Source organism: Colius striatus, chromosome 1, assembly GCF_028858725.1.
Source record: "Colius striatus isolate bColStr4 chromosome 1, bColStr4.1.hap1, whole genome shotgun sequence".
Lineage (NCBI taxonomy): Eukaryota > Metazoa > Chordata > Aves > Coliiformes > Coliidae > Colius > Colius striatus.
Window position 1 is genome coordinate 78053791 of NC_084759.1, and position 72089 is coordinate 78125879.

A 72089-nucleotide genomic window follows, 5' to 3' on the forward strand; every position below is an offset into this window, starting at 1 on the left:
TGCTAACTGAAGGAGTGCTTTGTCAGAGTGACTGACTCCATGTGTCTCTGTTATTAAAGCAGCACTGTGGGAAAACAATTAAGAAAATAAATGATACAGGGAAGCAAACTGTCATCATGGATTTTTCTATCTGAAATAGTTACAGCAATAAAGAAGATCTATCTGACTTTAACTGCACTAAAATTCATCTTTTAATAGAAGAGTCTGTCAGAGTTTCTTAATTCTGCTGTAGCCTAGACTTAGAGCAACTCAGTGATCATCTTGGATGTTCAAAGCCAGATATCTCTTTACTGTACATCTTTAGTTTATAAAAATAGCACATGAAGCTGATTTTAATTCTTAGTAATTAATTAGGTCATTAACTGGATAAAAAGATCTCATCACTGAGAATATCCATCTCTCTCTGTTCATTTCTATTATTCTCTAGAAACCTTAGGAAAATCTGAGCTCTGCTATATTTTTGAGGCTCCCATGCCTTTCTCTAAAAGCCATATTCTGGAATTGCAGCTTTCATTGTCCTTATTTTGTTCAGACTCTCTGGAATCTTTAGATTCAAAACCTTACTGTTACAGGTAACTCATTCAAAATACAAAGCCATCACATAATGCTGCAGAGTGGAAAAGTACCCAACTGTTGGTATCAAGGATGAATGGCGTGGAAACCTAGAGGAACTTTCACAAAAAGATGAACAAGCTGATACAAAAGAAACTGTTTAAGAAGTTTGGCCATGACATGGTCAAAGAGGATACTTTTAGATGTCCTATATCGAAGCATAAATTATGCTTTTAAAAGAGAAAAAAAAACCCTGAAACCATCACCTAATACACGAAGGGAATGCATAAACAGTAAAGGAGATTGAGTGGACCGAGTGGAAAGGACACACATCGAAGGAGATGGGGAGAGATAGCAGGTCAAACACAGCTGCTTTTCAAAAAGCAGGGTTAGAATGATGCAATTGCAACAACTCTCATTTAGTGCATAACACAAGAGAAAAGATGACACAAATTAAATGTTCCCCTTTGGAAAGGGCAAAAGAAATAGCAATTTTGGGCAAACGTCAAAGGGTGTAATTGCTCTGTTTATACTAAATGAAAAATGGTCTGCAAAGAAGCCAATTTACATAAGGTGGAGGCATTTAGTATGATTTATAGCTCTGCTTCATAGACGGTGCAGTGAAAAAACCCTGTTGTTAAAAATTCTGCTTTTTATCAGAGGAATAACAGCTGTTGGAAAAGAAACTTCAGGGAATATCATGAGCTTAGAGACTGGGGAGAAGCTGCAGGTGGCCATGTGTTCTTGCACAATTAGATTGGGAGCTGCAGTGACACTTTTTACCTGCTAACCCAGTGGGGATCAGGAGGAAAGCACCTCGCAGTCAGAGTCTTAGCACATAACACACTGAAGATAACGTATTTTCCCGTGGTGCTCTAGTGTCTAGTGCAGGGATCTGGGTGTACTCTTAGCAGCCACCTGCCCTCCTGCTTCTCCCTGAGTTGCCTGCCTGCCTGTACTGTAGCTCATGCCCTCAAAAACAGTGGTTATGGGATGGAGGGGACAAGGGTGAGAGGAGAGAATATGCTATCATGCCTCTGGGTAAGTGCTGGAGACTTTCCTACAGCTTAGAAAGCAGAAGCATCTTTTTCTTAATTAGTCTTTTTGGCATTCCTCTTCTGTTACAAGGACTGGGAGGCAGAGCCCAGCTGCACTGCCAGCCTCAGGGCTTATGATACTCTCCTTATCGTATCTCAGTATACTCTCAGAATGAGAGACATCTTAAGAGTTGCCTCTTCCAGAGTACCTGGTAGCTCTAACACAGGCTGAGAATTTTCACAGCTTGCCCTCTGTTTTATAGCAGGAGGCAAATTCTCATGCAACATGTACTACCTCTCTGGGCTAGATCCTTTACCCAACTGCAGTGCTTGGTGAGTGAAGAGAGTCTGGCTCATCATCCTTCTGCAGCCTGCAGCTTGCCTGCTAAAGTGTCTCCAGTCTCATTCACCTTCTCTAGTTATGTCTGGGAGTTAATCTGGATTTTAAAAGCTTTTCCTCATTTCTTGCTGCTCCTCTCATCAGTTGAACCTGCTTCTTGATGTTGCCAGCTGCGTGAGTGCTCACAGGAGTGGAAAAATGAACATGTAAAATGCATGGTCCAGCAGAGGGGCAGGCAGGACTTTCCTTTTGACAGCTGCCTGCTACTTTTTGCAGCATAAAGTAGTTGCAGAACAACAGCCTCATTCACCACAGAGACTCCAGCAGGAAAGAGAGATACATAATACAGCTTTCTGGTCTCAACCAAATTACATTCATATGGAGGTAAAGTATGAATAACTAAGAGTCTCTGCTCCTCTCCAGTGTAACAGGGCTGCCTGAACTTTGTGGAGGGAAAACTTGACACAGATCTGAAAGAGCTTTGAGAAAGAGTTCACAGAATCACAGAATCTTAAGGATTGGAAGGGACCTCAAAAGATCATCTAGTTCAACACACCTGACAGAGCAGAACCACCTAGAGTAGATCACACAGGAACTCATCCAGGTAGGTTTTGAATGTATGCAGAGAAGGAGACTCCACAATCCATTTGGGCAGCCTATTCCAGTGTTCTGTCCATGCAGTCAAATCTCCAGCTCTCATTGAGCCACACTGATCACTCAGTGCTTGTTGCTGGGTGTCTTTTTAGGCTGTTAAACCTAAAATTGTAACCCAGCTTTGCCACTGGGAACAAAAGCACTTTTATTCCTAGGCTACCTCGGGCCTATGCTTTGCTCTTGTGAAATTACTGCTGTTCCTGGGAAGCTACTCCCCTAACGCCTACATTGTTGTTGCCCTCTGTCCTTTGCCCATTCTGCAGCTCTAGAAACAAGGCAGTATCAGCTCTTTCCATCTGGCACTTGGCTTCTCCCATGGGCTCTGCATGGCTGGCAAGATGGCCTCTTCTCTGAGCAGACCTGGTCTGTGATGCCATTGGCCTTCTGGTTGAGGTGGATTTGATCACATGTGTGTTTTGTTTTGGATCAAAAATGGTCATCATATTTTGATTTTCTCATGGATACTACTTTGTATAGGCTTTTAAAGTGGAGACTTTTTACTTTCTTCTACATGTTGAGCACTCTCAGGTCTCACTGATCTAAATGAGAAAACACCCAACATGACAAGGGAACTATCCAGACTATCCTCTGGTGACAGTCACCAAGAAATGAGTGAAAGCTAGAGCTAAGCATTCTTCTTGTCAAACTTAACATACCGCTTACTTGCCTAAAAATGCAGGGAGATTAGGTTTACTCAATTGAGTGCAAAATAATTTCTGCCAAACAACTACTTATGGAAGAAAACTATTTATATATTTTTTGAGAGGAGTAAAAAAGAATGACAACACTTCTGTGAAAATTGCCACAGATACTGTTTTAGTGTGTACTGTTTATCCTTTAAAATTAATCCATAACATTCAGCTAAAGACTCTACCTCTAATAGGGTCAAGAGTTTCTACTAACTCAGAGAGAATTAGTTGATAGCGTGCCTAAAATCAATACCAGAGAACTTAATTTTTGACTAATCTCAGTTCACATGTTCTTAAGGAAAAATGTGCTATAGAGTCTGCTGTGATTTTTGTCCTGCTGGATTAATACAGAGAAAAAAACCTCCTTCCAAAAATACTAAAATTGGTCATTTTGTAGATTGCCCTGAGAAAAATACTGCTCTGCAGAAGTGAGGACAGAGGAATTACATATTTGATACAAAAAAAATAGTTGGATAATTCACAATTTCATCTCCCTTCATAATTGTTTTAGATTTATGAAGTAAAAAAAAAAAAATCTACCTTCACATACTCTAATTCATTATTTTTTTGATTCTATAGTCATTAGACTTGTCATTTGAGCACAATTTAAATAATTTAGGCTCATCAAGGACCACAAAATCATCACTTACAAGGAGCAGCAATGGTAGCCATAGCAGAAAGAGCAAGAGAATAATACATAAACGTGTGTTATTATGTCAGCATGAAAGGTCTTATTGTTCACAGTCCAATTGTCTTCAGTCCTGAACATGTTCCTATCACACCCTTGCTGTGGGATACTCAGACTATTTCAGATAATCTATGACTCGGTTATAAATCTTCATGAACATAAATAATCATCAGTATGGACACAAGTGAATTCAGCATTTCCAAGGAGAAATAAATAGGTATGAAGAAACATACTCCTCATTTCACACGTCAACTCAAATACTGTCTCACATCAGTCATAGAATCATAGAATCATAGAATGGTAGGGGTTGGAAGGGAACTTTAGAGATCATCTAGTCCAACCCCCCTGCAGAAGCAGGGTCACCTAGATCAGGTCACATAGGAAGATGTCCAGGCAGGTCTTGAAGACCTCCAAGGAAGGAGACTCCACAACCCCTCTGGGCAGCATGTGCCAGGGCTCCCTCACCTGAACAGTGAAATAGTTTTTTCTTATATTTAAGTGGAACATATTGTGTTTCAGCTTCATCCCATTACCCCTGTCCTGTTGCTGGCTACTATAGAAAAGAGGGATGTCCCAACCTCCTGACACCCACCCTTTAGATATTTATAAATGTTAATAAGATCATCCCTAAATCTCCTCTTCTCTAGACTAAACAGCCCCAGTTCCCACAGCCTTTCCTCATATGAAAGACGTTCCAGTCCCCTGATCATCTTGGTGGCCCTGTGCTGGACTCTCTCCAGCACTTCCCTGTCCCTGTCCCAGTCAGATCTATACACTTTAAAACCTGTCCAGAGAGACCACGAATGCACTTGCAAATAGAAGCAGAAGTGCTGAATGAGCAGTAATGGAGCCATTGCAACACAGAGAGAGGGGATGTCATTGGGCACAGAACCTGACAAAGACACTCATGATGCAATAGGACAACACGAGAGTCCTGTCAGACTGTGAATTGTGTTAATATTTTTACAGATGGTTGGGTTTGTTTTTTTTTAAGGGGAAGAGACTATCTCCAGAGTGGTTAAGAATTTTATTTATGGCTTCATTCTATTCACTATATAACAGAAATTCACTCCTATTTCTTTCTTTGAATCCCTCAGACAATACTTACAGCTGCTATGAGCAAGCACTTCTGGAAAAGGTAGCACAGCTAAGCTTGATAATTGCCTTGCAGAAAGATGGGTTAGATTTCATCTATCTCTCAGTTCATTCTCATTGTCTGTTTCTCTCTGTAGTGAGGAAGTTAGTTGCCACATATTTCAGAGGGCTTTGCTCCAAAGGTCGTTAAATTGTTGGATGATTACACTGATAAGGAGTTGCTTATCTGGCTGAGGCTGGCATTTTTGTAAATCTTTAGTAAATATCAGTAAATTCAGAATTAAACATTCCTCCGCCTTTGTCTGATAAACAGTGCATTTGTAAGAGAAGTTTCAGGACATAACCTGTTAACAAATGAGTGTTTATCCCTTTACCTATTGATTGGGATGTCTGAGCCTAAAAAGAAACATCAACCCATTTTAAAAAAAAAAAAAAAAAACAACAAATGGAAAAAAACCCATAAAGGAAAATACATCATATCCTGCATCTCTCCCCATCCTGCAGGGACAAAGCCTGTGGCATTAATCTAAAAATCTTAAGTCCTTTCCTCTATTTCTGATAAATAATGAACTTGGGGAGACAAGGAGAGGGTTGTTTTTTTGAATCCTGATAACTATTTAAAAAAGTGGTAGTACTTCATCCCTGACAGGTATCTGCAGAGAATTTGCCAGAGTGCCAGTTCCTCCTCAATAGGGCCATTTGGGCCAACTCCAGTGAAAATGTTAATGACTCTACTGAACCAACTACAGGAAGGATAAGATGAGGGAAATTATCATTGATGGGCTGATTGAAGCAACGACTGCTGCACTTAGGGAAGGTGCAGAGGCAAAGAAATTAGCAGAGACTGCCAGGCTCAAGAACAAGAAGTTGAAAGGCCAGCATGGGAAACATAAGGATAGACAGCCATGGTGTTGTGTGAGTGCTCTGAGAGTGAAATGGGAGCCCTGCCCCACTAACAAGTGCTTACCTTCCCCTTCTTCCTACTTGTTCATTCCTTCATTGTGCACAAAACAATCATCTTCATTTTCCATCATCACACAATGCTTTTTACTCAAGGCCACAGAGGCCAAATCCTAACTGTGCTGAAGTCAGTATGCTTTTCCTGTTTGTTTCTATAGGTCCAGGTTGTGATCGGATATGCTTATTTCCAAAATTTAGTAAGTGTTGCTGATTGTTTCCTGGGGAGAAGGTGGGGAGTCTCATTTTTCAGCTGTGAGGAGGACATGGGTGAGAAAGTCTCTCAGGCAGTGCTGTACCTCCATCACTATTGAGCTCAGTGATGTTTATAGCTATAAATCCAGGCCCTATAGCTAACACTGGGACCTGCATCCATTCTTAGATAGGTAGACCCAGCCCCTCAGGAATCCTGCAGTTTTATGAACCTAATTTACCAAAATTACATGTTTTGGACTAAAGTTTCCAGGTTTGGAAACACTGACAGATGTGTACTGACACTCCAAGAAAATTTCCTGCAACTCCAAGAAAGAGTCTTTGAACTCCAAGAACAAGTTTATACGTGATTTCTCAGAGTAGACAACTTTTGCTTGTAGCTTTTTATTGTGGGTTAGTTTATCCTCATGAAACACTGAATGAGCACTGTTAAGAACCATTCCAAGTGGAAAAAATTTTGGGCAGTGAGGTGAAGTGCTTCCACCTGCTGTGTTAGCCCAGATAAAAAGAGCACTTCAGATTGCCTTTACACACACAGAAGTCATCAGTTCCCTCAAGAGAGATTTCATAATAACATTTTCTAGCCTTTCCGGTTCGTTGGTCTCAAAATAGAGCTATTCAGATAGGAAATATAGAGTGTCTTTCTGTGTACAAGTTGATATGTTTTAGTCTCTAGTCTAGGCAAGGTTTTCATGGCAGTAAAATGGTAATGGTTAGACACTGGAAGAGAGTGTTCACAGTTCAGCTTACTAGCATTAGTGGAAAACTCCCTATTTAATACTGAGAGTTTGAAAAAGAAGCATGAAGTCTGTACTGGGTTTCCAGATGCAGCCAAAGATTTACAGCTGTGATGAGTTGAGTCTGTCTGAAAATTGCTTTATATACTGCTGTGAACATGGTCTCATTCTACCTGCATCACATTTAACGTGTTTGAAATAGTCCATTTACATGACCCTTTACAGAGAGCAATCTGAACTATTACCGCTGTATAATGTCTGATCAGCACTACTGATTTTTGTCATCTAAGGAGTTGAATGAATTTTAGATTTAGAGGGCAAAGCATTTAATTATTTCTACTCTTTCTTCCCTGAGTATTTTTCACTTTATTATGATATCTGTATTTTGGCACATCCAGAAGATCCAACTGGATTAGACTAAAAGTTTAACTTCACAGAAGGTAAGTGAAAGATGGACTTGTTCTCAGTCATTGCTCAAGTTCCTAGAAAGGATTTGCAGTGTGACAGCATAACTGATGTGTTACAGATGTTGATAATTCAAGATCCTCTGATGGTTTCTTCAGCGTGTCAAATACTCCACTAGAACAGTTATCTTTCTGAGGGTAGCTATTCTCCTTTGCTTTTCTTGACAACATCTTTGCAAAATAAATGCCTATGGAAGCTCTTGTCTTTTCTGTCAGGATTTTTAAGCAGAAGTTGAGCATCAAGAATGTCTTCATGTAGTCCACAAAATGTTCATATCATGTAAGATTTTAACTCCTTTGTCTGAAAAGAAGTGAATAATTTCTCTTCAGCTGCCTATCAGCCAGGCATGATTCTGGTATTTGAGTAATGTCAGTCGTTTTAACAAAAGACATGTGCAGCCATTTTGCAACAAATAGTATTTACCATTGACAATGTGTACTCATGAGTGTGCAAGATCATCTTTTGCTTTTCTGTAGTGCTAAATGCTCTTGGTGGAAAGTAGTTTCTGACTGCAAAGTTTTGTAGGTTCTCACCCTCACTGTTCAGTCCAGCCCTGCTCAGGTCAGCTGGTGCATACACATTTTACAGAACTTAATGCATGCCCCAGTTCATGGCCCATCCTCACCCACTTTGTAATGTGTTTTCTCAGTTTGTAGGGTCTGAAATACACAAAAGTCTGGGCTACATCTCACCAGAATGGTACTTTTTGCAGTGAAACACCAAAACCACATAGGATATGCTTTGGCATGTGGTGGTCTAAGAACATTTGCAGAATATATAAGGGTGTCAGTCCCGCTCAAATAGTGTTGGAGGACATAGGCATATTCTGTACCAGCGGGGAGCCCTGTGTTGTGTTAAGTATTAATGTTGTAGTCCTTGCCCTATAGCTGCTGAAAGGTATAGCTCTTGTAAAAGGCATAACATCTACTGAGCATATGGGAGCATATTATGATCAAATCAGTTTAATTCAGCTGGAAGCCATTTCCCTAAGCACAAATTTACTGACAGCTATTAACAGTACTTTTGCATTTTCTAGCACAGCACATCATTTCCAAATTAACAGCACAGACAAACTAGAAGTATGCTAATGAGTAGATTGCATGGTGAGTGAAAATCACTCCAAAGCAAGTGTCCTTTGTGCACATGTTGCAAGTAAAAGCATCAAAACAAGGTGTCACAACTATAGCTCCAAATCAATGATTGCATAAAATAAATTCTTGGTAGAGTATTCTCAAAACATTTGTCAAATGCTTTTGTCTTTTATTTTCTTTGAAGTTTCTCTGAACTTCCAGGGTGATATATTCACTTTGTACTTGAATTCCTGCCTCTCCTAACGTTGCAATCTGACATATAATAGGATGACTTCCATGAAATTCAGAAAAAGCAACAGTTACTGTTATATTGTTGTACTGTATCAAAAGCCACTTATCTGGGATTTCTGTGAATGGGATGTCTGCTGAAGCACAGTGCTGTGCTGAGGAAATGATTCAAAGTTGTTTATTTTCCACCCACTTGTCTGTCTGCCCAGAAAACCCATAATGTTTATTCAGTTAAATAAGATGAGACATCAGCTTGCCAAAACTTAGAAATTAGTGTTGAGAGCTGTCAATACACACAAGAATACAAATAGTGCTTCACCCTGACTTTGATTTAATTTTAGCTGAGGATTTATGCATCTTTGTGGAAGACTCTTTTCCTATGTAATTCACAGTGGGACATTACAGATACTGTAGGGCTGTAAACTCCAGGGATCTCTCAATTCCTATTTCACATAGATAATAACCACTGTAGGAAGCTGTGTCCAAAGAAGAGTTGTATTTTAGTGGAATAATGTAACTGAACTGAAGTCTTGGTAAATCATATCTGTTGGCGCATTCTCTTCAATCTGCTTTCACAGTGAAGTTTAGGAATATGTTTCTAAATAAATTCTCAGTAGACAGAGTGGGAGTTGCACACTGTGCCTTTCTTGTTTACAGAGAGTAGTGAGCTTTCTTCTGGTCCAGGGCTGTCTTTTCCTTGTGCAGGCATAGTTCTGTAGCTCACTTTGTGTCTCTTTGCAGTTGCTATAAATGCAGAGCTGGATTCACTGAACATTGCTATGCACATTTTTGTGATAAATCAAGACAGTAAACCATCGAGTTCTGGGAGGTTATGCCATTAGGAAGCCAGTGTGATATCAGAATTGTCTGTCTCTCTCATTGGAAGCAAAGCTATGCTCTGAATAAGACAAAGCTTGACCAATTCGACACTTTCAGGTTCCCTTCTGATGCAGTATCTATTCTGAGGATAAAAGCTCAGTTATTTCAGCCTTGTAATTCTGTTTCAAAACCTTCAGCTTCCTTCTGTTTTCATTGTAGCTAATCTAATTGTTTGTTGCAAATGACTGATTTCCCCCTTTTATCATTTATAAGTTCATCATACATTAGACACCCAGAGGTATCTCAAAACCATTCAGAGTATCTGTCAACCCATATATTTTCAGAAGCTGTTTATATGAAGCACTCCTCTGCTTGCTCCCAGCCTCACACCAGTGTCTGTTGCCTGACAGCTGTGCTACATTTCCCTCATCCACCTTTCTCTTCCTTCTCAGCATGATGATGGAGGAAACACTGTTGCTAGTGGACAGGAGAGGGAATCATTTAAGCGTCTGCTGTCCTCAAAGTCCTGTCTCAGAGAACTACTGAATTGAGTCTTAGGCCAGAGACAGCATGCACAAAAAGGTAAAATAAGAATTTCGTTCATCAGCCTGATGGCAGCTTATCACTGTACTGTGACTACTGAACATTTTATTAAATTTAGAGCCTGGTTCAGTATGGTTATCTCAGTTTTGAATAATTGTTTACCTGACCATAACCTCCAACTTTTTGCATTATTTGTTTTTAACCTCTCCACTTTATAAATCTTGTAACTTTGTGATCTTCATTTGTTAACAAATCCCACTGAGGGAAGCAGATCTTTAGTTGCAAGTTTCTTTGTCAGTTTTGCTCTCAGATCCATTAATCTACATCACTATGATTTGTTACAGTCATCAAATGATTGCTTCAACTGTTCTTAAACTGATAAAACAGTAGTTTGTCACAAGCTATATTTAGATAGGCTACAAAGCAATCTAAGAGTCTGGCCATTTCTTTTGCATTAGTCAGCTTAGGTTTTGTTCCAAGGTACAATGTCTTGGATATGTTTATTTGAGTCTGAATTTTCTTGCCTTTCGAGAGCAGAAGGATGACTGTGCAGCCTACAGCAGGGGCAAGGCCAACATGGCATACACAGCACACTATGAGGCCTTATGGTTTTTTGTGAGAATGACCTTCTGACTAAATCTACAAAATCAAATTTCCCACCAGGATATTCCAAACTAAGTCTTTAGATTTGAGTTGCTTCAAATTTGTAATCCTCTGTTTTCCTGACCAGATTAGAAATGTCTAATTCAACATCAATTATAAAATAACCTGTTAGATTCCATATCAGTCTGCTTCTGCATAGAGCTGTAATTTATGTTCCTGTTCTCTTTTATGTATCCAGCTATAGTTCAAATGTGGTTTCTTCTTCTCAAGACAGTGGTGTGGGGCATCATAGAGAAAGCTGTAAGGTTTGGCCTGTAACAGAGAGTTACGACAGTTGCCTATCTAAACAGAAGTTCCACACAGTAATGCCGCAAAATGGGAAATGCAGTGACTTGTTTAGCTGAATTTAAACCAATTCATTTGAAATTAGTAGAGAATAATAAAATTAAATGTTTTGAATGTATTGTCCATATCTGGGTTGAAGAAAAGTCTGAGCTATCCCAGTTTACTATAGGAATTCGGGATTTCATTCAGGAGAACTAAATGTGAAACTAAAAGCATAGTTGCCATCACAGAAAGCCACATTTGACTGAAATTGTAGTTCCTTCTCATTGTCTTTCTGTCTAGCTGACTAGAAGATCTAATAGTGGTGATAGGGCATCCTGACTTTTCATTTTTATTTTCTAATATTCTGACTCCTTAAGCTTATGACACATTTAATAGTAGAGGTAAACTTCGCTGACAGGCAGAGTTGAAGAGCTCTTTCAGGGCTGATGGAGATGGTGGTTATATAAAACATCAACTCTCTCCTCTGAGTCCAGGAATGAGTATTGATAGACTGTAACCTTCATCTCAGCCTGGATTCTGATGATATTGAGATATTCTTGACAGTGATGCATTGATTAGCACATTGACAGAGGCCAGGACTCATATTTTGTCTTTAGAGATGAAATATGAGTGTCCATAAGAGAATGTAAGCCTTGGCTATGTCAGTTGTGTTAATTAACAGAAGAATGTCAAAAGCATCTACAGATCGTTATTTAAAATTTAGTCCATGTTTTACCAGTTCTGTTGATCTATGGCCACTGCGTAAGAAGTCAGTTGCAGATTACTGGATTCTGAAAGCATTTTAGGTACTTAACTCCCAGTGATCACAGTGGGACTTATATTCCTAAGTGGTTTGGTGGATCTGGGCCAGTGGTAGTTATATGTTTTTCTGATCAGCCTACAGATGAATTTTGGAATCATGGACAATAATAGCTGTGGTTTTGGTAGCACATAACCAGTTTCTCAGCACAAGACAATGTAAGTATTTCCATTTTAAATTGTTAAAAGCTAAAGTTTGCCAGTCAGTTCTTCAGCATTTCCCAGTCTTCTGCAAATAAGTATGTTCAAGTAGATTCAAACACTGCCATCTGATAACTGCTGGCAAATGTAGATTAAGGCATTCCATGACATGCAGAGTAGTTTCTGATCTTTAATGCAATTAATGCTACAGGAAGCACAGGCACTAAAATGGCTGACTTGTTACCTCCTTATTCCTTCATCATTCCTTCCTTGTTGTTCACCTTTAGGCCTGTGTACACTCATCAGATGTTTTCAGAGAATTAATAACATTGATTCCAAGGTAGCTTTTTTTATTGGAAACAGACTGTTTAGATCCTATCAAATATGAGTATGATTAGTCAGTCATTCCTATGACTATTACATAGCATTTTTTGTCATTTGTTGTCTATCTCTCCAACCCAAAGACCAAATTTTCTGCCAGTCTTAACATCTTCCCTTATTATGGCCTTGAGAGACTCAGGACCATCAACAGACTTTGGTCTCTCACAGGTCACTCCCTTTTCGAGATAATTTCTGAATATTTTTGCCTTCATAGAGTGCAAGACTGCTCCCTAGACTGCTCCTTGTTGTCTTTCTCTTTGGCAGAGTGACTTATTCCTACTTTTGGCTTCCTACTTTGTATCCATTATTAAACTATAAGTTTCTGAAAGCATTCAGAGTCTAAGCACACATGTATCATGGATTACTCTTATTTACAACCTCACTGGCACCTAACTGACACCTCTCACTGCTGCAGGAGGATCCCCTAAATCTGTCTTATATCAGCACAACTGAGCGCAGTCGAGTAGTTTTCTAAGCATCTCATTTTCCCATTTCTCTGTGTCCTCCCAATAGTATAGTTACATCCTCTTGGTAATTTCTCTGTTCTGGTGTGTGTACCATGGTTTTCAAGTGCTCATGTGGAATGCTTTCCAAGCACCTTCACAACTGTCTCTCCATCCTTCTTACATAGCTTTGTTTGTGACTCTATTAAAGAGGAGATGTTTTGTCCTTCATGATACGCCAACTGTTCCTTGCTGGTTTATGTGTCCTGCTGACACATTGACTGCAAAAAAACTACAGTCTTTAATTGCCCCCTTATACAGTTTCCTTAAGCTCTTGATACCTGTAGTCAGATGATATTAGGGTTGAAGAGGGAGAAGTCCCAAAGACAAATACCAGCCTATGCTCTTCAGGGCCTTTTCCTCAGTGAGAAAATCTGCACCCTGAAAGGAATCACCCCAGGGAGCAGGGAAAGCCACCCCCAAATCCTACTGCCTCTGGCAAGAAGATGTACCAGCCTGCCCATAGCAGATGTACTAAGAGGGAGCCTGGCAGCCCCCTCAGACCCTTGGGAGAAGTGTATGGCCCCATCAACCAGCTTGGGCATGGAGTGCCCATCAGTTCAGCCTGAAAAAATCACATAGGACTTTCTCAAGTAAAACTCCTGCCCTCAATATTTCTCTACAAGTTTGCAGTTTATTTTACCCCCTACTCCCTGTGTAGCCACTGTGGCACACTGCAAGGATGAAAGGCAGGGCAGAGGTGTATTCACATAGGGCTTAGTCCAGAGCATCATTGAGGGCTTGGTGGCTCTGCTCCCTCTTACCTGTCACAGCTGCAACCATCCTCCCTCATAACTTAGGAGGAAAATCATTGCCCTTAACTGAGATCTCCTCTGCTTCTCATCTGAGAGAAGATAACAGAAAGCAAATCAGATGTTTGATGAAGAGAAAAGCAATTTTTTCAGAGTTATGTGTATTGAATGCCTCTATATTATAAAGTTTTCTTTCTGAAACATCCCTCAAGTATAATACAAAGATGGTAAATGGTAATATTATATTGGTGTGTTTCTCCAGTACATTTCTTGGCGAGTTTTGACAGCTGGCTTTGCAATTATTTGTTTAGATAAAAACAGGTTCAACAGCCTTGTTGATGATGAGCTTGATAATTTTTTTCCTCTGAAATATGTATTTGATGCTTTGTTGTTTCATTTGTTCCCATCTCCTAGAATACAATTTTTATTATTAATAATAATATTTCAAATTTTATCTGTTTTTCTATTAGATAGGGAATTGTCCTCTCCCATGACAAGTAAGATGAAAAAAATAAAGCACATCTTCAATATGCCTTTCCTTAGAAAAAGGAGAGAATAGCATGAATTCAGCAATAATTTACTGCACCAGTTGCTTGTCAGTAACAATTCTGAAAGAAGAAAATGTTCCAAGTCCAGGAACCCACAATAGGGTACAGAAATGCAGCAGGGAAGGTATCAAAACTCAGAGAGAAGTCATCAGCACTTCTCAGCCAAGACAAAGAGGCAAGTCCTGAGTGCTGCTTCTGCTTGCTAGGGACCAGAGGAAAGTTGGTCTTAAAGCAGCACCTACAGATGCCTGCATAGTGATACAGGCAAGGGCAGATAATCCCAATTCAAGTCTCGACATAGATCTTACGGCATTTAGCATTCCTGTCTGGCCTTGTCAGAGTTAATGTGGGAATAAATACTCAGACTGACTCTGCCCAGTTTCCATTTAACAACTAAAGTCTTTAAAATTGTTACTGAGGTAACCCCTAATGGTCCCACTGGAGTTCATCTCTCTCTGGCAGTAGGTCCTGAGAAAATGTGTTATCAGGATGAGTTTGTAGCCTTGAGGCTATCTGTTTTGTAGCATGTATACTGTCCTGTGCTCTGGTCTCCTCTGCTGTGTCTCCAGGGAAACACTTCCACATCGCTGTTAATGACCAGCAACTGCAGGGAAATGCTGGCTCTGCTGAGAGCCAAGAACAGGAGACTTTTGACCAAAGTGCCATGCTACAAACTGTCCTCCAGGAAGAATCAGGAAACCGAGGACAAGCACGGGGATGTTCACTTTCCTTTCCCTTTATAATGCTGCTGTCCCCGACCTCTTTTCACTTAGCTTCTTGTTCTTTTTTCTCTTACCCTGTAAAACAGACTGCAAGGGAGAAGAGCAACTTCTTTTTCAGCTCCTGTCTAGACTTAATCTGGCTTCTTCCCCTTCCACTGTGCTGAAATGTCTTGCACAAAAGTCTGGGTTTTTTTCTTTTTAGCTTAATCTATCCTAAACCATGTCACTAGCCTGACCTTCTTTGGCCAGGTAGTTACTTAGGATGATACACTTGATTATACACTTAACCCAAAATCTTGGCTTCCACCACTTTCCTTAGCTGTCATTTCTTTTTCTTCTCACTTTTTCCTTTCTGCAGGATCTTTGACAGCTTCTGTTCATCTCCTCTCAGCTATTAGTAGCATATTGGCATACTCTTCCCTTTTTACTCTTCTTTGCACCTTGGAGCTATCCTAATCCACAAATTTATGTCTTCTGCTCATGCAGGTGACTTTCAAATCTCTCTGAATTCATTTTTCCTCCATATATTAGGACAGAAATCTTATTTTCTGATGTTTCCTTGGGAATGATCTGTTGTCAGCAGGAGCTCATGATTGTTAAAAGATATGTTAATGTTTTCTGTGCATCAAGGTGGTAGCACCTTTCTTGATTTCTTAAAAGTCAAGCCCACTGTCTTCCTGTTCCTATTTTTGCATCCTCTTGTCTATCTGTCTTGCACAGTGGGGGACTGTATAAAGTATATGTACTGTAGCTTTTTTTTATAGCTTTTATCCTTTTTTAGCCAATGTTTCTTGCCCAGATACCCACTATCTAGTGTCTTGCCTACTACAGCATTTTTCTCTGCTCTTAAAAATGCAACATTGCTCCTCCAATCTGTGCAGAGGGTTGCCGCCAAGGTCTTTTTCTTTGCAACTGGATCACACCAACATTCTTTGTGCACCTTTTCCAAATACTCCCTCCTTGAGAGAATCTCACATAGACAGCTCTCTTCATCCTCAAATTCCTTTTCATCCCTTTTTTTGCTAGGGACAGGCTGGTTCCTTGCTCCTACTGTCCCACCATGCAAGCTTCCTCTCCCACTTGCTGTGTTTTCAGATGCAGTTATGATTTTTGCTGTGTTACTCTTCAAGCCTGTCAGGAGATTCCTGTAAATAAATATCTGCATGGTCTCTCCTTCAAATACTTCCTTCTCTGTGAGCACGTATCCTAGGTATTCAGATATCCCTTCCAGCTGTGTCAGTTTTTGATGACTATGTGTCATGATGAGATGCTGGGAGCGAGAAGGGATTTATGAAGTTCACTAACAAACTGAAGGAGTTGTCTAATTTAGAGCGAATAAGCTATTTACAAAGGCACAGTGGGAGCACTTCACATTGTGCAGCCTGTATCTTCATTTACAGTACAGGCTGTACATCAGCAAGACTGTGCAATGAAGGAGAAAACTTGACAATGCTTCATTTCCATTTTTACACATGCAAGAATTCAGCACATAGTATCCACTCAGGGGACTTTTACACTGCGAGTTATATTTGATTCCTCCCTCAGCCCCTCTGACCTCCAGTCATGCAGGTATAAGGAAGATCACTGCTCAAAGAAAAAGAGAAAAATTAATGTAATTAACTGTAAATCTCTGATATAAATCAGATCCCTGGACTGGGCTGTGTTAGAAAATTGCCCTTTTGTGAACAGTTATCATTAACTTTGATGACTGAAACAGGTAGTGAACTGAGACACAGAGTGTGATATGAGCAGGTAAGGGTGACAGCAATAAAAATGAAAAATTTTCTTGAACAGACTATAGACAGAATACTTTCCACCATTTTATTCCCTCTGGGAGACGAACAGTTTGCAGAAGGAGAGCATTTGATAAATCAGTGAATGTTCCACTCCACAAGCTCAGCAGGAAGCAATCCTTGGTTCACTGGCTCCTAGTCCCAGTAAACCAGTTATCAGGAAACAGTCAAGCCCTGAGTGCAGGGACTTCTGTGGAAGGAAGTTGATCCATCTCTTCCGAGGAAATATGCAGGAGGACACTACAAAGGAAAGTAATTTTGTAGTAAGATAACAAATATGACACCCTTGGCAAAGACCCATGCTATCTGGTAGATGATCCTTGTCTTCCTTTGCCTTTCCCACCCACCCCATCCCCCACCCCTATCCCCTAGATGCTGGAGGTGCTTGGTATGAATGATGTCGCATAGGCTGCGTGCCCTGGTGCAGCCAGTGTACTCCTGCCCACCAAAGCAATGGCTGTGATAGCCTTGGCCAGCCTCAGGGTCTGCAGGTGAACACAGAGGCTTTCTCTGGCTCCCATCACCAGATCATCTCCTATGGGGCTCAGAAACCCCTGTTGCATTAGATATATGAAATAAGTCCATGTAGGTGTGTAGAATAAATGAGCAGTGTTTTTCAAAAGGTCTCGATAGACTGAGTGTTTAGGCTCTGAAACTCTGCCTGTAGCTGTCACTGTGGCAGCTGCAGCTCTCCAAGAGCCTTTGAAAAACAGCTCCTCGTGTACTTTTCTCAGTGCAGACTTCATTTGTTTGAAACTCTGGCTCCATTTCGGGGTGTTGATCTCATGAGCAATGTAGGAGCCTGAATTTCAATACCTTTCAAATAGGCTTAACTGCTTTTGAAAATTTTACCCATCGAGCTCTTTCACAAATCTCCCCCATTGTGCACAATTAAAGAGCAAGAAGATTGTCTCTTTGCAGCTGTCATTTACAGGTTGGATAAAAGGTTGAGATCTGAGAAATAAAAAAAGCACCTATTAAAAGTATGTATGGAATCTCTCGTTGTCCAACAGAAAACCGTTATAATGCAAGACCAGGCTCAGGAGATCTATATTATTCTATTCACAACTCTGCCAACAGCCTGTTAAGTAACTTTGTGTGAGTCACTTTTGGTTTTCTGTGCATGAATGTTACTCCACTGGTGAAATCAAGGTATTGGCACTTACCTTTCTTTAGAGAGAGGCTTGGGAGCTTGAAATGAACACTACAGTAGAGGTGATTACGCTCATACAAATGCCCGGACGTTTAGCCTGCTTGGGGAAGACGAATGCTAGAATGACATGATGAAACAAGGATGCCATTTTTAATAAACAAAGCCTCTCATAGGCAACATATGACAAGACAAAAACATCTCTGAGAAAGATCCTCAGCATTTCTAAGTTACTTCTGAAGAACCTCTGCAGTCTAGGCAATTGAGAATAAAACCTATGTCTTTCATGTTGGTAGTAGCCATGTGCCCCAAAACAGTCTATTACACATGACACGTATAATGAGTGTTTTTTATAAACTATACTAAGTTTCAAAGTTCATAGGATCTGGGTTTAGGTTTTGGATTTGGTTTGGGCTTTTTTTTTTTCCCCATTTCTGCGTTTGTCTTTTCAATTTGTAATTATCGGTGGACAAAAGCAGTTGTCCTAAAACCTGAATCCTGGGTTTGTGAAAACTAAAAATTAGGAAGCTGTTGCAGTAAACTTGAAGTGCTTCCTGGAATGAAATATCAATCTTGCAAAGATGAAGGTGAAGAAAGTCCTTCCAGAGGTCATGAAAGCCTCTACCATCAACAAGAGAGAGACATGGGACATGATGATCTGCCTATGCTCACCTCCAAAGAATAGTGATCGACACCACAGTCTACTGAAAGTAGTTCCAGCATTACTTTCCTTTCCGTGCTTTACTCACCCCACATAGTAACTATATGAGAAATTTTAGTGTAGAAGAGTTTAAGCAGTAACAAATGGTGACTTAGTGTTTCCCTTAAAGGGTTTTTTTGGCAAAAAAAGCAGACCATTGTGTTGTCCTTCTGGAAGAATAAAGTTCTCATGATGAGTGCTAGAGCTGTTCTGTCTCTGAGTAGTGGGTTTACTAATCCTGGAGTCACTGAGTTATTTGAATGGGAAAGGAACATGGGAGGCCTTTGGCCCCACCTCCTTCCTACTCAGAGCAAGTCACTTCCAGCTGCTGACCGGGTTGCTGGGCATGGGAGTCCATCAAGGCTACAACCAAGCGGCTGCTCCCACTTCTTCCTCTCACTTCCAGCAACGTCTTTTCTGCTTTATCCCAAAGCTAGGAAAGCAAAGAGGGGGAATCATACAACCCTTTGTCATTCATGCAGCCACTCTGACCAGACTCCTAATTACCCAGAGGGAAGTTCTGGGTGAGGTGTCCCATATCACAATGTGACTGGCCTGCTTCAGTAGCTCCACAGTGCCTCTCCGTGCCTTTAGCTGGACTCTACCCAACCTGGCAGTCTCACACAGAGCTGGCTCTGACCCACTGAAGTGTTTTCTCCTGTTTGCCCTGATCAGACTGTGCACAGTAGCTCTGTGTCCTCTGCTTTTAATGATGGCAATCTCAGGTCTATTTTTAAAAGCAGGCTTTTGTCTGAAAGGAATACTGGAAAATTTAGCTTCTCCTCTGTTCTCTCTGGTTCTCAGCATAGCACTCTCTTGGGCGTTTAGCTTGAAAAAAACTACATAAGTAGCCCTACTTAATGTTAAGAGTACACATAACTTCTTTGTTGACTTGGAGTCAACAGCAGCAAAGCAGCTGAAAACACTGACCCGAGTCACAAGAACGAGGCAGAAAAACAGCCACTGAAATCTCCTGCTCTGAATCTCACCCTAGGACACAGCTTCTGAGTGCCTTGAGATTTTCCGGATCATGTCTTGAAAAGCTTCCCTTATCTAGAAACCAGTGGTCATACTTTAATGTCTGATTTGAATCACCTCCCCTGTCACTTCCAAGTAATTCTAGCAATTGGTAAAACATTCTTTTACCTGCAAAAGTGAGCCACTGCAAGGAGAAATGAAAATTACAGCTTCATTTAATTCTGCAGGCTGTTTTTCAAATTAACTGTATTTCTCCACAGTCCAGAAAGTCCTTGTATATAATAACAAGTAGCCTGTTATAAAGCACTAGTAATAGGTACAGTATTTACTTACAATAGTTATAGTAATAGTTATAATAATTATTACAGTAGTAATAGTTATATCTTAAGCTCAAAGAAAGAGAGCAAGTTCCTCTGCTGTGTGTGAACATGCATTATCTACAGCTGCCAATATGGTGGGTACTTCATAAATAGAAAATACCACAGAGAGTGGTAAACTTATTGTTATCTCCAAATTAAAATATTAGCAAAAAATGTACAGAGTTCAGGCTTCCCTTGTTAAATGCAGGCACATAGTGCTAATACTCATTTGCCTATCTTAACAATAACATTGATTTTATCTTAATTGGATTTATTCCGTTTATTCCGTTTATTCCGTTTATTCCATTTTCCTCGAGGGATGAGTTTTAGCTTCCTATCATTATTTTCTTTCATTTGAACAAGTGAATGCCAGAGTGTAAACAAAGTATGTGTGCTCTTGTTTAAGAAATAGCGATTGCTTTTCTGAGCACATTTGTCATGTGAAATGAACGATTTTTTTCCCCTCTTTTTTCCTGGGTTTTTTTTTTTTGGGGGGGGGGGGAGGGGGTTGGTGTGGTGTTTATTTGGGTTTGGGTTTGTTGGGTTTTTTTTGGTCGAGGTAGTGAACCTCATCTCACAAGCTATAAACAAGCAGATTTTTTTTGCTCTTTCCCCTCCCCCATCTAAAGAGTTAAGGTTGATTTTGCTGTGTTTTTCCTCTCCCGGTCCGCCCCGGCAGTGAGGAGACTGTCCGGCAGGTGGCTGGCATTCCCCGGCTCTAACCGCAGTCTCTTCAGCAAGCCGGCTCTCATCCTGGGAAGCAGGGGAAGCATTGACGTCCCGAAGATCCTGCCTATAGGATCCGAGCCGTTAGCGGAGCCGTGCTTTTTTTTTTTCTCCTCACTTTAAATCCAACTGGCGAGTGCAGGTGCTGAAAGCTGGGAGAGGTTGGCGATGCAGCGTGACGGCAGCTACCAAAAGTTCTCGCTTTTTGTAATTCCCTCCTTTCGGACTTGGTTCTGCTCAGCAGACTTGAAGCTAGGAATTTAACAAGCCTTGATTTCGAAAATGTCTCCCACTTACTGGTCTTTGAATTTGATAAGTGACCTTCCAGAGCTGAGGAATACCTAACAGTGAGAAAAGTAAGTGAAGAAAAGGCAAGTTTCAGGATTCAAGCTATGCTGAAAGATGTCCTTCATTCACCTTATGGAAACAGTACAGTTGAGCAAACTGCAGTTGCTTTTTAATTTGTTTATTCTTGAGATGTGTCACAAAGTGATATGACTTTTAAACTTTTCTGACTGTTTCAAGCCAGCAAGCAGCAGCAAAATTAAAGCAAGAAAATTACCTGAAGATTTTCAAAGAAGAAAGCTGTGTTCTGAGAAGAGCAAAGCAGGACAATGGCATCTGGAGAGTGCCTTCTGCTAGATCTGGAAACAGATAACTTCCTTCTCTACAACATCTCTGCCAACCAGAGCTCAAACCTCTCCCTTCATGGTGATGACTGGTTCTACCCAGCATTCCTCTATGCCATCCCCACTATCTATGGGGTCATCATTTTGATAGGCCTTATTGGCAATATTACTTTGATTAAAATCTTTTGTACTGTGAAATCCATGAGAAATGTCCCTAACTTGTTCATCTCCAGTTTGGCTCTGGGAGATCTGCTGCTTTTAGTGACTTGTGTGCCCGTGGATGCCAGCAGGTACCTCGCTGATGAATGGCTATTCGGCAGAACCGGATGCAAACTTATCCCCTTCATACAGCTCACTTCTGTAGGGGTGTCAGTCTTTACACTCACTGCTCTCTCAGCTGACAGGTAAGCTGGCTGCCTTGAAAAGAAATCTAATTAATCACCATTCCATAAAATGCACAATTATGAATGCCTATTTTGTGGTGACAAGTACACTTTTAACCTAATGAGGAAAGAAAAAACAACTTCAGTTAATTTCTGATGATTATGAGCATGCAACCTGAGGAGGGTTCAGACTGAACACAGGCTACTTTTTCTAGGCTAAATTAAGTGTTTCTGCAGTTTAGGTAATAGTCTAGCTTAATTAAAAGAAAATCAAGAGATGATCAAGCTAAAGACCAGAGAGAGACAATACCATTAATGAGGATCTGTTAAAGGATATCATGTTCATATCTGCCAAAAAATATATATAATTGATCCATATTTTATGAAATATGAAGGCACTGGAGCAGCAATTTAAAGTGCAGTTAGAAACAATTCTTTCTAGTGGCTTTCTTCCTTAAGACTAATTAAATGTGAGGCAGTATTTCATGAAATATGTTCCAAACATTCAAATGAAGATGCCTGAAGCCAGGAATCTCAGTTTGCTGTAGCCAGTATATTTCCCTGCATTAAATCATTTGTCCCTTATCCAATCAAAATTGACCTGTGCTGTTGTTTCAGAAACTTTGTCTTCCAATAACATTTGATAAAAATAACATGCTGTAGCTGTGCTATGTTAGAGTATATGAAAACAAGTTTGACTTGTTTTCATCAAACTTTATGCTTCTAATAAGCCAGCTCTATTTTAGTTTTCTGTGAGGCTTTGGAAAACTGTCTCAGACTATTCAGATTTCAATTTAAAAGACATTTTATTTTGAATGTTATGTAGAAAGATGAAGCCTATCTTTCTGAACAGATTTCAAGGATTTATTAAACTGTTGGTTTTTATAGAAACTCCTGTGTACTGAGAAGCCAGGATATTTTATTCCTAATTTATATGCTTCAGAGAAAGATTAAAGATACATTGTCACCATGCTAAAGTTATAAAATCTCACAGAAGTAGTAAGATTTCCAATGAGAAAAACTATCTTAGTTTTGTTTTGCTCAAAAAAAGAAGACCTGGGGATTACATTTCTTGGTCACAAAGAACTGAAACTAGGTTTACTATAGGTATTCCCTTGCATGTCACTCTGTTGTCTCTCCTCCTAGCCTCCTAGCCTACGTCAGACTTTTCCGGTTCTGTTTTCAAGGTAGTTTATACAGATATTTTGGTACACAATATGTGGTCTCAGTGAAAGCAGATGACTCCATGGTGTTTCTGAGATACAGTTAATATGTTTATTAACTCCTCTGTGTTGGTGGATATGTGAAAATTGTAATGTCTGTCCTAAAAGCAGATGACAAGTACACCTATGTGTAGACAAAAACCTTCAAGCAATTTGCTCTAAAAGTGTTGAGGAAACAGGAAGCCTGCACAAATCCCCTAGGATCACCTACACTTTTACTCCTGTGCTTCATGTGGTGGCTGGATTCCCACTACCTGCTCTGAAGAAAATATTAGGAAAATAATAAATATTTCTCCAGGAAATTAATCTTTCCAAAACTGTAATATAAGTTGTTTTGAAAGGTGTCAGAAAAGTAAAAAAAAAACATCATAAAGCAGATTATATTAGAGGGATTTATAGCTGTCTGATCACATGCTACACAAAGTAAACATTGCAAATATTTTTACTGAGCAGCACATGAACAGCAATTTTTGCTTGGAGTGAGTGAACAGAACAGAAAACAGCAGCTATGGCAAGCTTGGGGTTTGGTAACTTTAAATGCTGCACTTCAGTTTTATCTGGATCTTATTAACCATTGTACTGCACTGGTGATCAAACTTTGCCACACTTTCCAAAGCCACTTGGCCATAAGGGAGACAGGGGTGCATGTGGGAGAAGACTTTATGTTCCCATTTCTAAGAGGTTGTTTTTTCCCGTTCTAAGGCATCTATTGTCAACTGCAGAAGGAGATAATAACAAAACTTTTACTTTTATTAAATCTGTGAATGTTAAATGCTGCACATGGAACCACAAATGGCTCTTAACTAGTATGTTTGTTGAAGCTTCTGTTATGGTGTTTTAACAGCAGTGCTGAAATGATTTGTTACAAAATAATACAGTCTATATTTTATTGGCTTGTATCCCATTAGTCTATCTTTATTTTCTAAAAACTATCATTTTAAACACTAGGCCCTATTATTAGTCACATCAGAATCATGAGGAAAGTAAACTTAAAATGTACAGGGAAAACTTCCAAGAAGCATGTTGATTGTGACCAGCACGGTGATTCTTGCCTGAGTCTGTAAAGGAACTTCCAGCTCAGTACCTGAGGAAAGAGGAGTTGAGCCTCACACCCAGGGTGGTTTCACAGACAACCGTTTCTCCATTTCTGAGGTCAGATGTGGCATCACAAGTAGGAGAAATGGCAGCTCAGCCCCGCAGGGAAACATCTGCAGAAAGCAGGGGCATTATGATGAGACCAGGGTAACATGAGGACCCAGAAATTCGACAGGTAATGCTGCTCAAGTATGGCTTATTTCTCTTGGCTTTTGCTGAGGTGAGGTGCCACTCCAGGATGGTCAGCAAGGTGTCCCTTAGCCCACAGAAAGAGATGTCTCTAGAGAAGACAAAGTAAATCACCATGTCAGGATACCTATCTGCCTCCTCAGGTACAGAGGAAGACTTGTTAGTACAGATTAGATGCCCATATTTGAGATGGCTAATGTTCAGTGATGTGAACCCTGCCTGAGATGCTCACATGAAGCATGTGAATGTCCCTACTCTCATGAATCAAAGTCATAGATCATGAAAGAAAAAAAAAACCCCTCCTAATCCACTTATGATAAATAATGTCACATGCCAAGGAGAGGGAGACTAGTCAGTGCACCACAGACCTTTTATCCATAACTTATTTAAAAAATAGTAATAACCCTCCCTCAGTTCCACTGTTCTTATATAGATAAAAGCAAGTGAGAACAGCTGCTGGCATTGCTGAAAGTATCATGGCAATGCCTAGAGAGACCCAGCATCAACGGCAGGGTTCAGAGATGTGCTGTGTAAAGAAAAGCATTGGAGTGTGATACAACAGGATCATTTCCAAAGGTATTACCATTGAAATACAAAATGAAAAGCAGGGGATAGATATGATGGGCAGATACAGTAAGAGAGAGCAGTGAGACAAGTATACTACATGTTATGACAATTGTACAAATCATCTCATTTGCTTTGGCATACCTCTGAAAATGATGGGCCCAGTTTTAATAGATATTTTGCACAGCCCACATCATGAGTGAAAGGATATACCTGCCTGAGGTACACTTTTATTCTTACCATTTCCACTTTCCCATGTGTTAGGCAGGGATAATAATACCAAATCTATCATCTGATGGTGGCTGCAAAGGCTCAACTAAGTGCCAACCTGCAATACAGAGCACCTAAAGCTGCTGAGTGGTTGATCTGACAAGACCTAACACTTGCCTAAAGGACTGATGGCTCACTTGCAAACTTTTCTCAAGGAGAAAGAGAGGGACAAACTGCTGATCTCAGCTTTTCCTGCAGTGAAAGCCTCCCAGCCTGCAAGGGGTTGTGAATGTATGCAGATGCAGACAAGCATGCCTGCATAGGTTTAGGTAAGGCATAGTCAAAGGATCCCCGTGCTTATGTTACCTCTTGTGTGCAATCATGAGATTGCGTTAGACTAAAGTTAAAATATTTGACAGTGTGCAAGAAAGGCTAAAAAGAGTTAACAATATTAGAAATGCATTTTCTGTGGGATCACTCTACAGTGCTTACATCTGGCTAGCTGCATTTGCAGGATCAGTGGAAGCTGTTTGTTGGCACCTGTTTTCCTGTGAACTTGGCAAATATGCAGAGCGGCCAGGAGAGGGTTAAGGCCTCCATGAGCGATAAGGCACCAGGGCTAAGTATACAAGAGCAAGGAAACAAGCAGTCTATGTGTGTGTATGCTGTTTGTGTGTTTTAGAAGGACTGTAAATGAGGCTGGCAGGGGAAGAACATCTGTCTGCCCTGCTGCTCTGCTCTTTTGAGGCAGTGGATATCTTCACAGGGGAAGGGGAAGGGTTACAGAGGCCCATGTAAGTGTGGTGACACCTGGGCTGCTAGCCCAGGCAGAAAAGCCAAGGCTGGCTCAGCAAGTGACAGGAAATTAAGGAAAATCTTCACGAACTGGGAGGAAAAGCATTCCATTTAATTGCCCTTGTCATGGGAAATGTCTTTCTTTAATTGTCTGCTTCTCCCTTGACTGACACGGTTGATACATTTGCATTTGAATTACCTAAGCTGTCAAGCACTGATCACACTTCCTCACTGTTTTGCTGATGTAAAAAAATTGAAATGCCCTGGTGCTCATGTAGTGAAACCTTCCTGAAGTAATGTTGTTTTTACAAACAGACAGCAAAGTAAATGTAAAGTGTAACTGGAGTTTGCAACCAGCACCTTTAGTTTAAGCATCTGGGATTATCTGGATTTTAGTGCTGGAAAACTGCAGCAATACCTGCCAGTCAGAACTGTCCACTGACCTGTGCTGGAAGGAAGTGACAGTGTAGTGAGACACATGGGATGCCTTTACGTGCAAAAGTGCTTGCCTTGGTAAGACCAGCTGCAGGTAGTAGGAATTTCAGCTGTGTAGGAGACCTGAAATGAGGATGTTAGCTTTGGAAAGGTTGACCTCAGTGCTTGGCTACAAGGATACTTCAGTGCTTCCAGGTGTGCTATATCCCTTGGAGTGAGTTACATTTCAGTTCATTTGTTTTATTTTACAAGTACTGGATTATACATCCACAAGAAGATTAAGGGAAGTCACTCTAAAATAAAGCTGTGGAAAGCAAAACCAGATTTCCATTGAGTTGATATACAGGGTGACATTTTTTTTTAAATACCAGCAGTTGTAAGGTGTCAGGTCCATAGTAGCTCTGAGTCTATTCTGGGCAGTCTAGTCACAACATTCTTGAAATTCCTTCAGGTCACTAAGACACTGTTTCAGAGAAATTTAATGTGTTATAACTTACTGTGCAGCCTCAGAAAGGTTTTGAGAAGGTGCTGGAGAAAGCCACTCTTGGGACTAACGAAACAGATTCTACTCCAGTAGATGTGAGTAGGCATTTTGGATCCCCTGATGTGATCTCAGCCAGAATATCAGCCCTTCTAAACCAGAAAACACTGATGAGGCTTTGGACCCCAGCCCAAAGCCTCTCCTCCCACTGAAGCACCAGGCAACCCCTCCTTGACACTTGCTGCTGGCATGATGTCTGCATCATTGTTCTTCCTGTGCCGATGGCACAGGGTATATGCAGAGAGAGATATACATATCTCTTTCAGATGATATACCTCATCTTAGATTCTGTGTTGCTGGCCACTGTGTCAATATAATATAAGCACTCTTAACACCCTTGGTCTTAGCTCTCATTTCCTCAGCTCCTGCATCCATCTGCACCAAGAGAAACAGATCAAACAGCATGAACTTTCTGAATGTCTTGATTAGCTGGAGCAGATGGCCAAAACACAATAGATGTAGTTCTATAATCAGGAACATTAGAGCTCCCATTTATATCAGCGGGACAAGTGCGTAAATCCGAGGTTAGAGTCAGTGCTAATGTGCTGGAGACTGTCAATATTTAAGCAATCAAAAGGAAGAAAAGTTGGATTACCTATGTTTACATTTCAGTAAAATCTAAAAACCCCAATCAGTTGTCATGGTCTCATCGTAGAAGGTGCTGTACACACCTTTCACAGAGAGAGCGGCTGGCCGTGGAGAACGTGCTGGTTGTGCGTCAGGCTAAATGCAGTGGACTGAGATGGCAGCTTCACTACAGGGAGGTGGACTCATGGGAGTCCTGTTGGTTCACCTCTTATTACCTGGCCTTCAGATGTGGACTACAGCCTGGCTGACAAGAGTAGAAGAGAAGTGAGCTGAAAAACGAGAGTCAGACACAGTCTGTCCTGTATATGGAATGAAACATCCAGTAGCAGCTTTGCTCACAAACAGTCCTTGCAGTAACTTGCTTTCCTTTTGTTTTGAAAGAAACTCCACTTGCAGAGTCCCCTCACCTTGCTTCTCACCAGTTTTGCATCCATATGCCCACCTTACCTCATACCATGTAGGACACCATGGGCCACAAGATCCTGTCTGACCTCCTGCTGGTAGCAGGCTCTTCAGCTCCCCCTGATACTGCCTACTGTATACAAACTCAGGTGGACCAGAGGATTTCAGTGTCCAAAACCACAGCCTGTGTCCTGGGGCAGAAAATGAGAATGGTGTCTGAGCCCCTTACAATGTTGAGGCACCAGAACATAGTCCAGCAGCAAGCCAATTGCTGTGCTGTAAAGACAGAAAGATGAAGTCCCTTGCAGAAAAATCCCCTCCTGACACTTGGCTAGGGATCAGTGTAATCAGACTGCAGAAGATTGTGAAACATCAAAGGGAGAAGTATTGTTAGACCTCTGCCCATCCTGTCCTTGTTTATACCCCAGCTATAGCCTCTCTGGAGCTATTTGAGAAGAAGGGACAGATCATGGTACCATGACACTGAGAGGAAAAAACGTTTCTTCACACCTGCACAGTCCTGAAGCATGAGATTTAGATGTGGATAGTCAAATGACCCAGGAGAATGGGAGATGCAGACTTTGGAATAGTACTGACTGCACTGTCCATCTATCTATCCAGCAGCATTTCTTGCCCACAACTGTGAACAGACATTGCTGATTATCTCATAGAATTTGGATTGAAACATTTCAGTATCACTAGTCCACTTTCTGAGTATTCAGGCTAAAGGTGCCCACGTCACCCTGTCCTACTCACAGTTCTTCATCGTCCTCACTGCATATTTCAAATCAGAATTCATCTGACCTCTAACCACCTCTAATAATCCAACTAATAGAATAATCAAAAGGCTCAGAGAATTGACATTGTTTATCCTGGACAAGAAAAGGATCCAGAAAGATCATACTGTGAGGCTTATAAGAAAAATAGAGAAGGGCTTTTTACCAAAGCCTGTATTGACAGGACAAAGAGCAATAGCTTTGAACTGAAAGAGGATAGGTTTTGGTTGGACATAAGGAAGAAGTTTTTTACAATGAGGATGATGGGACAATGAGACAGGTTACCTAGAGAAGTTGTGGATTCCCCATAAATTGAAGTGTTTGATGTCAGGTTGAATGAGTCATTGAGCAACCTGATCTAGTTGAAAATGACTGTTAAAGTTCCTCTCCAATTCTGTGATTATGTGGTAAGAGCAGTCAAGGATAACACTAGATTGTTCAGACTCAACATGCATGTGAAAGTTCTTGCGGAGGTGACGGTCTCTTATGACACCTGTGTTTCTGAAGCCACAGAAATGACTTAAGCATCATGTAACTGACTTAGCTTTATACTAGCTAGCTCAAGTACTGATTACACAAAAGCCACGACACAGTGAGAATAGGAGAGGATATATCATTTTGTCAAGTGCAGAAGAGATGGTCCCTCCAATGTCTTTTTTTGGTCTCCTATTTCCTCAAAATATTCCTATTTTTTGGCATAATGAGCCAGCAGTGTGCCCTCGTGGCCAAGAAGTTCAATGGTATTTTGGGATGCATCTAGAAGAATGTGGCCAGCAGGTTGAAGGAGGTTCTGCTCCCCCTCTACTGTGCCCAGGACTCCTCATCTGGAGTCCTGTGTCCAGTTCTGGGCTCCATAGCTCAAGAGAGACAGAGAATCTCTGGAGAGTCCAGTGCAGGGCCACCAAGATGATCAGGGGGCTGGAGCATCTTCCTTTTGAGGAAAGGCTGCGGGAACTGGGGCTGTTTAGTCTAGAAAACATGAGACTGCAGGGGGATCTCATTAATATTTACAAGTATCTAAATGGTGGATGTCAGGAGGTTGGGCATCACTTTTTTTCTGTTGTATCTGGTGACAGGACAAGGGGTAATGGGCAAAAGCTGGAACACAAAAAGTTCCATTTAAACATAAGGAAAAACTCTTTTACTGTGAGTGTGAGGGAGCCCTGACATAGGCTACCCAGGGAGGGTGTGGAGTTTCCTTCTCTGAAGACATTCAAAACCCACCTGGATGAGTGTGATCTACCTACTCTAGGTGGTCCTGCTCTGTCAGGGGGCTTGGACTAGATGATCTCTTGATGTCCCTTCCAACCCTTAAGAGTCTGTGATTCTGTGATAAGGAAAAACTATTTCACTGTGAGGGTGAGGGAGCCCTGGCACAGGCTGCCCAGGGAGGGTGTGGAGTCTTCTTCTCTGGAGGTTTTCAAAACCTACCTGGACATGTTCCTGTGTGACTTGATCTACATGGACCTGCTTTAGCAGGGAAGTTGGACTAGATGATTTCTAAAGGTCCCTTCCAACCTCTACCAGTCTATAATTCTATGATTCCATTATAATCTGCTGACTTTGGTCCCAGATATGCTATTTTACACGTGGCTGAGTTAAAATGCCTTCTGTTAGATTATAGCCAGTTATCCCCATGACTCTACAACATTTTTACAGTCTAATCAGCCACTGTGTCATCTGAAAACTTTCCCAGCAAAGGTTTTATAGCCTGCTCAATGTGGCTGATTGACACAATAATTAACACTGCAGCTAGAGCAGGTTCCCACGACCCAAGCTAGAGATGGCTCCACACACTGCTACCTTTTTACCAACATATTTGAGGACCTGCTCAGAAGGCAGTGGGGCTCAAGGTGCCCACCTGGCACCAAGGTGCCCCAGTTCAGAATGACTAGTTTTAATTCTTGTCCCATTGGAGAGGGGCAGGGATTGCATGGACGTGGATAGGAGGGGGAGAACCATGGGTGCCCTGGCACTCACAGGTATATATCTACATGCATGGTCACCCATGACAACATGCCCATGCAGTTTGGGTCTGCCTTGTATCCCAGCATAGCCCACATCCTTTTTACATTGCCTATAACATTAATATGTCAATATTTTTTAAAAATACTAAATTTTCCATGCATTTAACAAGCCAGACTTAAATTAATTATCATCTATTAGTAGGATTAAACTCTCCATTGTTCTATCTACATCTGTCCTTAGCCAGCTTGCATTTTTTTTTGTCACACTTTCCAGCTTTCTGATCTTCACAAGTTTGGAGCCAGTCCTCCACTGTTGGAGAAGTTCTCCACTTTTTCAAGATTTGTAAAAAAAAATAACACTAGTTATTCCTCAGCTGGTTTCTTTGATACTCTTAGGTGTAAATTATTCAGGCCTGCTGGTGTGAAAGTGGTTTGTGTTAGCAGATGTTGCTCACATCTTCTTTAACGCAGTGGACAAGTTTTCTGCTTCACCTACAGCACTGTGCACATAGTATAGATACCTCCTCTACACTTGGTCTTGAAGACAAATGTCTAGTCATTGCTTTTCATTTTGTCTTATCGTTGTTCATATGTTCACCACTTATGTGTATGTCTGTCTTACTGATTTTTTGTTTATGATGTATTTAAAAAATGCAAATTTATCTGTTACAGTGACCTTTGATAATTTGTTGGCTCCCCCAGCTTCCCTTATCAGTGGCTGACATTTTTTAACTGATGTTTGCTGTAATTTACTTTTGCTTTTTTTCCCATCTGTTGTATATTGATTTTTTTTTTTTATTACTTCTTTAAGATTTTAGCATGATTCCTCATTTTCTTTTATTCAGGGTAGCTTTTTGCCCTGCAAAGTTTTCTCAGGGCATGGTGGAGCAGACAATGGAGGAAGCTGTGGTCAGTCACTAATATATAGTTAACGTTGTATCCATTACACATATATTCCCAGTTGATCTGGCAGTTGGTATATATATATATGAGTTTTTATTCTCTTTCCACAAAATTAAGGTAAGCACACCACAGCTGCTATAGTTTAAGCAACTGCTAGTTTTCATGTCAATGATGGACTCTTCTTTGCCTGTCAGAATAAAGTACAATATTGATTTATTGCACATCACAGTCAGGACATTTCAGGTTGAGAAACTGTCATTTTTTAAAACTCCAATGAATTTCTATAACTGGCTCTGTGAGATATCCAGCAATTATGACATGTGTTTAGGTTACCCAATGATGCTGTTTTTATGCACTGGTGCTTTCAGGAGAAAAAAGGCTGATCCTCTAGTGAGATGAGGGGTCTGTGTCTGAGGCTGTAGCTTTAATTGTGCTGGTAAGAGTTAAATCCTCAGGCACACAGAGTCCCTGGTCATTGGCATTGACAACTTTAAAGACTTGGGCTGATACACAAAGCCTTGCATGGAAAGCATCCCCAGGACTTGCACTTTTCCAAGTCTGGTGGGCCAGTTGCTAGCACTAGCCCTCCCAGCTCTGCTCCAGATACACACCACACTACAACCCCTGTGCCAGCAAGCTGCTTCACCAGCATGTGACCTGCTGCCACAGGGCATCAGCAGGCACATCCTCTGTCTGTACTGGACATTGAGTTCCTCTGATGCTGAGAAGCTGAGGCATTAGCTGAGGAGCTCACTGGTTTTGAAGTCAAAGGATATTTGTAAATGAATGGTTCCCATCTCTCCTTCAGACAGTGGGTCTCAGCCATTTTCAATGGCTGCAACAAATTGCAAGTCTGGTCCCATTGAAATCTTTGACTTGGGATGAGGGTTTTATTCAGAGACTCGACTGAAGATAACCTGTAGAGAATAAAAACCCTGACTGCAAAACAGGTCTTTCTAATGAGAAAAGCATCATCCATGGGAGTCTCATTATTTCATGCAACAACCTTTACACCCATTGTTTGCCATATGTATAGTTAATGTCTGAAATATCGTTTGCTCTGGACCATCATGATTAGAAATAGTACATTCACTATCAAATGGTTACTATTTAAGCTCTCTCTCCCCAGTTGTAGTGCATCAAAATGGTTTCTAAAACACCATCTCTCAATTTTGACCTTAGTCATTCCTGGACTGAAATGTTCAGGATGATGTAGCAATCTGCAGATATACAGATTGAAATTTGAAAATATGTTTCAAAAAATGAGAATGATGACACTTACATCAATACCTTCTTTTTCTTCCCATTTAAATATTAATTAATAAAAATATAAAGTAGGCAGCACCTGCAGTGTATGTAAGACTGGCCCATTAGAGATGTCTTTGTGCCCAAATGTAATTTACTAAAGTAAAGACTTTAATAACAGATGTTCACCCGAGAATCATGCATAATAACGATAATCTTAACTAAGTATGCAGAAAGCAGACAGACCAGAATAGATTGTTGGAATGTGTTGATGGGTTAAATAGTCTAGCAATTTTGTGGATTTATCAAATTGTCTTCAGAGCTATAAATATTCATAACATTCATAGTGGAAACAATAAAGAAAGTTTGGGGCACTACATATCTCATACGTTTCTTCAGATATTTGATAAAACTTTTTCTTTACTTTCCAAATGGAGCTTCACACTCAACAAGGCTCCACGTGCTTCATTTATGCAGTTTTTGCACAACATCAACTTTTTCTCTGTTGCTTGAGGCCTTTTTGCATGGTAATTGAGCCAGTCCCTCATATTACATAGGCAAAATAATACTTTGATATTAGTAGAACGTAATTACAAAATTTTAATAAGATCTTCACTCAGTCTATTCATGGGCTAAGAAGATCAATGTATGTGCATCAAGCTTACAAATGGGAACAAATGACTAGGGGTCAGAAGAACTGTGAATAGCAGATCTTTTCTCCTTCTTTCAGTTATAAGGTGGGAACAGAAGAAATATGGGGATGTGTTGACTGAGAGGCAGTTCTTTCATCACTCCGTTAGAATGTCACGGCAATTTCAGGAGTTTTGATTTTCTAGAGCTGGGAAGAGCTCAGCATTTTCAATTCACAGCAATTTACATGACTATTTTTTTAAGACACCAGCCATTCCAATTAATCCTTGATTTTTTATTTAAATTTCCTGTTCACACTAGCCGAATGTATCAAAATAGTTTAAACAGATTCAAAGGTTTGCAAGTGGATTTTTCACTTTGCAGAAAAAAACTAGAAGGCAGCAGTATGGCAAATCTTTCCACCTACCTGATGCAGTCTAAACAGTGGGGTTGGTAATGAAGCAAAGGTGGGCAAGACTTCTGAAATCTTGTTTGAACAAGTTTTAACAGTTGGGTTTTTAAACCATTATACAAATTCAGGTTAGAAGTTAAGCATCTTTTTATGTAAACAGTGTAGGACATCGTAGCAGGTGATAGTATTTGGAGGAAACTGTCCTTGAAACTTAAGTATTGCTGCAAATTCATTTTGGAGGGACAGCATCCCCTTTTCCTGTAGAAAGGAAAGGGAAGATTTTTTTTTTTTCTCTTCTTATATTTCTTACTGGCTTGAGGTTCAGGTACAAGAAGAATGCTTGGAAGGACAGTCACAGACCCTTTTTCAGGCATTTTTCTCTTGCTGCACTCTTACTACTGGAAAAAAAATAAGGAAGAAAAAGTTATGAAAGCAACTTAGTGCCTCTTATTAAGTCAGATTCAATAGATAAAAAGGATGTGGTGGCTAGAACATAGCTGTTATATGATCCTTGCTGTCGTATTTGGTCACCAAGAACATCTCTGACAATTACCTACATGTGACCAGCCACTTTCATTACTGTGAAGTTTTCCTTCCCATTTCCACTGGCAGCAACTGCAGCTATTACAGAGCACACAAATTATTTTCATTGAAATTAAAACCTACTGACCTACTGCTTGTAAAGACACTGCAGAATGTGGTATCTCTCAGCTTAAGAAAGCACATATCTTTTTTTCCAACTTGTACCTACCGGATATACAATAAGGGTTCCTATATGGGCCAGCTATATTAGTTTTAATTACTGCCATGAGGGAAGAAGGGAAGGCATCCATATAAAGCAAACATAAAAGAGGAAGGCAAGCTAAGTCTGCCTACAGCACCAGCTTCCTCATATAATGTAAAGTTATATCCCAAAAAAACAAAAAACAAAGAGTAAGACATATGGAGCTAAATTAATTTAAAATCCAGAGGAAGTATCTGTTTTTCCTCCCATGCTTTAGTTGTTTTAATTTAACTTTTTTTGGCTGTTGTAGCAGGCACAAGTGGATGAGGGTGACAGTAAAATACAAGGGCTACACTGAAGCTGCCACCTTAGGAATAAGATCGTTTCTTCCCCAGTATGAGAGCAAAATTACAACTCTTCATATCTCTATGTTTTGGAACGTATGGGCAATATGGCTTTGATGCTTCAGCTGGTGTCTATCTTCTTGGCTCAGCTGAGGAGCGCAGAAACAGTTAAAATACCTTGCACCAACAGAGAAACTGCATCTAGGAAACTAACATTCATTTGAGGTCTTGTGTTGATCTGTGTCTTTGGAGAATAGATCTGTAACTGTCTTTTTCATGATAAGGCTACTTCTGTGTTTATATTTGAAGTTGCAGCTTTGAGGCTAAGTGTATGATATTAACCAATGTTTGCATAGTAGAAGTTTTAAAGTACATTAGTTAGTGTTATCATTAGTTGCATTATTATTAAACAAGGATAATTACAGAGTTTTCCAGTTTCCCTGGCATGTTAACCTCAGTGGTAAAAGTATTTACCCCAGAAGAACCTTGTGTGTGCCACATATTAGCAGTTTCTGGATATTTCAGTAGTTTTGGTTGTGGGTAACAATTATTCAATGAGCAGAACAGATATCTTAAGAGATGTGTAAGACATTTTCCAGGATTCAATAAAGAGGTACAAACTCCATAGGTTCCTACCAATTTTGAGGATTAGTTTAAGAGGTGATCCTGCATTATATGTTATTGAATTCTGGCAAATAAAGCCCTCTCACCAAGCTCATTTTGGATGCCTGAGACTGACCTGGAGAAGAGGGACAGCACTGGAGTCACTGCAGGTGGTGGAGGGAAAGATTGCCCTATAGAGTGAATCCCCATGGTGCCTCATGTACTGTGATTATATTGATTGCACTTAAGATAGACCCACATGTGAATTATTTGTGTGGGTTACTACAAATGAGATTGTGAGTTGCAGAAATCACTGGCATTCATTCGGGCCAGAAGGTCATTGGTAGCTGCTCTGCACGAGACAGGTTCCTGTTTCATAAGCACTGTGGGAACAAAGAAGTTCAAAAACTGAGCAGTGATAAAGGTCAGTGTCTCTTTCATATTTCCTATCAGAACGGCAACCCAGTCATTTTCATCTGGGCTATTTGACAACTGGAGAGAGATTGGAGTTGACACAAGTTTCTGACTATCGATTTTTATTCAAATCAATCTTCAGAAAACATATTTCTCTGAAGTTTTGGCCTTTGTTGTAGGGCACGAATCTTATCCCTGGTTTTTAATTTCTTTCAAAGATGTCCTTAAAAGTGGGTTGAGAAAGTGTTCAGCTGAATAAAAAACAATATCAAACAATAATTAGAGAGACTGAATGTGAAAGCAAGCAGAGGTCATGAATCCAGGGCTGTGTCTGGATTTACTGCAGACAAACTGAGTATGTAGTGTGACACGTACTATGAGAGCCCATGTTACTGCATGGGATAAAAATAACACTGTCATAAGACCTTTGTATGAGTGCTCACTTGGCCAGCCACCTCCCTTCATGGCTCCACTGAGATATTTAAGAATATTCATCAATGTCTCCTTCAAAGTGGATTGGATTATTCAAATGCTGGATGTTAAATATAGGGCAATTATGTGCCTCAGGCTAACTCATTGAAAAATAAGTTGCTGAGAACAAAGCTGTTGGAAGCGTGAAATAATATTTGACACAAGCTGGAAGTACAGATGCTGAAAAAACAGGACCAGTCTACTAAATCCAGTCTACCTTGCTGAAGTTCTCAAGAAATGTCAAATACACTTTAAAATTCAGGGTTGAATCCATTGGGAAAATGGTATGGAAAAGTAAAGGAGTGAGGGGGTTTCTGAGCTCCACTCAGAAACCAACCAGGAGATGCAGTTTTTTCACCTCCTGAGCCCTGACTACAGGCATATCTTCCAGTGACTTCCTTGCCCTAGCCATACACAGGGCAGCCCCTGCAGCCACTGTCCTGAACCCAAATCTGCCATCAAAGAAGTTGTGTAGATAGTCCTCGAAATAATGTGATTCAATTGTCAGGCTCTTAAGAAAATATCTACCTGTGTTCCTACATCTAAGAGTTTACATTTTCAAAACCTATTTTATCTTGTTGTGCATGCAACCTCATGACCTCTCAGATCTTCTGTACCAGGCTCTAAAAAATAAACTAAACACCTAAAAATCAGTGCCAGCAATCCAAGACATTTCTAATTATGTTTTTTTTCAATATTATATTGTTTGGAAATGCCATCTATAATTTAAATGTACTAATAACTAGAAATGCATTAATTTTCTGACTCTCCTTGTTCTATTACTGTTAATAAAAATAAAACAGAACCTCTCTTTCTCTGTATTATTCAGTTCATTCATGTTAATGGAAATGAATACTGGAAAATATTCTTTCAGCTGGTTATAGTATGTAAGAAAATACCTGAAATGATTATGCTAATATGTAATGTTGATTAGCACACATTAAGCAGATATACTACTAGCACGACCCTGGCATCCATCAGTGGTGATGAATATGAGAGTGACTGAGCAACCAAATGGACCATGGGCAGTGTGTCATAGATCGTGGAAAAAACATCCAATAGACTGTAATTTTTATGATAATGACCCTAAATAATAATTTATGAAACCTGTAGATATTCCTTCCTAATTATTTATCTACTTAGCCAAGGTGCAATGAGTCAAGGACAGCTCTTAATTACCACTACATCACTGAACTTCCAGACAGCAATTCAAATGGGCAACATACCCTTTCTAGCTTGAGAAAATGCAAGACTTGTCTTGCAGGAGGCCAGCAGACCCGTAGCTTAAAACAAAACATGTGGCAAAATCTCCATCCAGTTTTCTTCAACACTGTTCTTTGAAGGCCTATAAACTACCACATGCTTTGGAAGAGAAACTTATGATTGAACTTCCTATCTTAATTCTGTTTGGACACATACATAGTAACGTCAGGCAGCACCATGCTTCATTGGTTTGACTACAAATTAAATGAAGTCAGAATCAATACACATGAAACTGAATGGACCCATGACAGGTGGCTCTGGTTTAAAATCAGAAATCTATTGAAAACACTGACATTTAAAACATCAGAAAAAAAAAAATCATGGTCTTGAATAAAGAAGGATTTTGTTTGTGGGTTTTTTTTCTAAATGGCAAGTAAAAATGTAATGCTTGAGGTTCGAGGTCAATAAATTATTTCTTTCTTTTTCATCTTTTAGGTATAAAGCTATAGTAAGGCCGATGGAGATCCAAGCATCCCATGCACTGATGAAGATTTGTATGAGAGCTGCTATAATCTGGATTGTATCTATGTTGCTTGCCATCCCTGAAGCAGTGTTTTCAGATCTGCACCCTTTCCATGACAAGGGGACTAATAAAACCTTTGTCAGCTGTGCTCCTTACCCACATTCCGATGGGCTGCATCCCAAAATTCACTCAATGGCATCCTTTCTCATCTTTTATATCATTCCCCTATCTGTCATTTCAGTATATTATTACTTCATTGCTAAGAATTTGATCCGGAGTGCTTACAACATCCCTGTGGAAGGAAATGTGCACGTGAGGAAACAGGTAGAGACTTGACTTTCTTCAAAAATCCACATTTCTCATGAATCTGGGAGTAAAGAGTGTGCATACAGGGAAATTTACACAGATTTCATTTGTTGTGCTAATTTAGATGGATTAAAAGAGTTAAAATGTTTGACACAAGCCATGATACAGCTAAACAGTTAAAACACCCTACGTTTCTAGGAGACTTTGGCAGGGTGGTTACCATGGCAAACACAGTAGGAGACTAGTGCCAAGGCCTGGGAAGGTATTGACTAGGATTCAGAGAAAGAAGCAAAGCTGGAGATGGTGTTTGGATACTGAAAGTGAGGGATGACACAGCAGAAAACAACCAATTCTCAAAGTCACTTCATCAGAAAAACTGTCTCTGAAAAAGCTTTGCTCTGCAAAATGGTCTGTCTTCATGCAGGGAGAAATGCTGGCTCTGCAATTTGGTCCTCCAGACTGAAAAACAAGTGGGACAGATCCATGAGGGAGTGAAGGTGAGGGAATTTCCTTCTGAAAGACCCCCCAGGGCCAGGAGTAACAGTCAGTCAGGATGGGAGGCACACAGATGTGTTTTGAGAGTGCTGGTGCCTCCTGCACTCACCACAGCTCCAGCTATCATCTGCTGCTGCTGTACCACATTGAGAAGTCAGTGCAGGCTAGAGAGGGAATGGGGGAGTGGAGAACAGAGGAGGAGAGAGTTGGGCACAAGGTTCCCAGGAAGGAGGACAAGAGTAGTACAGTATGGGTACCTTCAAGATGCAATGATGTCCTGTGGATGTGGACAGAATAACTTGTCCACCTGTTATTTGCCCTCTACTAAGTCAGGCTGGTCAATCTTCATCTGATCAAATAGCTGGTAAAGTCAGATTTCATCTTAAGATAGTCTTTTCAGCTTAAGACAGGCTATTTTCTCCAGAATAACAGTCTTTTAATCTTCCCTTTGTACCCTTGAAAGTAGAGCTACTTCAGTTATTTTCACCCTTAATTACAAGCCACAGTAATGCAGAGCTGACCATTGGGCTGGCTCAGCTGGGACCCATGTATTTCAAGTGAATTTCATGCTCTCGTTGAAAATGTGTGGGTCCTGAATCAAGTAAGGGGATTTAGCCAGGATTTGGCCAACATAACTCCAGTCTTACAACTGGAGGCTGTTTCCTCTTGACTGCTCCTTCTGTAAGGAACTGGAGAGAAAGAGAGCTGTGTCCAGGGGGAAATACAAGTCCTGCATGAGCAGCTGGGTATTTTGGGTCAGTGTTTACATTTGAATCCTCTAAGCCTTAGGTTGTCCAAGTAAGAAAGTAACAGCAGGATAACTTGTTTCTGAACAATTTTTCATATTTACTTCACCTCTTTGACCAAGGTGTACTTCAACATAAGCTAAACTGACACCAACCATCCTTCAGCTGAAACAATGTCCAGATAATTGCATTCAGCTGACATCTCCACTTTACACTGACCTAACACAACCATCTCACTAAGCCATCAGGTGCTAAGGTGAAACAGCAGGACTGGAAACCTTTGTCTTCTGCCCATTAGACGATGTGCAGTCTCTGAAATCCTTATCCTTTTCCACTTCTGAAAGTGCTAAATCTTTCTCCCCTGCAGGCCATTTTTCTGCTGATTCAATGGCTGTTTTGATTAGTGACAATAAAGTGAGTAGCAAAAGAAGCCCTTTCCCCCTTTGGTTTTGGGGAGAGAGCTCTAAAGAAAGCAAAAGGCCAGGCTGTAGTTTAGCACCGCTAGTCCATCATTCCTGTCCTGCAGTGCATTCAGGAGCTATAGGTCTCCATCTGAAATAACTAGTATCGATTTCTTTATTGTGTTGCTTCCTTTCTTTATAGTGCAAATGTGGCCTCAATAGCCCTATATCAAATTAAGGGTACATTTAAAAAGAATATATGGTTTAGCCAAGAAGAACCCTTTCTCAAAGGATTTAATTTTCAACCTGCCCTCTAGAGACATTATTATCTGGTACATGTCAATCCTTCCTAAGCTCAGTGGCCGATTTTCGGCCAGTGCCATCAAAGGGGCACAAAATAAAGTCAGACTGGGCTTGTCAGGTCTTGTCTGCCTACTTATTGCTTTCCTAAGGAAAAATCAGCTGATGTGAGCTGCTCAGTTTCTGATGAACTGTGAAATTCAGAAGAGGTGTGAGGATAAGGAAATATCCTGGCAGCCTGGCCAAGCACCACAGCTGCACAGCTGCAGGAACAAGGGCAGCAGGTCTGAGGCTAGGGCAGTTTTAGGCCATTCTGATCCTACTCAAATACATGAAGTTGGTTGCAACAAATTTCCTAGAGAAGAGATGTGGGGATTAACTAAGAACAGAAGATTAGGAAGCCCTGAAAAGTCAACAGTGTTATATTTTCTATGCCTGCAACGTTCTGGCTGCACAATCTCTCCCAGGGAGCAGTAGGTCTTTCTGGGCAACATTAGCTGTTCTCTCTTTTTGGGTGACCTCCATCATTGTTCTTGTCTTCATGAGGAAGAAAGATGTGTTTTTCAGTGGTATTGTTACTGTAGTGCGCAGCACTGGTGGATAAAACAAAAGGTGCAGTTTATCTCAATTCCCCTCAGTTCAGTAATACCTTTGAGTTGACTCCAAGTCTGTACACCTAAGTAAAACAAATGTGTGGCTTGTCTGCATGAAGGTTATGCTGCATGCTGGCTGACATTGTAAAAGCACCTTTCCCTCACAAAGTTCAAATTATGCCAAGAGAGGTGGTCATCCATTTACCCACCATCTACATCTTCCTTCTCCTCGTAGCACAGGCTCTTTTAGCTGAAGGGTCCACCTCACCACTGCTTTGGTGTTTCTCCAAGTACAGTATGTTCTTCTCTCATTTTCTCCAGCCCCTTCTACCTCTGAGGACTGCACTTGGTCTCTAAGGGCCGCGAGCTGCTGGCAGCACTTTTAAGTACATATACCACATGGCCCTAAGGAAGAAAGTCCTGTCTCTGGGCTCTGTGAAATATCCCAGACTCCTACCCCATAATTATTAATAACAGTAATAAGTTAATATATGAAAAATATGCATGATTGTATATATTATAGACAGATAACTAATGCAGGCGTCTGCACTTTTGTTACCTGATCTGGGATTTTACAAAGCGACAAACTCTTGGAATTTTATCTCTAAACAGGAAAGGAAATACTACTTGCTTATGTAATAAATATCCAGAATTATTTGGTTTTAGGAGAAGGAGACTGAGGAGAGATAAGGAAGGTTTCTTAACTCTGTGTTCACCTCCAGTTCAGGTTTCCCTGCACTGGACATGCTGCTTGCTGTGTGCTAGCCCCAAAGATGCAGCACTGGGAAAAATAATTGGCTACTGGTTGGAGCTTGGAATAGCTGCTGAACTGCATCTCTTTCTCCTTCCAGATTGAGTCCCGTAAGCGCCTGGCCAGGACAGTACTGGTCTTTGTATGCCTCTTTGCCTTCTGCTGGCTTCCCACTCACATCATCTACCTATACCGGTCCTACCACTACTCAGAGGTGGACACCTCAGTGCTGCATTTCATTTCCAGCATCTGTGCTCGGATCCTGGCATTCACTAACTCTTGTGTCAACCCATTTGCTCTCTACTTGCTCAGCAAGAGCTTTCGGAAACAGTTCAACAACCAGCTGTTCTGCTGTAGAGCTCGCCTCCTCATCCGGTCCCAGAGCATGGCCAGGAGCACCACACGAATGACCTCCCTCAAGAGCACCAACCATTCCCTGGCCACTTTCAGTCTTATCAACGGCAACCACATCTGCCACGAAGGCTATGTCTAAAGGCCACAGTCAGGAGGCGTTGCATCATGTACCTAGTGCAGCTGCTTGGTTTTGCTTTGTGGGGATGACAAATAACACATACATGCACACACATGTGCACACATGTGTATGAGGAAGTCTGATGTGTGCAGAGAACTCAGAGGAGCTTGAAGCATCCAATGTTTCATCCTGGGCTGATGTCAAACCATGCAATATTTCATCCTGGGCTGAAGCATCACTGGAGGAGTAGATCATTGAGCACCAACCCACAAGGAGCTCTCTGAGAAACACTGCTTTACTTCAAGACCAACTGCTTTTAAGGAGAGCAAAGTGAGCACCTTAAGATCAAATCTAGTTTGACTCTGCAGGTTCTTCATCACTTTCTGCTCAATCTTAAACTCAGTCTGACTTAGTGACAAAGACTGTACCAGCTGCACAAAATTCACCAGAACAGTTATATCCAGCAGTTCAAGCTATAATATATTTTGACATCAAAATAAAACCATTTAAATAACGTATATACTTTTACAAAGGAGTTCAGTGTAGGTCATTTACAGACTTTTCAAGTATTTATTAATGTTCTGAGTACAGTATTAATTCATGATATAAAAGATTGAGAGTTTACTGGGGCATGTTGGTGGCCCCATCTGAAATAAGCAGGACCTTGAACCACATCAATGTGAAAGCAGTAATGTGAATAAATGTGAGTTGGAATATCTTTAAAGTTTTCAAATGTGTGAGCTTTTGCCATGTCATGTATAAGACAGCAGAGCATTTTCCAAGCATTATTAATTTCCACTTCCTCTCTTCAAGGTGTGAGATAACAAGTGTTTCATCACCTAAGGGGTACCACTAAATTTTAGTTGTGTTTGGCTATGGGCAGGCAATTAGCAGAATACAAAGCACAGCTATTTTTCATGCAGTAATACTTTGTAAAACACCCTAGTTTTTCAATAAAAGCATCAGCAATGCAAAGTATAATCTCCAAATCACAGGGTTTTTTCCTTTTATTTTGGCAGAAATCTGTGGAGACAGAATGCCAAAATTGGCTAATAGGCTGGAGATTCAGGTCATCTGTAATGTTTACTCCAGAGCAGTTTCTGTGCCTGGTACCAGCTATTCTGCAAAAGGGAGCATAGCGCCTTGCAGATAACAAACTCTGAAGTGCATGGGCTACAGGACAGGCAATGAGGCTGCACACCTGATAAAGCAAAGTTGTGCAAAATGAGACCATAAACCAACCACTGTAGTGGAATATTGAGAATTTAAGGGCCCTCACTCTCTTTGATGATGGTCCTTTTCCTTACCATGGCAAAAGAAATATGAAAGCTACTAAAACTTTGCATTGGTCTTGCTCTGTGAGTATAGAAAAAGTCATGTGTGCAGTGTAAAAAACACTCAGTGCTGTAGGTGCCCGGTGATGTAGGTGTGAGGTGCTGTCACCAGGGATTATAAAAGGGCTGCAATGCCAAAGCCAGAGCTCTGAAAACTTTAATAGATTTTGCCTTTAAGAGCAGTGCCATCTGGATGAGGTTTAACATGCAGGTATGTGAGCTCAGGATGTGGCCACACCATTGTGCTGATGTGCTCCCAAGGGCAGTCCTGCCCTGTTGCCCCACTGTGCCTGGGCAGTACTGCCTGTGTCACCTCCTCCTGCCCCCATGCCCCAATCAGTCTGAAAACTGGTGTAGTGGGGTTATTTAACAATTGAGTCAATTCCCTTGCTTAGCTGACTGTGTAACTGGTGTTAATTTCAGTGTACTGAGCTATCTGAGTTCCTCATTTACTAAAATTTTTGGCAGGATGGAGATGAAGCCCCACACAGTACCAGAAGCCTAGTCTGTGACCATATCAGAGAGTTTGGGAGAGTTCTGAGATACTTATGACATTTCAAGATAAGAAAAAGAAAAAAAAAAAATCTGGGCTATTTTTCCTGAATCTTTTCTTTAGCATTGTAAGAATGTAATTGAAAGCAAGCAGGAATTACATAGAGCAGACACACCAACTGTGCTGCCTGATGTGTCCTCCTGTTGGAAATGAGCAACAGATTACTGTTGCTTTACAAGAGGCTGCAATACACTCTGAATTCTGGTTTCTGAGGGAAAGGAGGAAACACAGCTATGATGTGAGCAAATTATAAATATGGGGAAAAGAGCATTGTCATAGCTCCCTCGGGGCTAGACTGAATATGAATCCTGCCTTCCTGAGAAAGATGCCTTTTTGAACACAGCAGTGTCGTGAAGATATGGCACCATGGAATAAAATAAGTTATATTGATTTTACCTTTTTGTTCCTAAGAGAGCTAGCAACTCCTCCAAGGACAGGAAAGATGGTTTCAGCTCTAATCTGGAATGTGCTTTCCAAAAATGCAGCTGCAGGCTTTCACGTGGGTCACAGTCTCACCATTCGTCAATTTTTTGGATGTTCCTTTTCTCTTTGTTTTCAGAACTGATGCACAAAACTATAGGGGGAGTTCCATGCAAAATGTAATATTTTCATCAGAAGCTAAAATGTCTACAATTTCTTTTATTTTTTTAGCAATATAGACCAGGCCTTTTCAGATGAAAACTAGAATGTAAATTTTCATTAACATTCTTGATTTTTTTTTTTCATATCCCTGCCCCACAGTTAATACCTTTAAGACAATTAGGCAGTTCTGTGGAGGAAAAGAAAAATCAATTTAAAAAAAGTTCCTGGAAAAAGTATTTTAATATATTTGACAAACTTAGACTCATATTTTATACCATAGGAAGAACAAACCTGAGCTTGCAAATATTTCTATTTTATCTCCATGTTAAAATATTGAAAAAGCCAAGAGTAATGTTTGAGGTTGAGGAAAGGAAAGTTCAGGAAAGGTTTTTTCCATATCCTAGCATGTAATTGAAATATTTGTAGCTGTAATTGTTTTAGCTTTTCTGTTGTTTCTTGCTCCTTGTCTCATTACCTTGGTTTCAAAAACACGATGTACTTTCCACCACTGCAGTAGCACAATCCCCTATCTAGAGCTACCTCAGTGTTTGCTGGCACAACCACAGCGCTGATTCTTTCATCCTGGAGTGTTGTCTGCAGCGTTTCATGTGTTTGATAAATTTTCAAAGCACCTGAGATAAACTCCTGCCTTGGCAGGTGACTCCAGAGACACACGCTTGGGTACTACCTGGTCCTAGGAAGCTCTGTGGCTCTTGGTGGGGAGAGCCCCTGCCTGTCACCCTGGAGTAGCTCTATGCCCCTGTTCTCAGCTCATCTCTCTCCACCAGCATCAGGAGCATTGTGATGGTGTCTCAGACCATGTTGTTTGGGAAAAGTTTTGTTTCAGAGATATGAAAGACTGAGTCCCTGAAATACCTGGTTCCTCGGTTGCTGAGAAGTTAGCTAGTTGTGTTCCCCACAGACCATTCCAAAAGCAGAAACAAGTGAAATTTGCCTTGAACGAGATAGTCCTTTGGGCTCAGTGCACTCTATCTCATTCAACACTTGGCAATTGTGTCATATCCAACCAGCAGAGCGTAGGTGGGGGAAAAATGGTCTCTGGGTCAGGATGATGTATGTTACATACTGAGCAGTATTGCTGTTTACTACAATGCAGGTCAGAAATACTATAGGTCAGAGGGTTATTAAAAATGTGTACTGCCATTAGATAAATTGGTGTGAAATCTGAAACTGATATTTAACAGGGACATTTTGAGCTACATCCATGCTTTCTCAGCTGAAATTAAATGGGACAAGACATTATTCTTTGTTAGGAATTTGAATTTTCTGAGATTCCTCAATTCTCTTTGCTCCCATTGAGTGTGATGGGAGATGAAGTTACTGAGTAAATCACAGCTTTCACCTGTTCTTGCTTTAGTTCAAGACTATTCAGTGCAGTTTGTCTCTGCAATTTCTCGTAAGTTTGGAAAATTGCTGCAGAGTCAAAGACCATAGAAACCTTCCAATATTTACACAAGGTAGGGAGTTCAGAGGTCTTTAGTTCTGTCTACAAGGGACATTTGTGTTGCAGATACTGTTTTTTAGGTAATGTTTATGTATGAAAAATCAAAGATGTGTGATTTTGTTGCATGGCAACAATAGTAGTAAGAACAACTTTCATGCAGTGGAAAAGAATGGTTATAGTGTCGAACATAGTATTTATGTACGGAAATATTTGTTGAACACATATTTTTAAATACCAAATAATAGAAAATATCATTATATTTTCTTTATTAAAAAAAAAAATATTTTGAAGAACCTCTATTTACCTAACAAGAAAACAGGAAATCTGTAATCCTGATTTTCCCAGTTAGCTTGAATGAATCTTATAGTTAAAAACCATAAAGATCACAGTTTTATTCATGGCTTGACAGGAATATACCTTCTTGTCTATTTTTCTGACAACCTTTCTTTTTTTTATAGCAGAAGTACAATGCAGCACTGCTTATCTGAGCAGTAAGCAATCCCCTGCATGTTAACTGTGTGGCTCATTGTTAGTGCTAGGCACCATGATGATAACAGAGTAGATTATCCCCTCCATTCCTGGAAACCACAGCAAGTGATGGGCCTGTATCATTCACAATAAATCATTAGAGATTTCTTATATTGCCCTTTCCAGGGGCAAAACTTGGAAGCTTTCTTTCATTCATTCTTTCTTGATTCATTCTTTCATTCAAAACTGAAAGTTTTCTGCACCCTTACTGAAATATTTGTACTATCCTTAGTCCATTTTATTATTTTATTTTATTTTTTGTGACACCATCTTTATCCACACTACTGTCTCTTAAGCCTGAAAAATGTGCTGTAAAGAGACAACTGACTTGCGTCTTCTGCAAAATGATATTGATTTATAAACCAGAAAGTTGTCTTTTGGCTGTAAAATATATTTTAGTTTAGGTAGCTACAGACACCTGTCACAAGAAATTCTGTCAGCCTGCAGCTGGGTCTTTGCAGCAGACAATGAGCCCAAAGAGCTGTTCTTGTTGCAGCCCTCCCTTGCACACAGCATTTCTCATATACCAGCCAGGCTGCTCCCGCAAAGCCAAAGGCATTGCACCAGCTATGTCTCCACACATCTCTTCTGGGAAGACCGTCTTGTTCCTAAACCCCACTCTTTTCCCCAAAAGATCTAGCAGGGTTTTACCCATGCCCTATTGCCTACAGCTGGGGCTATAAACAGTTGGATGGAAGAAGTGTGAAGATATACAGGTGGGCAGAGCATCATGACAGGCCCGTGGAAGGCGAGGCCCTACACATCTGCAAATCACCCTTCAGATACCTCAAGTGTCACCTCCTTGGATCCACATTACAGATTTCCTATAGCTTATTTCTACTCTGTAATGGTTTCCCTAGGAAGCCTGAAGTATAATTGCACATGTCACGTTGGAAGGATCAGCACCTCAAAATTGGTGGAGGTGGATGTGGATTCACACCTAAATCCATGAGACCTCACACAGGTAGAGTGTCTGTGTAGGTCACACCATGGAAGCCAGGAAAGTCTTCCCTTTCAAAACAGTCCCTCCTTGGAAAGCCTATCACTGCTGGCTAGATGGATGAGTATTTACTTGTCTGCCTTGCACTTCATAATAATTGATGACACTAGTCATAAAATATTTTAAGAATAGGGACTGAATAGCACTCAGCTTAATGCTGAGATTATCATTGAAGGCTATATTTAATTTTGTATTAAAATCACGTCCAAAACTCATCCAAAAGTGCCTAATTGCTTGTTTATGGAAATAGCTGCTTCAAATTATTTCTGTGATTAGCATGACTATTTCACCATAAGTGGATATGAATTAAAGAGAATTGATCACAGAATTCTTTTGGAATAAAGAATCCATCTTAATGTAATCCTAATCTTAATTTACACCTAATGTAAATTAATTACAGTAAAATGCCTGCCTTATGCTGAACATTTCTTTTTAAGTGCTGGTCTGTGTTTTCAAGGCAAGTCAGTTCCTTAGGTCTGTCCAGGATGTTTCTTTGAAGCAAGTGGACCTGGGCTTTGTGTCAGCACTTCTGGCTCTAGGGTCAGATGGTGTATTATTGCTGTTCACACCACCATCTCCCTTGCAGTTGCTTTTTAGTGGGTGGTGGATTTGACACCAGTCTCTACATTGTGAGGTGAAGGATAATTCTAACACCTACACATTGAACAAGTCTCCTTGTAGAAAGAGTTCGAGGAATTTTGCCCCTGAATAAGTTATGTTTTTATCTGTGTTTCATATCTGGCTTAAAACCAAGCCAAAACAGGTAGAAATGATTGGACTCTTGGCCCTGGTGGTCAGTAGCTAAGTTGAACAGTCTCCAGGGGTGGGTTGCCTCTCTCCTACCTCTTGCCCTGAAAAATAAGGAGTTTAGCCTCAGAAAGCTGTCATCTTGTCTCCACCATCCACAGACAGGCCCATCCAGTGCACATTATACCTCCTACTTTGAACATCTCACTTTGCATGAGAGTCAGCACTCCATTTCTCACCACACAGACCAACTCTAGATGACCAGCATAGGTTAGATTCCTAACTTAAACGGCTGATATGTCTCCAGCCATATTCTACACACTTCTCATAAATCTCAGTCCAGGGCACCTCAATGGCCTGCCCTGACTCTGTACTGGCCTGCGGAAGGGTACATTTGATGCCGTGTTGTTCTGTTCTTACTAACTGCTGCCTGCAGCTGTGTCACCACCATCTGATGTCACATTAGCCAGGCTGTTAAGATGGTTTAGTCGAACCAAAATCAGTTTTTTATTCCTCATGTCACCTTAATGAAGCACATAGAAGACTTCTTCAGATGGTGCTCCAGGTCTTTGCTTATTTGGCTGGCCCTCAGGGGTTGTCTAATTCCCTGCTGGCATGATGTAGGGAGCTTGCTGTCAGTACACTCCTAGTGGCCACAGATATCTTTTGATGACTCTAGACATTTTGCCCAAGGTTTTTAGATCATAAATCTAACAGAATAGTGGCCTGTCTCTCCCATGACACATGGTTACTCATTTAGCAGACTGAATAGGAGAAAAACTCAGAAGAAAAATGTCTTATTGCCATAGACTCATTCAGAAGAAGATAACAGCAAACCCGGAAATTTCTCAGGCCAATCTCATGCTTCCAGTGCTTACACACTTTTGCTATCTGTGCTAGAGGTTGAAGGTGAAGAGCAAGGGCAATGGCTAGTCATGGCCCTTGGTCTGATACACACTAATATCTGGTACAAAAAGGGCAGTGTGTTGCAACAACAGAATTTATTGCTGTCCAGAAGGACACGTGGTGGTCTTTGGGAAAGTTGAGTACGTTTCTCCTGTAAGTGTGTTGCATTTCAGGGAAAGAGTAAGCTGTGCAATCTGAAGGACACAGTCTAGGAAGAAAAAAAATCTAATTTTACAACTGTAAAACTCTTCCCTTACTCAGTGCTTAGAAGTCTCCAAGAAGAACCCATTTCCAAGAAGCAGGGCCTTCTGAAAGACAAGTGAGCACTTCTAGGTCAGTTGGTTGCTTCCGAAGGAAAAATCATCCTATGCTTCTAATCATTCTGCACGTGCATTCAGGACTAGTTGCTGTCAGTCCATAACAAGCCAGGAATCAATTCAGGAAGTATGGCAATCCATTAGCATGACACACACTTAAAAATATCATAAAGAGAATATAAAAAAGTTTTTGTTTTTTACAAAAACCAGGACAGGGGGAAACAGTTACATGTCATAGACTAGTTTTACCAACAGTACATTCTGAAGACAGTTGAAGACACAAGCCACTTCACATCAGCTTCCAAGTACATGTGTACAAAAGCTTAGTTATGAACTACAAGGCTGTACATATTTAATAAATGTGTAAAATTAGTATCTCCTATGAACATTACTTATTGCTTCGTAAATTAATGTATGTATGCATTCAGCCGTCTGTGTAGAATGCAAAAGTCTTGAACTGCTGTTTTCAGGGGTGATGCAGCTTATTTTACTTGAAACATGCTTGGCTTTCACTTTTCCAGAGGCTGTGTAATCTGAAAAGTAATTTCCTTATCAAATGAAAATTTGTGTAAATGTTAATGTTTCACCTCCTTGAAATAACATTTAGAAGGAACTTTAGAAGAAAAAAGTCAAAAAATGAAATCATGTCTTCTTACTTAGGTTTTTTTCTTTGCCTTTGGTTATATTTTCTAATTGAATATACTATGCTTTTAAAAATACTCATGAAAAACCTCTCTAGAAATATGCACTCAAACTGAACACTCTATCAAAAGGTAAATATTGCATTACACAAAGCTTACAGCTAATAAAGCACGGTAGACAAAGTGAGAAGGCTTTTTTTGCTCTTTAGTTAGAAAAAAAACCCCTCAAGTTTCATAAACATTTTTATTCACTTGCTTTTTTTGTCATTTTTCAAGCACTAGAAAGGTTATCTTCCAGCAACCAAATAGAAAATATGGCAGAGACAGTGTCACCAAAAGAAAAAAAAAAACCTGGAATTGTCTTTTTCTGCTGAGAATACTCATTCCAAATCCAGCTTGGTCCTGTGGGCAACACTGAACTGACAACAGATGTGCAGACACTAAGGATTTGGCATAGTTTTTTTAAGTTTTTAGTTCTGACAGGCAGTAGCAATGGAGATGTAGATGAAATGCAAGGGGGCTGCAGATGGAGCAGGGGACAGAGGAGGCCACATTTAGAGAGACCAATGAAAAGCTGCAATGTGTTGCCTACAGAAACAAAAAGCTCAGAGCAATTTTGTTAGAATAATTGAATATGCCTAACAATTATTGGCTGTGAAACTCAGCTGCACTGGGTTGATTAATTGAAGGAAAAATACAGAGGCATGTTATGGAAGCTCTCCTGTGCTACACTGGCACCACTGGGCTTTGTATCTTGCTCACTGCAAAGAAACTGAGAGGTCTTTCCTTTAAAGTCCATACCATATTGAACATCCATTATACAACAGTTTTGGCCCTCCAAGAATCAATTGCAGCTCATAGCTTGAAGGACATGGTTCTCTTGTTGAATGTTATTGCAATCAAGGTCATCAATCCATTCCACCAAGCCTTTAACATCTATTCCATCTTCATTACAAACAACATTGCAAGTTGGACGTAGACATTAGATGTGTAGGAGTGCTGCAGGAGGCAGAATGTCATACTAACAGATGTTGTTTGTTTGAGTTCTTTATACTTCAGTTTCTTCTATTTGGCATTGTTTAATTCAGATTTATATTGCTGCTCACACTTTGTTCCATGTTTGACTTACTATTAAAAACGTTATTTAAAGCTTAAACAGTATATGTAACTGACAAAGGACTGTTTATTGGAGAAGTTCTCTTTACACGCTTGCTCTATCTGCCATTTAAAGCTTGATTTTTTTCTTCCATCGTGTTGGTTACAGTTCTATTATACATTATTATACAAATCTGCTTCTTATGCTGCATTTTCATGCAAGTGGTCAGTGGATTATGATAATAAACAACACAAAATAAACACTATACTTCATTTCAGTAGGTATTTTCACACGATATGACTATCAAAACAGAGACCTTTTAGTGGAGTGAAAAGGTATCGAGTCAAAAGATCTCCCACTAATTTTTTATTTCATTTTAATGCAGCACTTTGCACAAATTGTATGGTGCAATTGCATTTGTATGGTGGCATTCATTAGCAATTCTTTAATACCTTTGTCATAAAATATGTAGAAACGATCACCTTGTGTTACCTCACATTACTGAGATAGTAGAAATGTTTCAGAGCAGAACTTCTGTCTCTGCCCACTTTTCTGTGCTTTTGTCTCTGCTGCATGTTGTCTGATATTAACATTAATTTCAAGTTCACATATATTTCCCTTTGTATGGTAGATCTTTCAGGCTCGCTACTCAGAAAATATATTTCTGTAATGTTTCCTGCTTCAGACTTAAGAGTTTATTGAGATATTCATTAAGAAAATACTTAAAATCTTTATCTAGTAAATCCTCAGATTATAGGGCTTTATTAAGTTCTCTGCCACAAGCTTAAAGGAGACTCTTGTCAGGCAATGGAGCCAATTAGCTCAATTTTTGTAGCTTTTTCCATATTATATTTATATTAGGAGGATTAGCTGTGCTATCTTTCAGAGCTGGTCAAACGTGACTAAGGATATTTTTACTGTGAATTACTCTAGGGTCCTCCAGGCTACTTAATCAATTCCGTTTAATTAATATGATTTAGAACTAATCCTCATACTTTCCCCAACCTCCAAAGTATTATGTAACCTACTAGTCCTGCTGGAGTAGAGAATATTGGCCTTTGATTTAGGTAGATTATTATTTTTATTATTATCAGTTTAAATTTATTAGTAGTAGGTGTTCCTAAATTTGTTAATATTCTAGGAGAGAGTCCAGTAAACTTGAGATTACAGCTTTCATATAAGAAAGGAACAGATCTGATAAGTCATAACTATACAGTGACACAAATACAAACACATCTTAGAAAGTACTCTAAAGTTCAAATTAAGGCACAAGATCTATAAACACTTTATCTTGCACTGAAAAAAGCAATATAACATATGGTGTTGGGGAAAACAAACAAAAGCTTTCTGACAGAAAAATGTGCTCTCCCTGCTGTCTTGCCAAACCAAGATAACTTTCTGCAATTACATTCTCTAAAGTCTGCCTGGTACATAGATCTTTTCCAGGAACAAGAATGAGCTTATGCAGGAAAGGCCAAGTGAAACCATGCAGCTGAGTTTTGGTGTGTCAGTGGCTGAGAAACTTGAGCTGAAACTTTTCCAATGCTGGAGATAAAGTGTTCCCTATGGAAAGGAAATGCCTCCTATTCGTTCAGTCTAATCTCATTTAATGTAGCCTGTTAACAAGCCTCTCTGAGTCCAAGGTTATAGTGGCAGATCAATGTCCTGAACCCTACTAATGCACTGAGATCTCTTTTCAGGTCCACTTAAGAGAACAAAGGCAACTTCATAAAAGCATATGTTCAACTGCAGAAGCCTGTGCCACTCTGGTGCTCACACAGTAAGTCTTTTACTGTGAACAGTGGGAGCTGAACCAACACTCAGTAATGTTGTAACACACTATAATATACCCTTATTAATTAACATTTTTGTCTTCTCTTTGCTTTCTGCAGCAGGGCCTTGCCTATGTATGTATAGTGTATGTGTACAAGAGGTATGAATTGTGACCATCAAAATTATTGAGTCACCAGTCAATGAGTGGGAGGAGAGATCAGAGAACCAGGTATGAGCACTTTGGTTGGGTGTACAAGCATACAGGTGACAGAAAGTCCCTGTTGGCTCATTCCTGCAGCACTGGCTTCTGATCAGATTTATTCCAGATGCCACGTGAAAATAAAGCTTTAAAGAAAACTAGAGAAGGATGAGTGAAGTCTTCTCAAGCAACACAAGATAGTTTTTGAGAAAAGAAGACCAAATTTCTGTGCCTAGAGAAATGGGCAGGGAGATAACCAAAAAAAAAAAAAAAAAAGAAGAAAAAAAAAAGTAACGGAGAAATCCAAAAAGTGACTGGGCACTAAGGCCAGCATTACTTTCAGAGAAGAAAAACTCACCAGAATTACCTTACACTCTTTCTCGGAGTAAAAACACCAAGACATTTCTCAAAACATTGTGTTCCCTTCTATTACCTTGAGTGTGGCCATTTTATTGAGCTAGAGCTCTGCCTTAACTAGCCTTGGCTCAATTCTGTTCATTGGAAAGAGGGAGTCACACTGATTTGGCTTCTGCTAGGCATCTGAATAATTTTTATTCCATTATTTTAATGTACATAATTGTTATGACAACTTCTATGTGTGCAGGATCAGCTTCTCATCTGAATATAGCTGTTGGCAGCTTATGGAGGACATTAAGGTGGGTCTCAACATCATTTCCAAGCAAAAGCAAAGACACAAAACCAAAGACAAAAATGTGATTCTCCATTTGGTATTTTGCTTCTCATTGCAGTGAATTTCGTGATTAAAATATGTGCAGTATAGACAAAATGTAAATACAAGAAAAATAGTGGTTCTGCAATTTCATAGGCATCATTAACTGTAAGAGCTACATGTCCACAGATATCAGTGACTGAGTTTGGCTTTAGACCAATATGAAAGAAAAAAAGCTAACGTTAATTTTCACGCCTCTAAGTGAAAAGTGAAAAGTGACAGACTCTTTGTAAAGCAGTCTTTTTGATTAAGCACTTACTAGTAGTGTCAGTCAGTTTAAACTACAGTCCCAATGACAAAAGTTCATCTCTCCTTGTGTGCTGCAATGATGATAAACTGAATGCACAGTAGATCACAGCACCACCTTTAACTTGCTTTGGCAATGGATGATCTGTGAACTTCAAAGGTACCACAAGAACCCTTTAGACGCTTCTCAAAGAAACATACAGGGAGTTAGGCTTTCTGTTGGATGTAATAGAGCTTTCAGAACATTCCAAAGTGAAGAAATAAGAGTCTGTCTTGAATAGTGAAGAGAGGCATGTGAGTGTAGACCTTCTTCTGGATGTACCTGAGTGGTCCTTTTCTACTGATGCTTGCTTTCATGTTTCTCTGTCAGTGTTTGAAGGGTAGAGTTCCATCACTCCAAATCAGAAGATCCGTTTGCCTCTGTCATCCTCAGATTGTTTTGCTTTGTAAGTTGACTGTGCAAGGTCTTGTCAGAGCACCTTTCCACAAAAGCTGAAAGACTGAAAGAAGATGTGGTTTTAGAAATGTAAAATAAAAAAATAAAGTTCTAAGACTGCAATTCTTAATGGTTATTTGAGCCATGTACTTGATGAATCATTCCTATGATGAGTGTTTGTTAATAGCCAGTTCTCACCTTAAAGGGAATATTCACAGATACTGGTAACGGACCAACTTAAGGTATCTTGAAGCAGCTCTCATTTGTATCACTCAAGTCCATTTTAATCAGTGGTTTTGATGCCATCAAGTGTCAAGACTTTGATCATAGGTTCAAGCTTCTTTTCCAGAGTGTTTTGGCAAATATATGTCTCTGATACTGGCTAAAGGGAAGGGAATAGCATTCATGCTTGATGAGGTGCAAGTCTATCAGCTGTCACAGCTTGTTACAACTCTCTGTCTCTGACCTTTCCTGGTGTCTCATTCCAACATTTTATTTTGCACACAGTTGGGATTTTTAGGACATTTTCATGTAATTGTGAGATTTGATTTGTCTCACAATGCCTCTAGTGTGCTGATAGCATCATGACTCCAATCCTTGTTCAAAGGACCTGGTTATAAACATGCAGTACTCTCACTTAACCACGGAGATAGAACATGGATATGCACTGTTGTATCAGAGCCCTGCAAACTCACATTCCTGACTTTTCAGTAACTTGCTTACATAGCAATTTTTGTAAGGAAAACGCTAAACACCAGTTGCACTGAGAGCTTCCAGGACACTTTTCAGTGGGGACATGTTTGTATTTAAGATTTATAGCACCCTGCATAAAACCATAGAATCATAGAATTGCATTGGTTGGAAAAGTCCTTTAAGATCATCAGACTCAACCACTAAACTAACACTGCCAAGCCCACCACTAATTGACGTCACTGAAAAATTCATCTGCATATCTTTCAAATGTCTCCAGGGATGGGGACTCCACTACCTCCCTGAGCCAGCTGTTCCAGAGTTTCAATCATGACTTACTGCTTATGCCATGGAAATGTCAATTCCCACGATAACTCAATCTTCTTCAAACGTTGTTAAGAGATGCCTCGTTATGCCACTTTAGATGACAAAACTTGAAATTCCCGTTAGAATAATTAAGTAACACTTTGACGGAACATTTGTAAGACACTTTGTGAGAGCCTGAGATAAGTAATAAACTCCATCATCACGCCTGCTCTGATACTACCTTCCAAGACGACCAAGTGTTCTTATGCCACGAGTGAAATGCTTATTAGATGTTTTGTATTTCTTATCTTTACAGAATCTCTTCTTCAATATTTCTAAACTCAAATTTTATTGTCTTTCAGAACTTGTTAATCTTCTGGATTTTTCAATACTTATGCAAATCTCTCTGCATATCTGAAGGATTAATTTAGTGTCATACATATTGTGCAAATTTTATTTAAACATAATTTTTAATCTGCACTTCAACAACAAATTTTTATTATCATCAGGAAATTAGGATATCATCCAGCAAAATATGCAGGAAGCTAGGGCATGAGAACCATGTCCTAGTGAGTAAAAATCCTTCATATAACTGCAAGGTAATTATTTGGGGTATTTATTGCTTGTTATCTTGATTATTTACTACATTGATATCTCAGAAGGTCCTGGAAAGAAGTGAGATAAAAATCTATTGTACTATGGTTTTCTCTGCCAGATCTTGCTCTCATCTCTGCAAGAGACAGAAAGGCAGCCCCAACTTCCCACCTTTGTGATATGCTGTCAAGCCATAAACATATATCACTATTGTCCCTCTAGTGGATATTCCTGTTGTGGAATCAGAGGGGGTGAAGCAGAGCTTAATATATAATTTTTTTTATCTGTGCCAGATGAACTAAAGCAGGTAATGTTAAAGGGTCTCTAGTGGTCTCTTGACTTTAGAGGTGCAGTTCCCTCCATTCCCCAGAAGCCAGAAGGAATAAAAACTGTCTTTTTTTGTCTTTTTTTTTGTTTGTTTGTTTGTTTTTTACTTTGCTTTTTATATTTTGGACTTCATCCCTTTGGACAGCAAATCAAACATTCAACATTACCTCTCTCTCTCATAAAAGTTCCCCAGCTAAAACCCATCTATTGTACATGGTGTGATGCCAACTTCTGTAGCTATGCACACCTCATTAATTGTGACAGTTGGATCTGAAAGCTTTCACAATTAATACATAAAACCACCCCTGGCTCTTAGTGACCTTTAGTTTATGACTTGATTCCATAAAAGGTTTGATAGTAAGTTTTGTTACCTTACATGATGATGTGCAGTGAGTAGCATTCTCGGTGCTAAGTCAGCTTTTCACAAAAGTTTCATTACTCTGGTTCACCTGGTCTAAAGACTTAGGAAATGAGATGCTTTTAGAGAGCTGTGACAGAAGGAGCAGTGAACGGTCAGGAAATGAAAAGATCTTCTTCCCTGCAACGGTTCCCACTGCACTGACTCAGGAGGAGCTGGCTGAGAAGGGACCCAAATTCTTCTATCTCCATTAACAGTGAGAAGCACAAATTCTCCACTGCAACATTTCACCTAGGAAACACGGCCAGAGCCTGTAGGATTGAGTGGACAAAGGGAGTATGTCAGACTGCTATGGTCAGTATGTACCTGCTGCTCCTCTTTGCTGTCCTCGGAATTTGTTCCTTCCCTCTTCTGCAGTTGTGGTTATAAGGAAATTATGCAATCTGCATGTGCTAAGTATTTGGTGATCCATATGTTGTATCACAGTTGCACATACTTTACTGTAAATGTAAATGCTACTCAGTCGTCTTGTGTACATATAAAAGATACATAAAGGTTCTATGAAACATATTGGTTGTCTCATTATTCCACCTGTCTATAGATGATCTCTGAGCCAATTAAATTCTGACAGATGTAAAGTTAGTGTATTCTACAAAACAGAGACAGGACTTTGCATGCTGTTGCCTGCTGGTGGGAGAAGGTAAGAGAGCAACCCTGACTACACTGAGAGCAGGGCCATGTGGTCTTATGTAAAGAGCTACAAATTGTGCAGATCTAGATAGAGGTGAAAGGTACTGGGAACTCAGAAGACTGAGCATGGGGAAGTGTCAAGGGGTAAACTCCTACTAAGGCAGGTTGCTAGCTGCAAATAATGGGTTGGCTCAGTGAAAATGTAAGAGCATCTCCACTTCCATTTTTCCTATATAGCATTTACCCCATCCTCTCTATTTAGGCAAAACCAACAAATAATCTATTTTAGCTGATTTTATATTTTCCCACTACAAGATGAGACCCACAAGTTTCAGTTAGCATAGTATTGCTAGGGCAGTCTCCCACATCTGCAGTGGGGTAAAAAATTGTAGTAGACTTTGTTTCTTCATGCAATAATCATGTTATAAGTCACATTAACTGTTACAATTAAAGAATTTCAACTGCTATTGTCTATCTCAGCAACTGACTCAACTGAGAAGTCTAGAAAACAGGATAAACTTCAGAGGGATGCATTAAAGAGTCAAGTGGCTGCTTCCCTATCATAGGCATGAGCCACTGCTGCCTCAGGTGGCTAAATAGAGATTTTACAAGACCCATTCTAAACTGTTCTTTTCTGTATCCAGTAGTATGTTCTCCCTTGTAATTTTCTCCTCGGATAGCTTCACTCAGTGGAAGTATTTGATCCACACTTCATCTCAGTCAACTTTACAACATCTCTCACTCCTCCCTGAGAAAAGAGGGAGACTGCTGTGTACTGGGGAACCAGGCTTATCTCACCCCACCAAACAATAGGAACACTGGTCCCCTCCCCAGATTCTTTTGGGACCCTCACACTGGCTCTGGTTTGTCAGGAAAGACGGATCCATCCACTACGAGTGCCTTCATCAAATTTCTTATCCCTATAAAACACCACACATCAATTTAGCTTTCTTCCTCTTTGTTTTCCATCTAAGCCACCACTCAGTTTAATACCTTCCTTCCTGACATCAGTCCAAGTACATCTGCTCTGTGGAAAGGAATGCATATTCAGTCTTCCCTAAGTAATGCAAAAGCTGAATATGAACACTCTGATGAGTAAATAATGATAATAAAGTGAATCCCAAAATTTTCACAGAGGAAGTTAGATGATGTACAGACTTGACACAGTGCAGTGTCCATGGCAGAGCTACATTGCAGAGCAAGCAGACCTTGGAGAGCATGCAGTGGTTCTCATTATCTCTGGTGGCTGCTACTCTCTGGGTATTCCCAGGAGCAAACAGCCTGCTGCTGCATTCTGGTTGCCCCTTTGTGTGCCCAGGCATCAGTAACTGCTGGAAAGCAGTGATGAGGACAGAGTGCAGAACTGTGTTGCTTCTTGTACTCCACTTCTTTGCTTCAGTTTGACCTTTTTTCCTGCACCATCTAATGGTGTGGGGAAAATCCTGCAGGTAAACACCTTCATAAGTGTGCAGTCATCCGTGATTTGTAAATAACACAGACCAAGAAGAAAGAAGCAACAAAACCATGAATATTATCATCACCCATCTGCCTCTAAGAGAGTAAAGAAATGAACTCTCTTATGGTTAGGTAATCCCATTGAGAGCATCCTCTTCTCTGTACTGGGAAGGTCTCAGAGTCCTAATGAATCATGTAATTTCTTGATGCTGCAACTGGGACTGCACACTGACATGGCATCGTGCCTGGAAAAAATGTAATTGCTGAAGCTCAGCCTCAAATGGTGATGAAAAGAAAGGAACTGCATATGTATATGTCTCAAAGCAGACATTAAAACTGAGATATGGTTGATAATACACCAGGCGCCCTGATTAAATACAAAGCTACTGTGTACAGTGTAAGAGGCTTGGGAAAGGGGAAAAGCTGCTGACTACAAATTAGATGTTTAAGAGGCCATCAACAGGTCCTTTCTGAAAAGTTCTTTATTATGCAGCCCTTTAATGTATTTGGGAGAAAGGGTAGTTGCGAGGATGAAGAAATTCTCATCTGTGCCATGGAGCCTAGTGTAGCAAACAAAAGCAACAATGTGAAAGCACAACTGATTTTGCAGGACTTGTTTTAAAATGCTATGGGAAAGCATGACTTACAGACAACATTCTGTGATATTACAGGTAGAAAGTATAAGATAAAAATGAAAAATTTCCCTCTGGATCAGATAAGGAGAAGCCTAAGTAAAACATGGCATGAAGGACCCGTAGCTCTGGTAAATGAGGTAAACAAGGTCTTGCCCTGATATAGAGCAGATTATTATGAAAAAGCAGCAGCAATGCAGTAGTCAAAGAAGTCAAAGGTAGAACTTTTAACAATATTCAGTAATATCCTCCATGTAGATATCCTTCCGAGTCCCCAGAAATGACTAAAGGCAAAAAACAATAATCATGGGGAAAGGTAGAGAGATTATCTACTACTCACCTATTATGAAATTTCTTTTTTGTCACTGTATGTCCTTAAATCTTTAAGTTAACAGATGGCTTCGGCTCTTTGTAGGTCTTTGAAGCATCCGTGCTGGAAATCATGTTATTCCACATATTCATAAGTTATCTGGAAAAATGACATACTGAAATTTCCTGATGATACTCTATTATTTAGGGCAATGAAATGGAATTGAACTGTGAAGAGTTGCAGATGGCTCACAACATTGAGTGACTGGATGAAAAAATGGCAAATGAGATGCTGATAAATACAAAGTACTGTACATGGATAAATCCATTCGTAACCATGCATAATAATGATGGGCTCCAAATTAGCTATCAGCACATAGGAAAAAAGATCTGTTGACAATTCCACTAAAATCTCAATGCCATGCTTAGGATCCATCAAAAAAAGGGAATAAAACATTAAAAATTCTTAAGAAATAAATAGAGAACAAACAGATATGCATGTAAAGCATGCTTGTATCATGAATGTTATGTATTGCTCTGGTTCTTTCTTCCTCTAAAAAGACAGAAGTAGGAAATATAGAGAGAATCATAGAAACAAGAACAGAGAATCATGGAACAGCAGGGGTTAGAAGAGACCTTTAGAGATCATCTAGTCCAACCCCCCTGCAGAAGCAGGTTCACCTAGATCAGGTTGCACAGGAACATGTCCAAGTAGGTCTTGAAGACCTCCAAGGAAGGAGGCTTCACACCTCCCTGGGCAGCCTGTGCCAGGGCATCCTCACACAGTTACTGTTTTAAAAACAGTTTTTCCTTATGTTAAAAAGAAACTTCTTGAGTTCCAGCTTCATCCCGTTACCCCTTGTCCTGTCACTAGATACAACAGAAAAAAGAGATGTCCCAGTCTCCTGACATCCACCCTTTATAAACTTGTAAATATTAATGAGATTCCCCCTCAGTCTCCTCTTCTCTAGACTAAACAGTCTGAGTTCCCTCAGCCTTTCTTCATAAGGAAGATGCTCCAGTTCCCTGGTCATCTTGGTGGCCCTGTGCTGGACTGTCTCCAGACGTTCCTTGTCCGTCCTGAGCTGGGGAGCCTGAACTGGACACAGTACTCCAGATGAGGCCTCACCAGGGTATAGTAGAGGGGGAGGAGGACCTACTTTGGCCTGCTGGCCACACTCAGGATTCCATTGGCCACCTTGGCCATGAGGGCACACTGCTGGTTTATGCTCAGTTTATTATCAATCAGGACTCCCAGGTCTCTCTCTACAGAGCTGATCTCCAGTAGGTCAACCCCCAGCCTATACTGGTGCATGGGGTTGTTCCTTCCCAGATGCAGGACTCTGCACTTGCCCTTGATGAACCTCATGAGGTTCCTCTCTGCCCAACTCTCAAGATGGTTGAGATCCCGCTGAATGGCAGCACAGCCTTCTGGGGAATCAGCCAGTCCTCCCAGTTTGGTGCCATTGGTGAACTTGCTGAGGGTACACTCTGTCCCCTCATCCAGGTCATTGATGAAGATGTTGAACAAGACTGGCCCCAGAACTTATCCTTGTGGAACTCCACTGGCCACAGGCCTCCAACTCCATTCTGTGCCATTGACCACCAGCCTCTGGGCTCTGTCATTCAGCCAGCTCTCGATCCACCTCACCATTCACTCATCCAAGCCACATTGCCTGAGCTTTCCAATGAGGATGTTATGAGAGACAGTGTCAAAAGCCTTGCTGAAGTCAAGGTAGATAACATCCGTTGCTCTCCCCTCATCTAGCCAGCTGGTTATGCCCTCATAGAAGGCTATCAGGTTGGTCAAGCAGGATTTCCCCTTGGTGGATCCATGATGGCTCCCCTTGACAACCATCTTATCCTTCATATGTTCAATGATAACATTCAGGATGAGTTGTTCCATCATCTTTCCAGGGATGGAGATGAGTCTGACCAGCCTGTAGTTTCCTGGGTCCTCCTTCTTGCCTTTTTTGAAGACTGGAGTGATGTTGGCCTTTTTCCAGTCCCAGGCAAGATCAGTCAAAGGTATGGAATAACTTTTGTATAAGGAAAGGTAAAGAGCTTAAAATATTTTCATCTTTGAAAAAAGGGCTTAGAGAGAAACCTGTCAACAGTCATGTATATGAAGCCATGGACTGCACTTAAGAGTGAACAGGAACTCGTATTCACTATTTCTCACAGCAAAATATGTAAAGGTCAAGTGATTAAATTATCAAGCAGCATATTTAAAACTTCAAAGGTGAGAGGTTTAAAATTAATAATTTATCCATGGATTGATTATCACACGGTCTTGTGGATGCCTGAAGTTTAGATTTACTGAAAAACAGTCAGTCAGTGGGAAGAATGCTCAGCAAGACTGCTTAGCAGTCTTGGTATTACCTCTGGCTCAAGAATTATCTTTTCACAGATACATTAGTTTTATATTGCTTATCTAAAGCTCTTACACCAGCTCAAATCAGGGACAGAACATAGGATTAGCTGAGACTCTTGCTGAAGACATTGTAGTCAAACCTCTTATAATGTCCTGCGTTTTTTTCTCTATTATGTTCCCATGGTGGCTCTCTCTTGCGGGATCCTGGAAGCCTAGACCACATTTTCCAAAACATCTCAGGAAGCAGAGATGCAAAGCAAGTGCTAGTCACCTCTCAGGGTCTGTATGTGGAACAAGGGCAAAACTAGAGCAAAGTACCTTCCCTGGGCAATACAAGAAGAAAAGGCCCAAGTGTCATATAAGGTATTCCTGGAAAAACAGCAGAAAAGCTACCACGTTCAGATTTAAAAAATCTTTTCACAAGACTAGTGGTCAAGGAAGAGACTCATATAGGTGTTTCTGAAAAAAAACCCAGCATCTCCATGTCACATCATTATTGTAAGCCTAGTACATTAATGGGATGGATTTCCCATCTCTTTTAGATCACTCTCTGAGCTTTCTGAAAGCAGACACTCCATGGGGGGAAGCCAGCCTTTTCTCACCTGGACTCTGAAGCAAAGAGACCCTTACAATATACATCCTCTGAGACAGCATGTTGCCCTACAAAAAGCTCTCTTCTCCTATGACAGACTCTAAATCAATTTTAAAAGCTACCTATTGACCTACTGACTCGGTTTAACACAAGATAACTCAGAAGAAAAAGATACCAAAGAAATGAGTATACTCAGATATGGCTCAGAGACCTATTCTTGACATCCATAATGCATAGTAAACGTTTCAATACAAAGCCTTAGTTTTCTTGGTCCAAGTTCTCCACAAGTACTGACTCTGAAAATGGTCTAAGACATCTTCATAAATGATGAATGTATGCTTTGGTCTATATACCAGTGGCACTCAGACTCTTAGTGATTTCAAGACAAACAGATGTAGTCCACAGATTGTTCTGAGAATAAAATACAATACTAAGGATCATGCCCCAAGACTATTACTGGAGGCATTCAAAGAGTCTGACCAGGATGTACAGACAAAAGCTCTCTTTCATACAGCGATGTCAGGCACCTAGGGTAAAGGTCATGAAACCAAAGATTTGTCTATTTTTATAATTCAAACATCAGAAAGTACTTCTGGGCAGTAGGTGTTAGACCAGTGATGTGAGTAGTTACAAAGGCAACTTGATTAGAAGGGGAAACTCACTGAACAGAAGGAAATCTCTGCTGAAATATGTTGACAGAGAAAACATCTACCAACCTGGGAGCTGTCAGCCTGGGAATCAGGTCTATGAACTGGAAACATCCTTGAAAAGTGCAGTTGGCCTCTTTGAATTATCCACGGGATACCTAGAAACAAGAGACATCCTGTGATACCACTGCTATGTGCAAAAATAAGGAACTATAATCACAACTTCTTATCTGAAACAGTGGAAAGAGCCGGGACAAACAAAAACTCCTCTGAAATAATGGAAAATGTCATCATTATGTACTGTCTTTTACAGGTAAAAAAATCAAAATTTACAGTATCTATTGTTTGTTTGAAATGATATCTACACCTTATTATGTCTCTGTTATGTGAACAGGACTTAATTTTTATCAAAATGGTGGCACTCTCTTTGAGAACAGTATACACTGCATACACTTTTCGTTTCTTAAAAATGTTACATTCTCCACATGAATTTTCCACAAGATCTTGGACTCTCACTGGGAAGTTGGCTGACTGACTCCAGTCCCTGTGATGTGGATCACCTTTGAAGTGAAACTATCTTACTGGTTATCCTTTGGGCCTACTTTTTGGAGTCAGTTTGGTTCCTTCTCCCACTTCTGGGATGTGTTGGCTCCTTCTGAAATCTAATTCCCTTGACACCAGTGTTACACATCTATACAGGTAGTCTCTCATAAGTATATCTGCTGATACATCCTTGCAAAGCTATATTTGGTTATTGCTATACAATTCACTGCTGATAACTCTCTTGGTTGACAGTAGTATGCTTGATTGCTGATAGTAATTTGTAATACTTTGAGATATATATATTCACTTTACTAACAATGCGTGTACTTGCGAGTGGTGATTTTGTGTGGCATTTCATTTTAAAGTCTCTGTCCTTTTGTATTCAAGAATCCTGAAAATCCACAGTCATGATCTCTATTTCCTTGCAGGCTGGGTCATCAGAACTGGTCACTGGCCCAGTTTGGCCTGAGTCAGCTAGCATTGTCCTAGAGAGCTGCAGGGTATACCTGATGAGTTAGTGCAGCCCAAGGAACTGTCTGCCTACAGCCAATTTTAGAAGGTAAAAGAGTTCAAGAGTATGGAAGCACTCAAATTGCTCTTCTTTTGACACTCCCCAATTAGCCTTCATCTTCACCGAACCACAATGCCCAAAACTGGACAAGATATTCCCACTCAGGCCTTACGGATACATTAAGTGTTTGGCCAACTCCACATGTGTTTATATATCATGGTGCAATGTTTGTCTTTTTCATAACAGTACAACATTGTGTTCTGCTCATGATCTATTACAATCTCACAGATCCTTCTCGGGAAACAGCAATTAAACTACTTGTTAAATATGCTGTGCCCACACAGTTGAGAGCTCATCACTTAGATTATTCCCTAGAAGTTGTCCTTGGTTTTCATGCCCTTTCTCTATTTTGTTAGGCTAACTTTGAACTCCAAATCTGTTTTCCAACTCAGCTGTGTCATCTGTAAGTGTATGAACGGGATCACTGATGCAATCACTGAGCAAAATCAGAGCAGAAAGACCTCTGGAAGAGCTCTTGCTGCTTCTTTATATTTACCTTTGAACTAATTCTAGGTATACATGCAGAACATGTCTTGAATACATCATCAAGTGATTTTATCCACATCATACTTCTTTTACTGGTTTATAAGACTGTCATGTAGAACCAAAAGAGTTCCGAAAGTGAAGTTCTATAGATTAGTTCAACACCTGCTTTTCGACTGCAAAGGAAAATTAGCTTATTTTTTTATACAGTTTGTTCCTTACAAATTCCCATTGCTTCCTGAACTCTTTCTTTGTCTTTCAGGTACTTTCTAAATACTTCATCACTTGATTCAAATAATTTCTTATACTCATTGGTGTACGATTCTCCACATCCTCTTTTCTCCACGTTTATTGGGAGAGTCACTGTCTTTGGCCTGAAGAAATAGGATGACTCCTTCTAAAAAGAGGAGGGAAGCAAAATTTTTGTTATGGAAACCCTATCCTAGACCAGCTGATCTGATCCAGTATAAATGATGGTAACACTCATCATCTATGGTGGCCTCTTCCTCCAGTCTCTACATCTATAACTTGACATGACAATTCTGAAATGTATGCTCAGAACTTTTTCACTTTATATTTTAGCCAAGCTCCCATCAAGTCAGATCTGTTGTGGGAGCTGGACTTAGCATGGTACCAGTGGAAGTCAATGGTATGAGTAGGCATACTGAGTCAGATGATTACAGAGGGTAGAAGTTGGGTAAGGTGGATAAAGGAGAACAAGAGAAAACAGAAGAGTGCAGAAGAACAACTGTAAAAGGGATGACATGAGTTGTTCTGCTAAAATGTGCCCAAGTTCTTGGCCAGGAAGGGTCAGGCTGTAGTGAGATACAGCTCTGTTGTGCACAGTCAGCTTGCTTTTCCGCTGTTTTCATGGTTCACTGGCTGTGGAAGGAGAGAAAGCATTGAATTAGAAAGGAATGAGGCAGGTTGTGACCTGAGCATATCAATATCTCATCAGCAAAGTACTTCATACAGAATAAAACACATTCTTGTTCCTGTACCATGTACCTGCGTGCTGGTGCTTCCACCACATATTCAAGGTTGTCATCCCCTGTGGTAGCCTGTTCACTCCCACTGGTTTGGAGGAAGGAGAGAAAAATTAGCTGAGACACAGGCTGAAATGACAGGTTCTGACTTTCTGACAGCCCTTATCAGATTTTAAAAGACAACTATTGGCCAGTCAAAGAGAGATCACCTGCCAGCCTCCAGACTCAACAGTCCTCTGGTCAAAACCAGGGGCCTAGGAAAGAGATGATGGTACAGGAACTATACTGCCCTATGTGAGTATATCTGTGTTTACAATTGTAGTGCTAAGACCAGCTCTGATCATGATCATAGCTTTCATGTTGTCCAGCTTCAGGAAAAATGCCACATGGGCTTCCCCCATAAGGTCACACCATCTTATGTATTCATACAGCTCATTAAGACTAGCCCAGGGGTCCCATTCCTCCTACACCAACTAATAGTCCAGCAAGGTCACTCATTTGGGCTCTGCAAGTTGTCTGAGATCCAGCCTGTGCATACCTTCAGGGAAATGAGTCTCAGATGGAAGGATCTAGTGAAACTCACACCACTACTAATCTGGGACCTTCAGGTAGATATGGGAGGGAATAAAATAATATTTTCCAATAGGACACCTAAATAAAATTCAATAGAATGTTAAAACTCTTGGCTTATCAAAGGAAAATTTGACTTGAAAATGGGAACAGCCAAGAGGTCTGGGAATGCCCAGACCTCTTGCTTTGAAAAAAGCAGATAAGCAGAGTTACTGAAAGAGTCTGAGCTCTGTTAAATAAATATCTGAACAAAAGAAGGGCCTTTTCTCAGAAGTTATTCTATAATAACATATCTAAATAAACTATGAATAAATAGAATTTTAAAAATTTTGTCAGTTCAATGTTCTGTACCATTTTGTGTGAAGTGTGGGGTTTTTTTATTATTACTAAACTATTTTTCCAAAATGCCTCAGTTCTTATAAACAAATTGGGATTATCTTGGGAGAACAAAGTGCCTAATGATGGTCAGGAGAGGATAAGCTCCTATTTCCTCCATCCCTAGACCATTTTTTCATACCCCATCCTGACATAAATTGCAGTTAAAATACTAGAAAAGCTAATATACGTATTTCATAGAATCATAGAATGGTAGGGGGTAGAAGGGACCTTTAGAGATCATCTAGTCCAACCTCCCTGCAGAAATAGATCCACCTAGATCAGGTCACATAGGAACATGTCCAGGTGGGTCTTGAAGACCTCCAAGAAAGGAGACTCCACAACCCCTCTGGGCAGCCTGTGCCACTGCTCCATCACCCTCATGGTGAAATAGTTTTTTCTTATGTTTAAGTGGAACTTTTTGTGTTCCAGCTTCATCCCATTACCCCTTGTCCTGTTGCTAGCTACTACAGAAAAAAGGGATGTCCCAACCTCCTGACACCCACCCTTTAGATATTTACAAATGTTAATAAGATCTCCCCTCAGTCTCCTCTTCTCCAGACTAAACAGCCCCAGTTCCCACAGCCTTTCCTAGTAATTAAAAACAGTTCTATTACAGGAATATAGTAGATGTTGCTCAGCACAATTTTCTGAATAACAAAAATCTCGTCAAACAAATATGATTTCATTCTTAAGTAAGATGACAGACTTAATGATTATACATAATTGCAATGATATAATAGACTTAAATTGTGCAAAGGCATTCAATTTGGTATCTGACAATATTCTGATTAAAAATGTAGAGCTGTAGGAAAGAAAAAAAAATACTGTCTGGAAGGAAAAATAATTAGCTCATTCACAGACTTCAAGCTTCTGTCAGCAGCAAGGTTGCTGAATGGGGATATATACCTTAGTCATAGATCTACCCCAGGCGCTCAGCATCCCCATCAGTGATCTGCAAGAAGACAAACAGTTACTTCTGATAAATCACAGGTAGGATAGAAGTTAGCAAGAAGGTCAACAAACACTAAGGGCTGCAGAAACAGAGTGTATTGCTCACTCAGCAAATTCCCATCTTGAGAAAAGTGCATTTGAGTGTAGCTAAATTCAATTCACATGTGAAGGGAGGAGAAAAGACAGGCATTCCAGTACAAGAGGGGACTGTTTTGGAAAAACAAGGTGCCTGAAAAGTGTGTTGGTGTTTTCAAGAAGCAGCAATCTCTATGGACAACACTTTGGCAAAAAGAACAAACAAAAAATGACATCCTGTAGAAAGGACTAGGAGAGATCAGCACTCAGAGATTCCATAGTACCACAGGTCTGGAGAGCAAGTCTAATGAGTCAACATCTGAGGAGAAGGGAGCTGGACCCAGGCCTTTCAACTGGGAATTCAAAGAACATCACAACTGGAAAGTGACTACATGAAATAACAGGTCTTAGCTTTGAGGTGACACTGCCCACTAATGTATGTGGGCTGCTTCTAAGGCTGAGCTGTGCAGATGTCCGAATCACCTGTACAGTCCATAAATTCATTAAAGAAAACTCATGCCAGGACCTTCTGTTACACTGGGACTTTATTTTATTTATTAGTGCTACAAATGTTATGGGTTCAAACTATACAGAGGGAAAACAAGGCTCTAAATAGGAAGTGTAACCATTTATGTAATTGTTAGAAGAGTGTGAGGTAGATTTAGTATTTTATCACAGAATCACACAATACTATAATTGGAAGGTTGAAAGGGAGATTATGTAGTCCAACCTCCCTGCAGAAGCAAATTCACTTCAATCAGATCACATAGGAATGCATCCAGGATTTGAAAACCTCCAGAGAAGGAGACTCCACATCCCCCTGGGCAACATGTGCCAGGGCTCCTCACCCTCACAGTAAAGTTTTTCCTGATTTTTAATTGAAGCTTCCTCTGTTTGTGCCTCTTACCTCCTGTTTCATCACTGGACATCACAGAAAAAAGATTCATCCCATCCTCTCAACATCAACCCTTTAGGTACTTATAAGTGTTGATAAGGTCTCCCCTCAAGTCTTCTCCAGGCTAAACAGCCCCAGATATCACAGCCTTTCTTCATAAAAGAGATGTTCCTGTCCCCTGATCATCTTGATAGCATTCCACTAGATTCTCTCCAGAAGTTGTCTATCCCTCTTGAGCTGGGGAGCCCAGAGCTGAACACAGGACTCCAGATGAGGCCTCACCAGGGCAGAGTAGAGGGGGAGGAGAACCTCCCTCGACCTGCTTGAAACACTCTTCTTGATGAATCCCAGGATGCTGTTGGCCTTCTTGGCCATGAGAGCACATTGCTGGCTTATGCTCAGTTTATTATCAATCAGGACTCCCAGGTCTCTCTCTGCAGAGCTGCTCCAACAGTTTGACCCCCAGCCTGTACTGGTGCATGGGGTTGTTCCTTCCCAGATGCAGGACTCTGCACTTGTCCTTGAACCTCATGAGGTTCCCCTCTACCCAACTTTCAAGCTGGTCTGCCCAACTCTGGTAGCACAGTCTTCTGGTGAATCAGCCAGTCCTCCCAGTTTGGTGCCATCAGTGAACTTATCATTTAATATTATACTGTTCTTTTAAAATATGTTTCTGATTACTAATTCATTCAATGTACTCACCTTCCTAACAGCTATCATGAGCAATTTCTGAAGGTAGATGACACAGGAACTGCTCTAGGTAATGGGAAAGTTGTTCAGTAGCTAGGCAACTTTAACTGCTTACAGAATCAACTCTGCAAACGGTGAGCAGTTGTGATGCTTGCTGATTTTGATGTATGGCTTGGGCTTTCTGAAATTCAGATCATAAGTTTCTGTGCAACTGAACCTGCCAAGACAAACAATTATCTGCATGTGGCTGAATTTATCACAGGGTCACTGGGTATTTTTAGCTGCAATTGATGCAAGCTGAAAACGATTGGAAATAAAGTTTTAATTTTCTTTATTAGTGGGAAATATGGATACATGGTGCAGAAAGAAACAGATACAGCATTACCTCATTCATCGAGGTGACCAGATCAACAGGCAGAGGAGTCTATGTAGCTTCTTTCAAGATAATGGCATTAGTTATCCTGACTGAAGATGTGCCACTACAGAGATATGTTCTGAACACATGGGCACTGTGGTCCTAATCACCACCCCATCCACCTGTGAATTCATGTGATGATGAGATGTGTCTCAGCTGCACTCTCTCAGAGTGGCCATCCTCAGCTCCCAGGTGTGAACATCTTCCCCCAAGGCTATTTCTACAACCCCAAGGTGAACAACACCCTTTGCAAGAGAAGCAAAGACAGGATGACTGCATTGATAAGTGACAGCATATCCCTCATGGCTTTTTTTTTTTTTTTTAGGGTCATGTGGAAGCCAACATGGGAACATAACAGTGAGGCTGGATAGGAGAAATCAGGCAAGTGAAATAATTCACTGGAAGATATATGAAGCTGTTTCACTGCTATATGCTTTGTTTTTTTTTTCCTTCTGCCACTCTTTAATTTCCAAATCACAATTACTCTATGTCACAAATAATACATGTCATGGATTTTCTCACTCTGGCCTAAGGGATATTTTTCATTTTAACAGAATCTCTTCTTTTTAGTAAACAACAAATGACAATGTAACTGGACAAGGGGTAATGGGATGAAGCTGGAACACAAAAAGTTCCACTTAAATATAAGAAAAAACTATTTCACTGTGAGGGTGACGGAGCAGTAGAACAGGCTGCCCAGAGGGGTTGTGGGGTCTCCTTCCTTGGAGGTCTTCAAGACCTGTCTGGACACGTTCCTATGCAACCTGATCTAGGTTGACCTGCTTCTGCAGGGGGGTTGGACTAGATGATCTCTAAAAGTCCCTTCCAACCCTTACCATTCTATGATTCTATGAAATCAGACAAATATTTTTCTTTCATCTTTTAAATTCTGGAACTGATTCTTTTTTTTTTTTTGCATGTTTTGCAACATCTTGAATTTGCAGGTACTAACTCAACACTCAGTCTCATACATGATTTCCTGGTAGTGAGGAGAAAGGTTTTGGGGAGTTAATACATTCTAATGAACTGGCTCAGCAGAGGTGAGATGTGGGCTAGCTTATTTGTTGGTATCAAGTGTCCAGTTTGTATTTGCTGATTGCATTAGAAATCAGCATTAGCCTCTAGTTAGGAAGAGGTTACTTTCTTTTTGGAATAAAATTATAAACAAAAGATGAAAGAGGTATCCTGATTTATGCCGTTCATGAACACTAACAAAAATGCGGAAATATGTTTTTGTTATGATGATTTTACAGTAACATACAGAGAAAAAGTTTTCTTGCATTTGGGAATTTCAGCATAGATTACAAGAGTCTAAGAAGATGTTTTGGAGGAGTCCTGAAGCTTAGGTGTTCACTAGCTTTTTGAATTATATCTGCTATGGCTCTTTTTACATTTTTTCTTTCAGAAGTGATCAACTGAAATGTTTGTTACAACCTTAGAAAAGCAAATATCTGTACTAGAAGTCATATATGTCCCATTTTGTTTTCTGGTTTTTTTATGTCTTCCTAAAACTAAACTTTCAAATGAGATTTAGCCACATCAAGATATGGGCCAAAAGTTATAAATTCTTAGTCTTCAATGTCTTGTTTTTTTCTAGAAGCCTCATTTTAACTATTCATGTTTTTAAAAAATATTTTAGTAACATCATCATTTATGTTGCCTTTAGTTTAGTCCAAATGGAGTAACTTTTACCATTCGTTCCCAGTATTTCTCTACTGCAGCATACTGTCGTGGTTTTGCCCAGCCAGCAATGAAGTACCACGGTGGACTCTTGCTTGGTGCCCCCATCTACACCCACCCTTGTTAGGATGTCCAAGGCCCCAGCAAGATGGGAGGAAAAAAGATAACCAAGATTGTTGTGGATGAGATTTGGAGATCTCATTAATATTTTTGAGTATCTAAATGGTGGATGTCAGGAGGTTGGGGCATCACTTTTATTCTATTATACCTAGTAACAGGCTAGGAGGTAATGGAAAGAAGCTGGAACACAAAAAGTTCCATGTAAACATAAGAAAAAAATATTTTACTGTGGGGGTGAGGGAGTCCTGGCACAGGCTGCCCA

At 40.3% G+C, this 72089-nt stretch overlaps 1 protein-coding gene across 1 annotated transcript; it reads left to right on the top strand.

Moving 5' to 3' along the window:
* The first annotated feature begins 21224 nt into the window (after positions 1-21224).
* Positions 21225-41964, top strand: GRPR (gastrin releasing peptide receptor). The gene is made up of 3 exons (XM_010208659.2): positions 21225-21643; positions 37852-38203; positions 41572-41964. The coding sequence occupies exons 1-3, from the start codon at positions 21225-21227 to the stop codon at positions 41962-41964; spliced, it is 1164 nt and encodes a 387-aa protein (XP_010206961.1).
* Positions 41965-72089: the final 30125 nt, after the last annotated feature.

Bases quoted from the DNA above. Each gene is read 5' to 3' on its own strand.
- GRPR (XM_010208659.2), top strand. From the start codon at position 21,225: ATGGCATCTGGAGAGTGCCTTCTGCTAGATCTGGAAACAGATAACTTC. The intron at 21,644-37,851 runs GTAAGCTGGCTG...TTCATCTTTTAG, and splicing joins ACTGCTCTCTCAGCTGACAG to GTATAAAGCTATAGTAAGGC. The intron at 38,204-41,571 runs GTAGAGACTTGA...TTCTCCTTCCAG, and splicing joins ATGTGCACGTGAGGAAACAG to ATTGAGTCCCGTAAGCGCCT.